The 72,089-nt window shown below is 37.6% G+C and overlaps 3 protein-coding genes across 3 annotated transcripts in view; 2 read left to right on the top strand and 1 right to left on the bottom strand.

The window, feature by feature from the left end:
* LOC117323979 overlaps nucleotides 1-7,251 on the top strand; it is a 20,757-nt gene extending 13,506 nt beyond the window's left edge. Inside the window, exons 3-6 of the mRNA XM_033879553.1 lie at nucleotides 1-217; nucleotides 1,088-1,121; nucleotides 1,699-2,302; nucleotides 4,700-7,251. The exon at nucleotides 1-217 is cut by the window's left edge and continues 355 nt beyond it. Coding sequence (XP_033735444.1) covers nucleotides 1-217; nucleotides 1,088-1,121; nucleotides 1,699-2,302; nucleotides 4,700-5,301 — 1,457 coding nt within the window. The 3' untranslated portion in view covers nucleotides 5,302-7,251. The remainder of the gene's footprint in view (nucleotides 218-1,087; nucleotides 1,122-1,698; nucleotides 2,303-4,699) is intronic.
* Nucleotides 7,252-15,072: 7,821 nt separating this feature from the next.
* On the top strand, nucleotides 15,073-28,133 carry LOC117323978 (solute carrier family 46 member 3-like). The gene is made up of 5 exons (XM_033879551.1): nucleotides 15,073-15,084; nucleotides 23,183-24,372; nucleotides 24,655-24,738; nucleotides 25,990-26,146; nucleotides 26,953-28,133. Exons 2-5 carry the CDS (start codon nucleotides 23,211-23,213, stop codon nucleotides 27,005-27,007), a joined length of 1,458 nt encoding a protein of 485 aa, XP_033735442.1. The 5' UTR covers nucleotides 15,073-15,084; nucleotides 23,183-23,210; the 3' UTR covers nucleotides 27,008-28,133.
* A 16,999-nt stretch (nucleotides 28,134-45,132) lies between these two features.
* LOC117323977 (arginase-1-like) lies at nucleotides 45,133-51,192 on the bottom strand. Its single transcript, XM_033879550.1, has 7 exons — nucleotides 51,038-51,192; nucleotides 48,047-48,226; nucleotides 47,553-47,818; nucleotides 47,271-47,327; nucleotides 47,050-47,154; nucleotides 46,743-46,879; nucleotides 45,133-46,581 (listed from the first exon to the last, which is right to left on the bottom strand). Exons 1-7 carry the CDS (start codon nucleotides 51,104-51,106, stop codon nucleotides 46,412-46,414), a joined length of 984 nt encoding a protein of 327 aa, XP_033735441.1. The 5' UTR covers nucleotides 51,107-51,192; the 3' UTR covers nucleotides 45,133-46,411.
* Between the last annotated feature and the right edge of the window lie 20,897 nt (nucleotides 51,193-72,089).

Here is a 72,089-nt window from a genome sequence, read left to right as displayed (position 1 = left end):
ACTGTTCTACAACAGACGACGTTACAAAAAGTATCCATCTTCCTGGAAACATGCCTAGCACGACTGACCTGAACGACATGGACAACGCGACTCACCCAACGTACCATACGGTCCGCACCGCCAACATGGTGCCGGGTCGGGAAGAGAAGACGAATAAAATGAACATCATCCCGATTGTTGTTGGGATTCTGGTACCACTGTCATCTATGTGCTTGGTGTAAGTAGAGTAAGTCATTCAGATTCTGATGCTAAGTCAGTACCGTAATCCATTCGTTACTGGTAGGTAGCTACCGCGTCGCCTTCTTATCCTACCTCTTTTTCAGAGTGATATTTTGAGTAGCCTCTTATCTGAATAGCTTATTAGGGTTTTTGTCCTCCGCCTCCTCATCTTTCTTGCTATTAGCACACATTTCCCCAAATCTTTCTGATGCTCCAAAAGTTTCTACGTTCATCTGCATTTTTTTCTTAGTTTATCCATCTGCGAGCGATGCTGATTAGTCGAATCTCTATATTCGCTTTCTTACTAGTAAATTGCTAAATTTGTCATATCTTGAAATTTTGGATTCACAATCAAATGAACTTGCTAGGTCCAGTCCAGTCTTAACGTTCTGATCTATACAACTAGTGTTGATGTCCTCAATGATGTACTCCACCTACCACACAGTTATGATAAAAAGGAAAAGAACAAACTAAAAAGGTGTTTTCGGGATGAATATTCGCCGTTTACCTTCGAGTTTTGTACTGACCAAGCGAAAAAACACCATTTTTATTAAATCTATCGCACAGAAGCAAAATTATTTCGTTTACCGCCTGGAAATAGCGCAATTGCGAAAAATAAAACCGAAAAACAAAAAGGGCATAAATGGCCAGAATCGAGCCACTACAGTCTCCTTACAGACTGATTTGTCTGTCCTGTCCGTAAATACTTTCGAATCTGTAAAGGTTTTTTTTTAACTATTAGTGTAGCTAGGAACAGGGACGGCTCATATTCCTCTACAGATGTCGCGCGTTTCGAGTTTCGTATTATAGATTGGAAGTCGTTGTTGTTCATTTGTTAACTAATTCATTTGATTTACTGTTGTTGTAGATTTCTCATCTGTAGAACAAAATTGGGAAGTGGAGTAAGTATAAAGAGCTTTTGTTGTGAATACTCTCTTTCTTGGTTGTTGTGAGGACATCCTGTCTCGACTGGACAGACTTTATTTCCTGATCTTAAGGTTGTTTGAGATGCGACCTATCTCACTCAATGCATTGGTGCTTTTTTAATAATTGATTTTCATAACGTTTATTTTAAATCAAAATTACCTTTACGAGAAGACCTGAAATGTTAGAAAAATGAGTCCTATCTTTTTCTGTCATATTACAAATATAATGTGTTTATAACTATTTCATCAAAATCGGCAGATGAGGAAGGGAATTAATTAAATTTTCATTTTTCACGAACCGTGACATGTAAATTGCGTCAATTAAACATGGTTACAAATATATAACAATGACTTAAAACAACAATGACTTTAAACAATGCCTTTAATAAACAACGGTGCATTTAAGCAACAATGCCTTTAAAGAACAATGAATAGAATACAATGACTTTATACTCGGTGTTGTTTTAATCTTGATTCCTTGTCCACATTACTTAAAAAAGATAATATGCCGTTTGGCCTTTTCTGACGCCATTATATTTGTCTATACTTTCAGAAGTGTGCAAGAAGATATGACCTTGTCAAAACGGAAGATGAAGATAGATGTACAGGATATCCGGGCGATATAATGGGCACATCGCAAGGTCAAGGTCAAGCCGAGTACCAAAATGAAAATAGAACGTCAGAACATAGTGTTGTATCGATTCAAAAGATTGACAACCATGGAAGGTCCGACTTACAAACTGAAAAACAAGACGAGTTGTTGATCCGTTGGAACAGCAAGGTATCGGACACTTCAGATCCTCCACAACGAATAAGTGATCACAATATCACTTCCCCGGACGTTTCGGGGTCAACCGTCAGTGTTTTAGAAAATAACGAGACAGATTGTTTCCCTGACATCCTAAGTATTGATGATGACGAAAAAGACAAACTTCTGCCATTTGATAATGATCCTGCAAAAATAAATTCAGAAACACCAGGGACACTCGCCTTCCCTCAGAAGAGTAACGAATCAACATCCAAAAGTGAGTCTGAAAAAGATACTCATAACCCTGGTGATGACTTGGAAAAAGTGACAGAAAATCTGTCGCTAACGTCTTTGGAGACTTCAGAGTCAAATAGAAAAGAAAATGGCGGACTGGAATTAACAGATAATACTGAGGTAGCACACCACAGTAAGACAGCCTGGCCATGGGCAATTTTTTTGTTAAGCAAATAACTCCTGTATTATGATATGTATAAAAAATGAAAAAATAAATGTACACTATAATTGGTATATCCAGTATGAAGTAGTACATACAGGCTTCACATTTATTAAAACAAAAATCAATAAATTGGTTCCGGATTTTAAATATCCGGATTTTCCGAACGTGTGTTTACACAGGAAATTTAGTTTGGCCTACAGCGCAAAATGGAAGCCCACAGAAAAGGTAAGATAGCGGAAAAACTTAATTTACAACATATGTCCAAACAAGATTAATTCTGTCTTTGGGATAGAGATATTTAATTTTAAATAGGTTTCAGAAAAAAAATTGTGTAGAGAATTGTGCCATTTTGGGTCAAATATCATAATATTTTGCAATTTTTGAGAATTTTTTAAGCTGTTACCATGGTATTCACAGCTCTAAAAATCACAGAAAATATCAGTTTACTTATCCTTCAGAGCTCTATTAAAATTGCAAATGTTGTACAGATTTCAAATATATATACTTTATTAGAGGTTATATGTAAGGTTAACTGGCAATGTTTACATATCTAAAGCATGTGCCATATTTTTCAGAATTTGGCATTTTTACTGTACACTGCTACCTTATAAGGGCTGAAAAATGTTATTTTTTGGAAATTGTGCTTAATTATGCTTGATTAAGCTTCATTTTAGTTCATTATTGCTCAAAAATGCATAAAAACAATTCAAAACTTGTTTATTATCAGGCTTGTCATATTAGAGGAATCAAGGGAGGTAACTCGCATATTTACCCATTTTAAGGGTGGGTTAATTAAGCATAATGTTAATGAGTCGGTGTAAATTGAAAAGATATTCTATGTTTTATAACAAACCCAAAATAACTTATTGGGTATCTAACAAACCATATAGACTGAATTCTGGTTTGTTTTACCTGATTTATTACCCCGTATCCATGGAAACTATTACAGTAAGTGTTATTTTTTGAAATATTTGGTGAAACCATTATTTTCAATTTATTTATACATTGGTAAGCATGTAATTTCAATTGATGGAGTGTACGGTTGATACAATATTGTCAATTATTGTCACTTCCTTCGGTAAAGCAGAAAAAATAGCATTTTCCGCATAAAATGGGATCAGCGGACACTTTCATATGATCATTAGTACATATCTGAATTACCGGGGTGGAAACAGATGACTGTGATGTCATAGGCATGACATTTTGAAATCTTGGATGTCATGTCATGATTTATCAGTTAGAATATTGCATGTGTTGCTAAGCTGAGGTTTGGAAAGAAATTTGGTTATTTATTATGACACCATTGAGTATTTATGACGTCATAGATACCATCTGATGACATCATAGTTACTGATGACGTCATGGTAACTATGACGTCATATTACAAGGCTAAATTTGATAGTTGTATAGTATTTTTTGCTTGATTACATGCACAGAGACTCAAAGTACCACATTCAACTCAAAACACAACTTTATTTAAGAGATATACAGAATTATGGGAGTTTTCATCTTTAAAATTACCTCCCCTTATTACTGGATTGGGAGAAAAAGTTGTCAAAATACACCTCTCAGGGAAATCAGCAATACTCGGTGACTATTAAAGATACACAGTAACCTGATATGTCATTTTGTTCGTCGGAACATATTCTAGACATTCATGGGCTTTTTAGTAAAATTAGAATTAACAAAAGTGATGTATAAGGTAGCACACCACAGTAAGACAGCCTGGCCATGGGCAATTTTTTTGTTAAGCAAATAACTCCTGTATTATGATATGTATAAAAAATGAAAAAATAAATGTACACTATAATTGGTATATCCAGTATGAAGTAGTACATACAGGCTTCACATTTATTAAAACAAAAATCAATAAATTGGTTCCGGATTTTAAATATCCGGATTTTCCGAACGTGTGTTTACACAGGAAATTTAGTTTGGCCTACAGCGCAAAATGGAAGCCCACAGAAAAGGTAAGATAGCGGAAAAACTTAATTTACAACATATGTCCAAACAAGATTAATTCTGTCTTTGGGATAGAGATATTTAATTTTAAATAGGTTTCAGAAAAAAAATTGTGTAGAGAATTGTGCCATTTTGGGTCAAATATCATAATATTTTGCAATTTTTGAGAATTTTTTAAGCTGTTACCATGGTATTCACAGCTCTAAAAATCACAGAAAATATCAGTTTACTTATCCTTCAGAGCTCTATTAAAATTGCAAATGTTGTACAGATTTCAAATATATATACTTTATTAGAGGTTATATGTAAGGTTAACTGGCAATGTTTACATATCTAAAGCATGTGCCATATTTTTCAGAATTTGGCATTTTTACTGTACACTGCTACCTGAAGAAAGTACTCGGTGCCCTATTGATGACTTGGAAAAAATCGTAGTGCCAGAAAATCTGTTGCTGACGTCTCTAGAGATTTCAGAATCAAATGAAGAAGAAAATAGCGGACCGGAATTAAGAAATAGTATTGAAGAAAGTACTCGGTGCCCTGTTAATGACTCGGAAAAAATCATGATGCCAGAAGGTTATCCGCAGACGTCTCTGGAGACCTCAGGGTCAAATATAGAAGAAAATGGCGGCCCGCAATTTAGAGATAGTATTGAAGAAAGTTCTCAGTGCAATGTTGATGACCCGGAAATGGAAAACGGTCACCCACAGACGTCTATGGAGACTTCAGAGTCAAATGTAGAAGTAAATGGCAGTCCGCTATTTAGAGATAGTATTGAAGAAAGTACTCGGTGCCCAGTTGATGACCCTGAAGTGGCAGAAAATCTCTCGCAGACGTCTCTGGAAACTTCAGAGTCAAATGTAGAAGAAAATAGCGGTCCGCAATTAAGAAATAGTATTGAAGAAAGTACTCAGTGCCTTGTTGATGACCCGGAAATGACAGAAGGTCACACGCTGACGTCTCCGGAGACTTCAGAGTCAAATGTATAAAAATGGCGTACTTGAATTTGGGAGCCTGAAGTTGGTTCCGAGTCCCGTTTATCTTAATCGGAACTGGGAACTACATACATTATTTTTCATAAACGGAACTGGAAACTTCCCAAGAAGTTACAACGCATACTTTCTACAACAACGAAAACTGCGTTGTAATTTTTTCTCTCGGATGTTCAACGCGACAATTTCTCGTAGATTTACAACACCAGGAAACTAGTCGCGTTATCACCCCTTTTCCCAGAAGTTACAACACATGTAAGATTTTCTTAACGAACTGGAACTGGGAACTGGGACCAAGTCTCGTAAAGCTTATACATGCTACTGCCGTTTTTCTTAACGGAACTGGTTCCTAGTTCCGTTTTTTCTTTAACGGAAGTGGGAACTAGTTCCTAATTCCGTTTATCTTAAACGGAACTCGGAACTGATTCCTAGGTCGTGTTTCTGTAAAGTTTATACATGCTAGTTCCGTTTATCTTATACTCGGAACTGGTTCCTAGATCCGTTTTACTCAAATGAAACTCGGAACCAACTTGAGGCTCCCCTTGAATTTAGAGATAAATCTCGAGACAATACTCAGTGCCTTGTTGATAACTAGAAATCAAACGCAATACTAGAAATCACGCCCTTACGTCCTCAAAGACTTCATATTCATATATAAGAACTGATGCAGATAAAAGCTAGGAGATTTTCTGACGAAAAAATACAATAGTCTAAAATGGTCGATATAAATACTCATCATCGCTCAGAAGTGATGAAAATGCCAATGATCGATGAAGACAGGCAGCTTCATAGATGATAATTACAGCTAATGTAGATCTTAACCTATAGCGTGTTCAACAGGCACATCATAACATTAAGCTGTATGATAAGGTAATTATTTCAGTTTGTGTTATATGTATGTTTTTCCATTTCTGGATAGTAACGTCCCTACTTTACATACAGTATTTACATTGTTATATCCACGATTGACGTCGACTTCCTGTTTTTAGTGATGCAGACTAATGAAGACGTTTTATAGTACTCGTCATAATGTCCTTGGTAAACACTTCTTTTAAGATTGGTGTATCGATATGGATGACCGAAAACCGAAGTACATGGAATCGACACGCGAGGCTAATTTATTGTCCTATTAAATCATCACACCTGTTAAAATGAAAACGATAATTCTAGAACAGTTACGCGGTTACATGTATATTGATAGGGAAATTACATAACCAGATTAAACAAAGTTCGCAGCTATAGTGGATCGTTACATACCAAGTTGTAGGTTATATAATTCTCTGACAAATGCTGTCATATGAAACTTGTAAATATAGTAACGAAATACTTCCCGGGCTTAAACTTGACAAAGAATGTGACGTTATCAATATAACCACCCGTGGTGGGATTTACTTATCCGGGTGATTTATCAAACACACTGAGAGTTGTGTTTGATGTTTACCGATAATCAATCTCGTATTGTTAGAATACTCAATACCTATGTCAAAATTACCTTTGTTGTTTATTAATGAGTTTTCATTGTTTTACTTTTGTGGACGTTTGTTAAATACTGAAGCTATAACGTGGGATATTTTCAAAACGTCAGGCAGACAGTCATGGACGTTCACGTCATGTGTTTGAACAAACTCTGCATAAGACTTCAATTTCTCCATTTATACGTATACATTAATTGAATATCTTATCTCAGTAAGAATGTAGAAAGCATGAAGCAATAACACGGATGTAGAAAACATTAATGATCATGATATCGTGCAATATACAAATATACTCAATTTTATTTACATGGACACATGAAACATATAGTACAGCAAAAGTTTCGTAGACATTAATCAGTGTACTCTAATACTCAAATTAAACCCCATATTGAAATCAGTTTTCAAACTAAATGATGTTCATTGCCGTATGTTTTATATTATTTGTTAAAATAAAATTTTCCTTTTGATTTTATTAATGCTGACCGTATTTACCGTAAACAACAACCAATCCTGACCATATTTACCGTAAACAACAACCAATCCTGACCGTATTTACCGTAAACAACAACTAAAACTGACGATATTTACCGTAGACCACAACCAAACCTGACCATATTTACCGAAAACGTCAACCAAATCTGACATTATTTACCGAAAACCACAACTAAATCTGACAATATTTACCGAAAACCACAACCAATTCTGATCATATTAACCGTAGATTACAACCAATTCTGATCATATTTACTGTATACCACAACCAAACCTGACCATATTTACTGTATAACACAACCAAACCTGACCATATTTACGATAGGCCACAACCAAACCTGACCATATTTACCGTATACTACAACCAAACCTGACCATATTTACTGTAGACCACAACCAAACCTGACCATATTTACCGTATACTACAACCAAACCTGGCCATATTTACTGTAGACCACAACCAAACCTAACCATATTTACTGTAGACTACAACCAAATCTGACCATATTTACTGTAGACTACAACCAAATCTGACCATATTTACGATAGGCCACAACCAAATCTGACCATATTTACGATAAGCCACAACCAAATCTGACCATATTTACCGTAAAATACAACCAAACCTGACCATATTTACTGTAGACTACAACCAAACCTGACCATATTTACTGTAGACTACAACCAAACCTGACCATATTTACTGTAGACTACACCCAAACCTGACCATAGTTACTGTAGACTACAACCAAACCTGACCATATTTACCGTAGACTACAACCAAACCTGACCATATTTACTGTAGACTACAACCAAACCTGACCATATTTACTGTAGACTACAACCAAACCTGACCATATTTACTGTAGACTACAACCAAACCTGACCATATTTACCGTGTACCACAACCAAACCTGACCATATTTACTGTAGACCACAACCAAACCTGACCATACTTACCGTAGACCACAACCAAACCTGACCATATTAACTGTAGACTACAACCAAACCTGACTATATTTACTGTAGACTACAACCAAACCTGACCATATTTACTGTAGACTACAACCAAACCTAACCATATTTACTGTAGACTACAACCAAACCTGACCATAGTTACTGTAGACTACAACCAAACCTGACCATATTTACCGTAGACTACAACCAAACCTGACCATATTTACTGTAGACTACAACCAAACCTAACCATATTTACCGTAGACCACAACCAAACCTGACCATATTAACTGTAGACTACAACCAAACCTGACCATATTTACTGTAGACTACAACCAAACCTGACCATATTTACTGTAGACTACAACCAAACCTGACCATATTTACCGTAGACTACAACCAAACCTGACCATATTTACTGTAGACTACAACCAAACCTAACCATATTTACCGTGTACCACAACCAACCATATTTACCGGTACCACAACCAAACCTGACCATATTTACTGTAGACTACAACCAAACCTGACTATATTAACTGTAGACTACAACCAAACCTGACCATATTAACTGTAGACTACAACCAAACCTGACCATATTTACTGTAGACTACAACCAAACCTGACCATATTTACTGTAGACTACAACCAAACCTGACCATATTAACTGTAGACTACAACCAAACCTGACCATATTTACTGTAGACTACAACCAAACCTGACCATATTTACTGTAGACTACAACCAAACCTGACCATATTTACTGTAGACTACAACCAAACCTGACAATATTTACTGTAAACCACAACCAAACCTGACCATATTTACCGTAGACCACAACCTGACCATATTTACCGTAGACTACAACCAAACCTGACAATATTTACCGTAGACCACAACCTGACCATATTTACCGTAGACCACAACCTGACCATATTTACCGTAGACCACAACCTGACCATATTTACCGTAGACCACAACCTGACCATATTTACCGTAGACTACAACTGACATTATTTAGAGAAGTGAAGTTAACGTTGTAAATTAGTTGTATAGGGAAAATCTATTTTCCAGATTATGTTCCGTGAAATACGTCGAATATGACTATCTACTATCGATACAAAATGAAGTAATTGGTAATATGGAGGTGTACAAAATATTAACGAAAAATAAAGAACAGATGAACGCGATTACTTCCCTTCTCTTGTAACAGTATACAGTAACGAGGAAGTTAAGGGGATATCCTCTCGAATATACGTAATAAATAAATATGAATCCTACATAACATGAAAAGAAACAAACATGGTATTCCAGATGTATTTTGCGATTTGAATGAATGAATGAATGAATTGTGTTGAATGAGAACCCTCTTGTATGAGGACATTACCTGTCGGGATGCTGAATTATTTTCGGTCAGTACAATTCCTGTCAAATAGTTCTTGTTATCGCAATTTATTCCCTGGTATATTAAATGTATATCATAACTTTTAAATATACAGACTTCTCGCGTATTTTTTCTAACGCTCATGAAAAATTCGTCCTTATACATGCAGTTACATCTTCGATAGCCAAGCCACACTCCACGAAGCCTTGGCAGATATTGTTGTCAGCTCTGGCCCTTTACCTTAGCGGAGATTCGAAAATGCTACCATTTAAGGCATCCGACAACTTGATCTTCGTCTGCAAAAGAAACTAGTCTTACTTGGTAAGCAAGGCAATCCTCCCTTAATATTACTCAATTATTCAAAAGACGACATACTACATTCACGTTGTCTTGCTTCAGCATTCAATCATTCAATATACCGATTAATGATACAAATGTGGACCTCCCTCGTTTATGATGGATTCTTTATAACAACGCTTTACTGATGGCTTAAGAAATATTCAGCTCTTCCCTTATCCCAACATCTTACTGTCATTAAGCCCCCCAAACGAAGTCGGGGACTTATTGGTTCTTCTTCTTCTTCTTCTTCTTCTTCTTCTTTCGCCGTGAAATGTTGTGCGGACTTTTTCTCGAAAACTATTTGTACGAGTATAGGGGTGGGTTAGGCGGGGTGCAAGAACCCCCTTTTTTTTTAAATCGAATAAACAAAATGGCCGCCAGCGAATCTTCTGATTGGCTGAAATTTAGATATTGTCCGATTTTAGAGAAAATTGGTATATAGGGGTTTTGAGGGAAGGCGAACACAATGGTACCACTTTGGAAAACCTGTGTTGCCATGGAAACGAAATGCGGGCTTCTGATTGGTCGAAATTTAGATATTGTCCGATTTTGATGAAATTTGGAGTGTAGGTACATCATGGGACACCGGTCACTCTTGTAACCTCACTTTTACTTTTAATAAAATGGCTGCCATTTCCTGGTTTCTGATTGGTCCAAATTTGCATATTGTCCTATTTTGATGAAATTTGGTATTTAGAGGTATTAGGGGACTGCAAAATCAACTGAATGGGTTTCGTTTCCATAGCAACCATATCTTTATCAAGTTTCCCGTTTTGGTCCGTTGCTCAAAAATTATCAAGTCAAACTTTGACCACACTTGGCATATAGTTAGCATTATAGAATAGACACCTCAACACACCATATAAAGTTTGTTAATGCAATCTTTTTGGTAAAATCTCAGACTTTAGTTAATTATGTAACATGTGTATGGCTTCACCATTTCATAACGGGTTAGCTTGTAGTCAAATTGGAATGGATTCTGTAATATACCGGACCTATTTTGCTTCTCATTCTTCAGAAAGGGTGATGTTTTTACATGGTGCTTACAAACTATCATTTTATTAAATGGGGGTTTCTTTCGTTGTTCTTTTCAACAGATAAAAGAATTTTGAGTTAATTTCAAAGTTTTATTAAAAACTTTCTATACTAACAAAGCAGGACAGGCGAGACATATAATAAAGCGTTATTCTTTATTTATTCATTTATTTTTTTACATTACTTACTTTTTCCTTTCTTCTATCCTTTTTATAACTTCAATAAAGTTAGCAGTATTTGCTGTCACTGAGCCCTGATATATGTTGATATCACAGATCCTGATAACACGTCACATTGAATCGCTACAGGTCCAGTCGGTCTACCCGTACTCATATGGCCTAATTGTGAAAAACATTCGAGCGTACCATTTAGTATGGTCGTATTGACCGTAATATCTATTGTGGATACATTCGACTTTTTCTATTCCAGTGTGGATTTATTCGATCACGGGGATTAGTGTGAAAATAGTCGAGTGTAATATATATATTTAGTGTTTGGAACCTGTATTTCACAAGGAAACATTCTACAAGACATTTTTTATATCAATATGACCTTCAGAGAAAGACCAATCTTAACATCGGAGATGGAAAATATATGCATACTCACTGGTGTTTTTAAATGTGGTAGTATTCCGGCGCTGTTTAACGTAGAATTATTAACACATCACATTGTAGATACAAGGCAATATGGATACGTACAACCATGATATGATGCGTAATAATATTCGACTTTGGTATTCGATGTTGCCACATTAGTTCGTGATAATATTTACTATGATTTCATTCAATTCTCAGTGTTGACACATTCGACTTGAATATTTGGTGAGGATACATCTGTTTTCTAATAAGCCGGAAATCTAAATAAGCAAGACACGAATTAATTAATGTCTATTCTAAATGCTTATTGATAAACACTAGGACCTACGTCATACGATCAACAGCAGTACTAAGTCGGACGATCAACACCAGTGCTTAGTTGTGCGATCAACATCAGTACTTATTTGTAAGATCAACATCAGTGCGTACATCGTAAGATCAACATCAGTACTTAGTCGTACGATCAACATCAGTACTTAGTCGGACGATCAACATCAGTACTTAGTCGGACGATCAACATCAGTACTTAGTCGGACGATCAACATCAGTACTTAGTCGGACGATCACCATCAGTACTTAGTCGGACGATCACCATCAGCACCTACATCGTACGATCAACATCAGTACTTAGTCGGACGATCAACATCAGTACTTAGTCGGACGATCACCATCAGCACCTACATCGTACGATCAGCATCAGTACTTTGTTGTACGATCAACATTAATACTTAGTCATCCGATCAACATCAGTACTTAGTCGGACGATCACCATCAGCACCTACATCGTACGATCAACATCAGTACTTAATCGTACGATCAACATCAGTACTTAGTCGGACGATCAACACCAATACTTAGTCGGACGATCAACGCTAATACTTAGTCGGACGATCACCATCAGCACCTACATCGTACGATCAGCATCAGTACTTTGTTGTACGATCAACATTAATACTTAGTCATCCTATCAACATCAGTACTTAGTCGGACGATCACCATCAGCACCTACATCGTACGATCAACATCAGTACTTAGTCGTACGATCAACATCAGTACTTAGTCGCACGATCAACACCAATACTTAGTCGGACGATCAACGCCAATACTTAGTCGGACGATCAACATCAGTACCTACATCGTCTGATCAGCATTAGTACTTAGTCGGACGATCAACATCAGTACTTAGTCATCCGATCAACATCAGTACTTAGTCGTACGATCAACATCAGTACTTAGTCGTACGATCAACATTAATACTTAGTCGGACGATCAACATCAGTACTTAGTCGGACGATCAACATCAGTACTTTGTTGTACGATCAACATCGGTACTTAGTCATCCGATCAACATCAGTACTTAGTCGGACGATCAACATCAGTACTTAGTCGTACGATCAACATCAGTACTTAGTCGTACGATCAACATCAGTACTTAGTCGGACGATCAACATCAGTACTTAGTCGGACGATCACCATCAGCACCTACATCGTACGATCACCATCAGTACTTAGTCGGACGATCAACATTAATACTTAGTCGGACGATCAAATCAGTACTTAGTCGGACGATCAACATCAGCACCTACATCGTCCGATCAGCATCAGTACTTAGTCGGACGATCAACATTAATACTTAGTCGGACGATCAAATCAGTACTTAGTCGGACGATCAACATCAGCACCTACATCGTCCGATCAGCATCAGTACTTTGTTGTACGATCACCATCGGTACTTACATTGCAGAAGGAAGCAGTGCCGATACACAGGTACGTTTGTTTTTATGTACGCTAAATATTACTCAGTGTCTGACGACGGAACATTTCACGTAATTATAACTTAATCAACCATTTTGATTTTTTGGGATAATCCTATATATCTATACCCACACCCTCATATAAAGATTTGTTTGTATAGCTAACACTAGCACAGATACAGCTGTAGATACCTAGATGGTATTCGTTATTAGACAAGATCGGTCAGTGTTTACATAGATAATGATTATAGACATGAAGTGTCTGTACCGGGCGAATGATTAGATAATGAGTAGGTATTATCCAAAATAGCATCCGTTTTATCTGTACATATGGTACAGTATACACTAATTCTCATTATAGGTCAGTTGGCATTACCGCCCCATTGTATAGTTGCCATGGTGATTGTTCTCGTCTTCATCAGATATATTGTTACTAATGTAGAACTAATAACTACACTTATACTCCATTATACAATTATTGCTTTTTGTGGAGGTGTACACGAGACTATATGAACCTTGTCAAGAGTTTGTACATCGAGGCCGCAGTCTCGTGTACACCGATCACAAAAGGCAATAACTGTTTTGTAATATGGCTAACTAAAATGAATGAAAAAAATCACAAGGCTCGATCTAGTCCAAATCATGTTCACTAAAGTTTTCAAAGTCGGCATGCAGACTGACATGTAAATGTCAATGTAGACCCCTATCAATGTAGACCCCTATCAATGTAGACCTCTATCAATGTAGACCCCTATCAATGTAGACCTCTATCAATGTGTACATGGATTTTTTAAAAAATAAATCAGTGAATTTTAAATTAGCTTATGACCATGGCTTATGCAGTTTGTCACATTAAGTTCTTACGCTTACCCTGACAATACATTTTAAAGTTTATATGATTGAAAGGAAGAACTTGTATTTTAAAACCTACAAATTCTACAAAACGTCAATTGTCCAAATTCTACATAACGTATAGTGTCCAAATACTACATAATATCTAGTATACGGCTTACTTCGGGCGTCAACTTTTTACTGTAGTCAGGCTGTTCCGTCTTATGTGATTACATGTGTGTATAAACAACAACCAATCACTACCGTGCTTCTAAAATGGTGATGCATGCTCAAACGATTTCCGATTGCAAAGTCCACTTGACATGCGCATTGTAACTTGTTGTTTCTCTACACATGCGCGTTACATTTAACCAAGCTTTCAAGCTTGTTTTCATATCCTGTTTCTGTTTGTTGTTGTTACAAAAATGTTGTCATATACTCTATCAAAAGAAACGAAATAAAGTTTACATCAAAATGAGTTTGCATCAATGCCATCAGGGGAGATAACTTTTACAGGCCTTGCATCAATTTCCCTCTATAACCATACAGGCACACAATGCCACCAATAGTATCATTTAGTCTATTTCGTACTAATACTCGTAATAATTGGCTTGACAAATATCCCTGATTTTTTTTATTATTATTTCTTAATAGACATCCTCATACATTATGCGTTTGCCTCTCCGTACGATAGATGTGTGTGCCTGAAAACAATAGGTACAAGTTACAATAGTGTTATACATCAAAGGAAAACTGAGTGACCAGAATAAACATGATTCATAGTCATTTATATACACGTCATAAACTTATCGGAAAATCTTGAACACAAGTTAAACATGTATTATGGTACGACATATAACGATGCTATATGTAAACCTCTGACGCTACTCTACCTTACCCTTAAATGGTATCGAAAGGTATTGGTATTTTGTGTATGATTTGTGAATCCCCTTAGGTGGTCACTGCTGGTTTTATTTAAACAGGTTTGTCGTAACTTGCTGGTTACGTTTTTATTCATTGGAATAGTGACACGGGTCAGAATACACACATGGTATTGATGTAAATTTTAAATCCAATATTGAAAAATATGGAATCCGTTGCGTTATGGCTTTTTCGTGATAATAACGTTTTTTAGTAGAGGATGTTGTGGTGATAATAACGTTTTTTAGTAGAGGATGTTGTGGTGATAATAACGTTTTTTAGTAGAGGATGTTGTGGTGATAATAACGTTTTTTAGTAGAGGATGTTGTGGTGATAATAACGTTTCTAATAGAGGATGTTGTGGTGATAATAACGTTTTTAGGAGAGGATGTTGTGGTGATAATAACGTGTTTTAGAAGAGGATGTTGTGGTGATAATAACGTTTTTTAGTAGAGGATGTTGTGGTGATAATAACGTTTTTTAGTAGAGGATGTTGTGGTGATAATAACGTTTTTTAGTAGAGGATGTTGTGGTGATAATAACGTTTTTTAGTAAAGGATGTTGTGGTGATAATAACGTTTTTTAGTAGAGGATGTTGTGGTGATAATAACGTTTTTAGTAGAGGATGTTGTGGTGATAATAACGTTTTTTCGTAGAGGATGTTGTGGTGATGATAACGTTTTTTAGTAGAGGATGTTGTGGTGATGATATCGTTTTTTTAGTAGAGGATGTTGTGGTGATGATAACGTTTTTTAGTAGAGGATGTTGTGGTGATGATAACGTTTTTTTAGTAGAGGATGTTGTGGTGATGATAACGTTTTTTTAGTAGAGGATGTTGTGGTGATAAACGTTTTTTTGTAGAGGATGTTGTGGTGATAATAACGTTTTTTTAGTAGAGGATGTTGTGGTGATAATAACGTTTTTTAGTAGAGGATGTTGTGGTGATGATAACGTTTTTTAGTAGAGGATGTTGTGGTGATAATAACGTTTTTTAGTAGAGGATGTTGTGGTGATAATAACGTTTTTAGTAGAGGATGTTGTGGTGATAATAACGTTTTTTTAGTAGAGGATGTTGTGGTGATAATAACGTTTCTAAGAGATGATGTTGTGGTGATAATAACGTTTTTTAGTAGAGGATGTTGTGGTGATAATAACGTTTTTTAGTAGAGGATGTTGTGGTGATGATAACGTTTCTAGGAGAGGATGTTGTGGTGATAATAACGTTTCTAGGAGAGGATGTTGTGGTGATAATAACGTTTTTTAGTAGAGGATGTTGTGGTGATAATAACGTTTTTTAGTAGAGGATGTTGTGGTGATAATAACGTTTTTTAGTAGAGGATGTTGTGGTGATAATAACGATTCTAAGAGATGATGTTGTGGTGATAATAACGTTTTTTAGTAGAGGATGTTGTGGTGATAATAACGTTTTTTTAGTAGAGGATGTTGTGGTGATAATAACGTTTCTAGGAGAGGATGTTGTGGTGATAATAACGTTTTCTAGTAGAGGATGTTGTGGTGATAATAACGTTTCTAGGAGAGGATGTTGTGGTGATAATAACGTTTTCTAGTAGAGGATGTTGTGGTGATAATAACGTTTTAGTAGAGGATGTTGTGGTGATAATAACGTTTTTTAGTAGAGGATGTTGTGGTGATAATAACGTTTTTTAGTAGAGGATGTTGTGGTGATAATAACGTTTTTTAGTAGAGGATGTTGTGGTGATAATAACGTTTTTTAGTAGAGGATGTTGTGGTGATAATAACGTTTCTAAGAGATGATGTTGTGGTGATAATAACGTTTTTGAGTAGAGGATGTTGTGGTGATAATAACGTTATTTAGTAGAGGATGTTGTGGTGATAATAACGTTATTTAGTAGAGGATGTTGTGGTGATAATAACGTTTTTTAGTAGAGGATGTTGGGGTGATAATAACGTTTCTAGGAGAGGATGCTGTGGTGATAATAACGTTTTTTAGTAGAGGATGTTGTGGTGATGATAACGTTTTTTTAGTAGAGGATGTTGTGGTGATAATAACGTTTTTTAGTAGATGATGTTGTGGTGATAATAACGTTTTTTAGTAGAGGATGTTGTGGTGATAATAACGTTTTTAGTAGAGGATGTTGTGGTGATAATAACGTTTTTTTAATAGAGGATGTTGTGGTGATAATAACGTTTTTTAGTAGAGGATGTTGTGGTGATAATAACGTTTCTAAGAGATGATGTTGTGGTGATAATAACGTTTTTTAGTAGAGGATGTTGTGGTGATAATAACGTTTTTTAGTAGAGGATGTTGTGGTGATAATAACGTTTTTTAGTAGAGGATGTTGTGGTGATAATAACGTTTTTAGTAGAGGATGTTGTGGTGATAATAACGTTTCTAAGAGATGATGTTGTGGTGATAATAACGTTTTTTAGTAGAGGATGTTGTGGTGATAATAACGTTTTTTAGTAGAGGATGTTGTGGTGATAATAACGTTTTTTAGTAGAGGATGTTGTGGTGATAATAACGTTTTTTTAGTAGAGGATGTTGTGGTGATAATAACGTTTTTTAGTAGAGGATGTTGTGGTGATAATAACGTTTCTAAGAGATGATGTTGTGGTGATAATAACGTTTTTTAGTAGAGGATGTTGTGGTGATAATAACGTTATTTAGTAGAGGATGTTGTGGTGATAATAACGTTATTTAGTAGAGGATGTTGTGGTGATAATAACGTTTTTTAGTAGAGGATGTTGTGGTGATAATAACGTTTCTAGGAGAGGATGCTGTGGTGATAATAACGTTTTTTAGTAGAGGATGTTGTGGTGATGATAACGTTTTTTTAGTAGAGGATGTTGTGGTGATAATAACGTTTCTAATAGAGGATGTTGTGGTGATAATAACGTTTTTTAGTAGAGGATGTTGTGGTGATAATAACGTTTTTTAGTAGAGGATGTTGTGGTGATAATAACGTTTTTTAGTAGAGGATGTTGTGGTGATAATAACGTTTCTAGGAGATGATGTTGTGGTGATAATAACGTTATTTAGTAGAGGATGTTGTGGTGATAATAACGTTTTTTAGTAGAGGATGTTGTGGTGATAATAACGTTTTTTAGTAGAGGATGTTGTGGTGATAATAACGTTATTTAGTAGAGGATGTTGTGGTGATAATAACGTCTTTTGGTAGAGGATGTTGTGGTGATAATAACGTTTTTTAGTAGAGGATGTTTCGGTGATAATAACGTTTTTTAGTAGAGGATGTTTCGGTGATAATAACGTTATTTAGTAGAGGATGTTGTGGTGATAATAACGTCTTTTGGTAGAGGATGTTGTGGTGATAATAACGTTTTTTAGTAGAGGATGTTGTGGTGATAATAACGTTTTTTAGTAGAGGATGTTGTGGTGATAATAACGTTTCTAAGAGATGATGTTGTGGTGATAATAACGTTTTTTAGTAGAGGATGTTGTGGTGATAATAATGTTTTTTAGTAGAGGATGTTGTGGTGATAATAATGTTTTTTATAAGAGGATGTTGTGGTGATAATAACGTTTTTTAGTAGAGGATGTTGTGGTGATAATAACGTTTTTTAGTAGAGGATGTTTCGGTAATAATAACGTTTTTTAGTAGAGGATGTTGTGGTGATAATAACGTTTTTTAGTAGAGGATGTTGTGGTGATAATAATGTTTTTTTATAAGAGGATGTTGTGGTGATAATAACGTTTTTTAGTAGAGGATGTTTCGGTAATAATAACGTTTTTTAGTAGAGGATGTTGTGGTGATAATAACGTTTTTTAGTAGAGGATGTTGTGGTGATAATAACGTTTTTTAGTAGAGGATGTTGTGGTGATAATAACGTTTTTTAGTAGAGGATGTTGTGGTGATAATAACTTGTTTTAGTAGAGGATGTTGTGGTGATAATAACCTTTTTTAGTAGAGGATGTTGTGGTGATAATAACGTTTTTTTAGTAGAGGATGTTGTGGTGATAATAACGTTTCTAGGAGAGGATGTTGTGGTGATAATAACGTTTTTTAGTAGAGGATGTTTCGGTAATAATAACGTTTTTTAGTAGAGGATGTTGTGGTGATAATAACGTTTTTTAGTAGAGGATGTTGTGGTGATAATAACGTTTTTTTGTAGAGGATGTTGTGGTGATAATAACGTTTTTTAGTAGAGGATGTTTCGGTAATAATAACGTTTTTTAGTAGAGGATGTTGTGGTGATAATAACGTTTCTAGGAGAGGATGTTGTGGTGATAATAACGTTTTTTAGTAGAGGATGTTGTGGTGATAATAACGTTTCTAGGAGAGGATGTTGTGGTGATAATAACGTTTTTTAGTAGAGGATGTTGTGGTGATAATAACGTTTTTAGTAGAGGATATTGTGGTGATAATAACGTTATTTAGTAGAGGATGTTGTGGTGATAATAACGTTATTTAGTAGAGGATGTTGTGGTGATAATAACGTTTTTTAGTAGAGGATGTTGTGGTGATAATAACGTTTTTTAGTAGAGGATGTTGTGGTGATAATAACGTTTTTTAGTAGAAGATGTTGTGGTGATAATATCGTTTTTTAGTAGAGGATGTTGTGGTGATAATAACGTTTCTAGGAGAGGATGTTGTGGTGATAATAACGTTTTTTAGTAGAGGATGTTGTGGTGATAATAACGTTTTTTAGTAGAGGATGTTGTGGTGATAATAACGTTTTTTAGTAGAGGATGTTGTGGTGATAATAACGTTTTTAGTAGAGGATGTTGTGGTGATAATAACGTTATTTAGTAGAGGATGTTGTGGTGATAATAACGTTATTTAGTAGAGGATGTTGTGGTGATAATAACGTTTCTAGGAGAGGATGTTGTGGTGATAATAACGTTTTTTAGTAGAGGATGTTGTGGTGATAATAACGTTTTTTAGTAGAGGATGTTGTGGTGATAATAACGTTTCTAGGAGATGATGTTGTGGTGATAATAACGTTTCTAAGAGAGGATGTTGTGGTGATAATAATGTTTTTTAGTAGAGGATGTTGTGGTGATAATAATGTTTTTTTATAAGAGGATGTTGTGGTGATAATAACGTTTTTTAGTAGAGGATGTTGTGGTGATAATAACGTTTCTAGGAGAGGATGCTGTGGTGATAATAACGTTATTTAGTAGAGGATGTTGTGGTGATAATAACGTTTCTAGGAGATGATGTTGTGGTGATAATAACGGTTTTTAGTAGAGGATGTTGTGGTGATAATAACGTTTCTAGGAGATGATGTTGTGGTGATAATAACGTTTCTAAGAGAGGATGTTGTGGTGATAATAATGTTTTTTAGTAGAGGATGTTGTGGTGATAATAATGTTTTTTTATAAGAGGATGTTGTGGTGATAATAACGTTTTTTAGTAGAGGATGTTGTGGTGATAATAACGTTTCTAGGAGAGGATGCTGTGGTGATAATAACGTTATTTAGTAGAGGATGTTGTGGTGATAATAACGTTTTTTAGTAGAGGATGCTGTGGTGATAATAACGTTCTAGGAGAGGATGTTGTGGTGATAATAACGTTTCTAGGAGAGGATGTTGTGGTGATAATAACGTTTTTATTAGAGGATGTTGTGGTGATAATAACGTTATTTAGTAGAGGATGTTGTGGTGATAATAACGTTTTTTTAGTAGAGGATGTTGTGGTGATAATAACGTTTCTAGGAGAGGATGTTGTGGTGATAATAAAGTTTTTTAGTAGAGGATGTTGTGGTGATAATAACGTTTTTTAGTAGAGGATGTTGTGGTGATGATAACGTTTTTTAGTAGAGGATGTTGTGGTGATGATAACGTTTTTTAGTAGAGGATGTTGTGGTGATGATAACGTTTTTTTAGTAGAGGATGTTGTGGTGATAATAACGTTTTTTAGTAGAGGATGTTGTGGTGATAATAACGTTTTTTAGTAGAGGATGTTGTGGTGATAATAACGTTTTTTAGTAGAGGATGTTGTGGTGATGATAACGTTTTTTTAGTAGAGGATGTTGTGGTGATAATAACGTTTTTAGTAGAGGATGTTGTGGTGATAATAACGTTTTTTAGTAGAGAATGTTGTGGTGATAATAACTTTGTTAGGAGAGGATGTTGTGGTGATAATAACGTTTCTAGGAGAGGATGTTGTGGTGATAATAACGTTTTCTAGTAGAGGATGTTGTGGTGATAATAACGTTTTTTAGTAGAGGATGTTGTGGTGATAATAAAGTTTTTTAGTAGAGGATGTTGTGGTGATAATAACGTTTTTTAGTAGAGAATGTTGTGGTGATAATAACTTTGTTAGGAGAGGATGTTGTGGTGATAATAACGTTTCTAGGAGATGATGTTGTGGTGATAATAACGTTTCTAGGAGATGATGTTGTGGTGATAATAACGTTTTTTAGTAGAGGATGTTGTGGTGATAATAACGTTTTTTAGTAGAGGATGTTGTGGTGATAATAACGTTTTTTAGTAGAGAATGTTGTGGTGATAATAACGTTTTTTAGTAGAGGATGTTGCAGTTTAATCGAATATGAGTCTCAATTGCAAGGAATTGCCTATGTGAATTGTTGCCAATGTCATACTGAAAATTAACGTTGTCGTCGTCAATCGTTCACGTGTGCGATTTGAAGTCAAACATGTCCGATGGTTGCTGAAATGTCGAGCTCTTTCGTGGTCAACGCCATAGTTGTTCTCTTTTAAAGAATATTAACCCAGATTTGTATGGCTAGTATCGTCGATTTGACCCAGATTTGTATGGCTAGTATCGTCGATTTGACCTAGATTTGTATGGCTAGTATCGTCGATTTGACCCAGATTTGTATGGCTAGTATCGTCGATTTGACCCAGATTTGTATGGCTAGTATCGTCGATTTGACCTAGATTTGTATGGCTAGTATCGTCGATTTGACCCAGATTTGTATGGCTAGTATCGTCGATTTGACCCAGATTTGTATGGCTAGTATCGTCGATTTGACCCAGATTTGTATGGCTAGTATCGTCGATTTGACCCAGATTTGTATGGCTAGTATCGTCGATGTGACCCAGATTTGTATGGCTAGTATCGTCGATTTGACCTAGATTTGTATGGCTAGTATCGTCGGTTTGACCCAGATTTGTATGGCTAGTATCGTCGATTTGACCCAGATTTGTATGGCTAGTATCGTCGATTTGACCTAGATTTATATGGCTAGTATCGTCGATTTGCACTAGATTTGTATGGCTAGTATCGTCGATTTGACCTAGATTTGTATGGCGGGTGTCGCCGTGACCTAGATTTGTACGGCTAGTATCATCAATGAAGCAGAAGACGCTTATCCTTCCGGAATATGTAGTCTTATTCTCCTTGCACTTTTGTCAAAACAGGTTCGTTTGCATGATTTCTTTGTTGTTTTCAATATTCTTAATGTGTATTAAGGAAAACATGAAGTCACTTACTTTTTTTGGGGGGGGGGGGGGGGGTATATCGCTTCTGATTAGCTATAGTATCAGGTACAATAGCTATAATAAGAGCGAAGCTCTTCGGGCAACGAAGCCGTTAACGTGCACGTATGTACAATATTCTAGTCAATAGTCGCATAACGTCCTGCGGGATGGTACAGCCAGAAAATTTTCTACGGGAAACGGAAGCAGTTAGGAACCCTGGTGCTGATGTCTGCAGAAACTGTCAACATAAAAAGTCTATATAACGTACAATCCAGTTGGTGTGTTCATAATGCTGACTAATTATTTTGATAAAAAGTATCTCTTATAGCGTGCGAATAAAATATAGCTCGAGCTATGGTTTCGAGGCGGGAACTTGGAACATCCGGCATATTTCCGAAGATTGCCGGAAATTAACCGAGATGTTGCGATTGCATTTGGACGGAAAGTACCGACAGTTCCCGGTTGCAGAATCGGTATGTCGAAAATTACCGATAGTTAATTCATATAACGACTGTCAAAGGTCATGTCATATAAGGTCACATTCTCGTAATTAAACGGCGAAACGTTTATCACTATATTGTTATGTTGTACATTGGCATACTAGCTAGCTTCGCTCTTTTCAGGCATTGCCTGTTTCATATTACAATAGCTTTACCGTTTACATGTATAAATGTATAACTAATCCATGTATTTGTCTTCTGTAGATTTGAAAAGGAAGGTGAGCGGCACAATATGGCAAATAAAAACGAAAACACTCCCCTTCTTACAACTCTTGACTTGGATTCGTCAAAGTTTTATAAAACCAAGGTGGCTTTAGAGAATGTGACGTCGATCAGTGGTCGCCATTACCTGATGAGTCCCTGTATTCTCGTCCACTTCTTCTCATACGTGTTCTACAATCTGGTCACCACACAGTATCTGTACGACTTCTTCGCAAGAAAAGTAATATCAAACGTAACCGCAATGGAGATCAACCAAGATGGCTCGCCGTGTACCGTGATAATAGAGTCTGTATTGTACCAGCAGCGGACTCAGATACAGAAAGACACGACCAAGGCGTCTCTCACCTTCGTTATAGCTGGGTGTGCCCCAGCTCTCTTCATGGACGTCGTCATCGGTGTGTTGAGTGACCGTTATGGCAGAAAGATATTCATAATTATCTCCCTTATAGGAACGTTGGTCAAGACGACAATGACGACCGTTGGAATGCATTACAAAGTGGACGTTCATTATTTCATAGTGTTTATCGCCGTCGAGGGATTCGCTGGCGGATGGTGTGCTGTCGTCTCTCTCGGATTTGCCTATGTTTCGGATGTGACATCAGTCGACAAATCTAGAACCTCATCCATTGTCCTAATTGAGATATCAGTTGGCCTCGGTTTGGTATTGGCAGGCGTCACTTCCGGTTATTTGATCGACGGAGTAGGTTATATGTACGCCATGATGGTATTAACTATTCTAAATCTGCTCAACATATGTATCATGGTACTTTGCCTGCCAGATACAGTTAACGAGACCAACTGTATTAAAGGCAAAACTATCCGACTCCTTAAAAGTTCGTTCACTTTCTACACCCGGGACACGTCCGCGACAGCTAAACGCTGGAAGTATATTATGTGTATTTCTATTTTCATATTATTTAACTTTAGCGCCCTCAGTCGTCAAACAATAGATCAGCTGTACCAGCTTAATGTTCCATTCTGTTGGGACTCCATTAAAATAGGCTGGTACTCGAGCCTAAGCGATGTATCGCGCAATGTGATTGGTTTAGCTGTCATCCGGGGACTCCAGAATTACATCTCTGACGAGTTGATGGTTGTGGTTAGCGCAGTGTCAGGTTGTGGAGCATATCTATTGGAAGCATTTGCTGTCAATGATGCCATGATGTTCTTTGGTAACTATGACATTTTATACATGTGCGTGTGTGTGTTGGGGGGTTGTGGTTAGTTATCTACCCTTAGTCAGAGGATATAAACATAGACCTTTGTTATACAATGTATCAATGTTTCAGTTGGTATTGCTTATTGGGAAGTCAGCCAACATTACAACCTTACTATGACGGTTGCTGTATTTTCTTTCTTTTCTTTAATTTGGGTACATAACAAAGCTACCCTGACGATTACTGTACATTTATCTTAGTTTGGATACATTACAAACATAACAATTATTGTTTTAGTACCTGTGGTTGGGATATTCTCCATGGTGACCGGCCCAATCCTGAGGTCCATCATGTCCTTGATGACACCGCCGGATAGACAAGGTTCGTACACAATAACTACAGTACACACATGACTTATAGGCATACTATGATGTGTCTATTGGTGGTCTTAGTTTAAGTTTGAACATATTTTATTTGAAAAATTTAAATGAAATTGGACACAAGTTATACAACTCTGGTGGTCTTAAACATGTGCAATGTGGAGGTTAGTAATTCTGGATGTGTTCCTCTCTTGGCTGACCTCTTTTTTAATGCAGTATTGGTTTCATCGAAGAATATATCAGGTAACAAAGCCATTATGATCGAAGTCCTTCAATTTCACCCGTCGTTACATTGCTGATGTTTAACGTTTAAATCAGCTGTTAGCAATCTAAATTCAAAGATTTTCCGAAGTCACTCGCTTAATTACATTATGAATATCAAGAAAACCAATTGCTAACTTTATGATATGTATGGTGATTCTTTTATTATCCTAATGCAAATTTTCTATTCATAGATAGTTCCTAAATGTCCTAGTTTATAACAATTTCTGTTATAAATATCGACTGCTGACAGGGAATTTCACAATACTGGGTTTAGAGGAATGCGTGTTTAATTAATTCCTATAACAGGAACACTGTTTGCTGGCCTGGCTGTTGTATATACTGTATGTACCGTTTTGTTACTATTACAGGAGCACTGTTTGCTGGCCTGGCTGTTGTACAGACTTTATGTACCGTTTTGTTACTATTACAGGAGCACTGTTTGCTGGCCTGGCTGTTGTACAGACTTTGTGTACCGTTTTGTTACTATTACAGGAGCACTGTTTGCTGGCCTGACTGTGGTACAGACTTTGTGTACCGTATCTTTACTATTACAGGAGCACTGTTTGCTGGCCTGGCTGTTGTACATACTTTGTGTACCGTATCTTTACTATTACAGGAACACTGTTTGCTGGCCTAGCTGTTGTACAGACTTTGTGTACCGTATCTTTACTATTACAGGAGCACTGTTTGCTGGCCTGGCTGTTGTACAGACTTTGTGTACCGTTTTGTTACTATTACAGGAGCACTGTTTGCTGGCCTGACTGTTGTACAGACTTTGTGTACCGTATCTTTACTATTACAGGAGCACTGTTTGCTGGCCTGACTGTTGTACAGACTTTGTGTACCGTATCTTTACTATTACAGGAACACTGTTTGCTGGCCTGACTGTTGTACAGACTTTGTGTACCGTTTTGTTACTATTACAGGAACACTGTTTGCTGGCCTGACTGTTGTACAGACTTTGTGTACCGTTTTGTTACTATTACAGGAGCACTGTTTGCTGGCCTGGCTGTTGTACAGACTTTATGTACCGTTCTTGTCGATGTCCTCAGTAAGGCTGTGTACCTTGCCACAGTGGAAATATCCCGGGGAGCGGTTTTCCTCTTGTCCGCGGGATACTGTGTACTTGTCCTCATCCTATTCGTGTAAGGATGTCTCACTTTTTTTCTGCTTGTTACATTTTCACGGACACTGCCTCTTTTTCTTCATTTGTATCTCGCACGCTAGCAATGGCTACCAAATATCAGGAACTGCCAAGGGCGGTAACTCTAATTGCAAATATGGAAATAAACTACCAAACCAAGGGAAGTAACCGTACAGGATAAATCAAACTATATTGCTACTTAACAACAATAACTTACCAATAAAGAAATTAACAAGCAGTCTTCATTATGATCAATTAAATTATATTCTAGGAATAATTTTTAATATTACAACGTGTTGCCTTATATTACAATAAACCTAATATTACGATACACCTAATATTACAATACACCTAATATTACAATACACCTAATATTACAATACACCTTATATTACAATACACCTAATATTACAATACACCTAATATTACAATACACATACTATTACAATACACCTAATGTTACAATACACCTTATATTACAATACACCTAATATTACTTACTGCATATATATCGTGTTGTGTTATTCACTTATTCACTAAATGATAATATGCATCAATTTAAACTAGATCATTACAAAAAAATTAATTTATATCAAAATCACATTTTCGATAACTGAAAGGATAAGAAACTTCTTTTCTATCTTTCAGTTTAACTTTCCATAAAATTCTCGTCACTTTGAAACGGTAGAAGAGTAATTACAGAAAAAAACACCTCTTGAACAGGAATGTATTGGAAAGAAAATAAAACAGGAATAGACAAAGACTTATTTAAGCTATGACATCAATTTATTTACCTTTCTGTTTCAGGATATTCGCACTAATGTCGAGGAGGTCGGGAAAAGAAATGACTTTGAATAAGTGAAATTAAACGTAAAGACAGGATAATGTCGTGGTAGAGGGCGGCACTGAAGCGGCATATATAGACGTTGCAGTTACAATATTACTATGAACTTTCTTCTGCGAAACTGCTGCTTAATATTGATTTGAAATTAAAGTACACACACACACTTTCTAAATTACTAGAAAGCATCCTGACTAATTACCAGAAATACACCCTGACTAAATTACCAGAAAGGCACTCTGAATAATCAACAAAAAGCCACACTTAAACGACAATGGCGGCATACGGTATTGTATCGGTGAAGGCGATGTAGAACATGATGATGATGAACACGTGAACGACAGTCAATGACATTGTCAACGAGACAACGAGGCACTGTGTTGGCGTCGGACAAGACATTATATCGACAACGAGGCACTGTGATGGTGTCGGACAAGACATTATATTGACAACGAGGCACTGTGGTGGTGTCGGACAGGACATTATATTGACAACGAGGCACTGTGGTGGTGTCGGGCAAGACATTATATTGACAACGAGACACTGTGGTGGTGTCGGAACGGAAATTATATTGACAACGAAACACTGTGATGGTGTCGGACAGGACATTATATTGACAACGAGAAACTGTGATGGTGTCGGACAGGACATTATATTGACAACGAGAGACTGTGATGGTGTCGGACAGGACATTATATTGACAACGAGGCACTGTGGTGGTGTCGGACAGGACATTATATCGACAACGAGGCACTGTGGTGGTGTCGGACAGGACATTATATTGACAACGAGACACTGTGGTGGTGTCGGAACGGAAATTATATTGACAACGAGGCACTGTGGTGGTGTCGGGCAAGACATTATATTGACAACGAGACACTGTGGTGGTGTCGGAACGGAAATTATATTGACAACGAAACACTGTGATGGTGTCGGACAGGACATTATATTGACAACGAGAAACTGTGATGGTGTCGGACAGGACATTATATTGACAACGAGGCACTGTGGTGGTGTCGGACAGGACATCATATTGACAACGAGGCACTGTGGTGGTGTCGGACAGGACATTATATTGACAACGAGGCACTGTGATGGTGTCGGGCAAGACATTATATTGACAACGAGACACTGTGATTGTGTCGGACAGGACATTATAATGACAACGAGACACTGTGATGGTGTCGGACAGGACATTATATTGACGACGAGACACTGTGATGGTGTCGGGCAAGACATTATATTGACAACGAGACACTGTGGTGGTGTCGGAACGGAAATTATATTGACAACGAAACACTGTGATGGTGTCGGACAGGACATTATATTGACAACGAGACACGGTGGTGGTGTCGGACAGGACATTATATTGACAACGAGGCACTGTGGTGGTGTCGGACAGGACATTATATTGACAACGAGGCACTGTGGTGGTGTCGGACAGGACATTATATTGACAACGAGGCACTGTGTTGGTGTCGGACAGGACATTATATTGACAATGAGACACTGTGATGGTGTCGGACAGGACATTATATTGACAACGAGACATTGTGATGGTGTCGGACAAGACATTATATTGACAACGAGGCACTGTGATGGTGTCGGACAGGACATTATATTGACAAAGAGGCACTGTGTTGGTGTCGGACAGGACATTATATTGACAACGAGACATTGTGATGGTATCGGACAGGACATTATATTGACAACGAGGCACTGTGATGGTGTCGGACAAGACATTATATTGACAACGAGGCACTGTGATGGTGTCGGACAGGACATTATATTGACAACGAGACATTGTGATGGTGTCGGACAGGACATTATATTGACAACGAGACACTATGATGGTGTCGGACAGGACATTATATTGACAACGAGACACTATGATGGTGCCGGACAGGACATTATATTGACAACGAGACACTGTGTTCGTGTCGGACAAGACATTATATCGACAACGAGGCACTGTGATGGTGTCGGACAAGACATTATATTGACAACGAGACACTGTGATGGTGTCGGACAGGACATTTTATTGACAACGAGGCACTGTGGTGGTGTCGGACAGGACATTATATTGACAACGAGGTACTGTGTTGGTGTCGGACAGGACATTATATTGACAACGAGACACTGTGATGGTGTCGGACAGGACATTATAATGACGACGAGACACTGTGATGGTGTCGGACAGGACATTATATTGACAACGAGGCACTGTGGTGGTGTCGGAACGGAAATTATATTGACAACGAGACACTGTGGTGGTGTCGGACAGGACATTATATTGACGTTTGGAGGAAAATGGCAATGTTTTGGTGATCATATATTTGGTAAATGGTTATGTCATTGCATTTGTTTAGTTGTTAAAGGAGAGGACATTGTTTGTGAAGTTGTTTTGTTTATTGATGAAGGAGAGAACATGCCATCGTTTGTGAAGTTGCGTTGTTTGTTGATGAAGGGGGGTATGTCATTGTTTGTGAAGTTGTGTTGTTTATTGGTGAAGGAGGGGATATGCCATCGTTTGTGAAAATGTGTTGTTTGTTGGTAAATGAGAGACAGGATGTTTTTTGTGAAGTTGCGTTGTTTGTTGGTGAAGGAGGGAACATGCCATCGTTTGTGAAGTTGCGTTGTTTATTGGTGAAGGAGGGCATATCATTGTTTGTGTAGTTGTGTTGTTTATTTGGTGAAGGAGGGCATGTCATTTTTTGTGTAGTTGTGTTGTTTATTGGTGAAGGAGGGCATGTCATTGTTTGTGAAGTTGTTTTGTTTATTGGTGAAGGAGGAGGCATGCCATCGTTTGTGAAAATGTGTTGTTTGTTGGTAAATGAGAGACAAGATGTTGTTTGTGAAGTTGTGTTGTTTGTTTGTGAAGAAGACATTGTATATGAAACTGTGTTGTTTGTTGGTGAAGGAGGGGACGTGTTATTGTGAAGTTGTGTTGTTTGTTGGTGACGGAGGGGACGTGTTATTGTGGAGTTGTTTAATTTGTTGGTGAAGGAGGGGACGTGTTATTGTTAAGTTGTGTTGTTTGTTGGTGACGGAGGGGACGTGTTATTGTGGAGTTGTGTTGTTTGTTGCTGAAGGAGGGGACGTGTTATTGTGAAGGTGTGTTGTTTGTTGGTGACGGAGGGGACTTGTTATTGTGAAGTTGTGTTGTTTGTTGCTGAAGGAGGGGATGTGTTATTGTGAAGGTGTGTTGTTTGTTGGTGACGGAGGGGACTTGTTATTGTGAAGTTGTGTTGTTTGTTGGTGAAGGAGGGGACGTGTTATTGTGAAGGTGTGTTGTTTGTTGGTGACGGAGGGGACTTGTTATTGTGAAGTTGTGTTGTTTGTTGCTGAAGGAGGGGACGTGTTATTGTGGAGTTGTGTTGTTTGTTGGTGAAGGAGGGGACGTGTTATTGTGAAGTTGTGTTGTTTGTTGGTGACGGAGGGGACTTGTTATTGTGAAGTTGTGTTGTTTGTTGGTGAAGGAGGGGACGTGTTATTGTGAAGTTGTGTTGTTTGTTGGTGAAGAAGGGGACGTGTTATTGTTAAGTTGTGTTGTTTGTTTGTGAAGGAGGGGACGTGTTATTGTGGAGTTATGTTTGTATAGGATAGAACATGCCGTTATTTGTGTAGGAGGGGACATGTATACAATGTCGCTTCAATAACTTCGAGAAAAACCTGTTTGTCCACAGATGTAATAGTGACAAGACCCGTCTGTTTAGTTAAACTTCGTCATTTGACGGATATAACTATTGTTAAATTTAAATGTGACGTAGTTTTTCAGGCATGTCGTTTTTTTATATTTCTTCAAAATAACTTGCATGAGAAAAGAATATAAATTAAACCTTATCTGTCAATATCACACAGCTCCAGAGGAATACGATACCCAGCAGGCGATGTTTCGTGTCTGGAATACGGTCACCGCGACAGGGACACAGATCTTACAACACATAACAACAATCTACAAAGTGTAACGACCTACTTAAGACGGCAAATGAACGAAGAAGTGAATACAAGTTGCGCCTGGTAATTGATTGACGGATTGTAGAACTACATTTTTCTCTGTGTACTTATCGATATATCTCACAATTTATTTCGCTACAGGATTGTTTTTTTAATTGCAAAAATCTTCGTTTGATATCAATTGATCGGATTACGACCAGCTGGTAACTCCATATCTTGTTTACATACAAAATTACCATAAAGAACTTCTGGTTTTGCATGCAAAACTATCGTACAAAACTTCTGGTTTATATACAAAACTATCGTACAGACCCTCTGATTTACACACAAAACTAGCGTACAGAAACTCTGGATTACACACAAAACTACCGTACAGAAACTCTGGTTTACACACAAAACTACCGTACAGAAACTCTGGTTTACACACAAAACTACCGTACAGAACCTCTGGGTTATATACAAAACTAGCGTACAGAACCTCTGGTTTACACACAAAACTACCGTACAGAACCTCTGGTTTATATACAAAACTACCGTACAGAACCTCTGGTTAACACACAAAACTACCGTACAGAGCCTCTGGTTTAAATACAAAACTATCGTACAGAACCTCTGGTTTACACACAAAACTAGCGTACAGAACCTCTGGTTAACACACAAAACAACCGTACAGAACCTCTGGTTTACACACAAAACTACCGTACAGAACCTCTGGTTTACACACAAAACTAGCGTACAGAAATTCTGGTTTACATATAAAACTACCGTACAGAACTTCTGGTTTACATACAAAACTAGCGTACAGAACCGCTGGTTAACACACAAAACTACCGTACAGAGCCTCTGGTTTAAATACAAAACTATCGTACAGAAATTCTGGTTTATATACAAAACTAGCGTACAGAACTTCTGGTTTACATACAAAACTATCGTACAGAAACTCTGGTTCACATACAAAACTACCGTACATAACCCCTGGTTTACATACAAAACTACCGTACAGAACCTCTGGTTTACATACAAAACTACTGTACAGAAACTCTGGTTTACATACAAAACTACTGTACAGAACCTCTGGTTTACATACAAAACTACTGTACAGAACCTCTGGTTTACATACAAAACTACTGTACAGAACCTCTGGTTTACATACAAAACTACCGTACAGAACCCCTGGTTTACATACAAAACTACCGTACAGAACCTCTGGTTTACATACAAAACTACCGTACAGAACCTCTGGTTTACATACAAAACTACCGTACAGAGCCTCTGGTTTACATATAAAACTACTGTACAGAACCTCTGGTTTACATACAAAACTACCGTACAGAACCTCTGGTTTACATACAAAACTACCGTACAGAACCTCTGGTTTACATACAAAACTACCGTACAGAGCCTCTGGTTTACATATAAAACTACTGTACAGAACCTCTGGTTTACATATAAAACTAATCTTCACACACACAGATACCTGTTACTATATACATCTGTATATCTATTTAACTCATACGGAACTACTTTTTTTTAGTAACGCATTATTTACGCACAAAACTATTTGATACATATAGAATTAGTTTGTTGACACGAACACGTGTAAATAGTCTCGTGGGGACAGAGTAATCACGCGATATTCCCACCGTCACGATATGTTTGTTTACATCCTGCATTGATGAAACCACTCGATCTGGAAATCCGGGCTAATTCCGGAGAAAGGCAGGTATCAAGTCACCACGCTCCGTTGCCTGTAGTTTTTTTTAATGTCGATGAATCAAGCTTCTTTATTTCTGTTGTCTAAATTGTATGGAAATTTTTCATGGCGAAATCCTGAAGTTTTATCAAATGAATTATTTACTAGTGATAATGTTACCGTTTATTAAAACCAGTCTCTCAATTAAACTATGTCCGGAATGCAAAATATATACTGAGGTACTCTTGTGTTTTGTCACTATTAATCAGAAATGAACATACAGCTGAAATGTACTTGGCCCTAACATTGTTAAACAGAGCTTTCCTGGGGTTGTGATGTAATGATATAATAACGTTAACGGCCCTACAACAAAGGAAAGGGACGGTGTTGACTTGAGACTTAGATAGTAACCGGTCCTAGACAAAGACAGCTAACTACTTATCCTCTTACATGGAACCTCGCCATGACCTTAACCTGACCCACGGTACCAAAGTATTCTATATCCCGGCGATGACTGGAATCGTCTCCGATACCAACGCTTCTTATGTCCTTGTTGGTAACTGACATAACCATGTCTATATCCCATAACAGAGGTTTGATTACGGATGTCAATGTAAAAATGCCTATAGATAATCAATTAACATAAGTTCATAATATTTATTGCCATGTGTTAAATTGAATAACCGTCGTCACAATGTAACCCTGTCATCGCTAGAGTGTTGCCCCCTTATCAGGTCTGAAATGGTCATAATCATCGTCACAATGTAACCCTGTCATCGCTGCAGTGTTGCCCCCTTATCACGTCTGAAATGGTCATAATCATCGTCACCATGCAACCCTGTCATCGCTACATTATTGACCCTTATAAGGTCTAAAATAATCATCGTCACAATGTAACCCTGTCATCGCTTCATTATTGACCCTTATAAGGTCTAAAATAATCATCGTCACAATGTAACGCTGTCATCGCTTCAGTTTTGACCCTTATCAGGTCTAAAATAATCATCGTCACAATGTAACCCTGTCATCGCTACAGTTTTGACCCTTATCAGGTCTAAAATAATCATCGTCACAATGTAACCCTGTCATCGCTTCAGTTTTGACCCTTATCAGGTCTAAAATAATCATCGTCACAATGTAACCCTGTCATCGCTTCAGTTTTGACCCTTATCAGGTCTAAAATAATCATCGTCACAATGTAACCCTGTCATCGCTTCAGTTTTGACCCTTATCAGGTCTAAAATAATCATTGTCACAATGTAACTCGCCTTTTCAGGTGTTAAATAAGATAATGATAATCATCTCCACTATGTTTATCATCATAGCTGCAATGTTACCCGGGTTTTGACGTTAAATATCGCCCTCTATCGTCATCATTGTCTGTAGTAAGTTAAATACACTGATTGCGTTGTGAAGCTAATATAACTAATTATGTAAATAAATTAGTTAAACCCTTAATGGGCCTCGTTGTGATTTTCAGATAAAAATGAGATTCCGAGCTTGCGTGACATCACACTATGAATTTCGTGTAGAACTACAAATGTTTCACAGGATTGGCCTCTCAGCGTCATCTCTTGCTTGGTGATATTAAATAACACCCCTGTTCCTAAATAAATATCATTTGAAATAGGATAAGCAGTGTTTTATTCCGAGTGCACACTTTTCTACGTCTATTCTTGGTGTATATCGGTCAGTCTTATGTGATGTGAATACAGATGTTGCCTGTAGACTACTGTGGACGGGAGGTACATCAGGGTACCGGTTACTACATGTATATGTCACATGACAGATACGCCAAAAAGCAAAAAAAAAATATTATCATGGTCTAATCGAGAAGTAACAAGCGAATACAAAAATGTCTAATCGTCCAAGGAAACGGACTCCAGTTAAGTTGTTATGGGGACAATACTTTTCTCTGGTCTAGACCCTGTTTGATAAAGCTTGTTCCTCAGTCATCTAAAGGTTCGTCCACTTTTCGATATATCGTCAATATTTATATTATCTTAGCGTCTGTCGCCATTTTGTATTTTAACAGAGTATCTCCAAAACCCACCCCACCTCCAAATAATTCAGAACTATATATTTGTACTGCTGTTAGTATACATAATGTTGTTCATAATATTGATTATTCAAATTCATTAAGTATATTATAGAACGTTTTGGCTTAGGAATCGACAAACGACATGTGTAGGTGTGTATCTTTAGTTCGGGATGATATTTCGCCTGGCAAGTAATTAAAGGAAAATTTCTGGTAAATGTGTCTATAAACATCAACCGTAGATACGTTATTCCAAATGACCAGTTAAAATTGACTGTTGGTTTACACATGTATTTATATATTTATTATATGTCATACCTGGACATTAACGGAGTACTGTACAATTCATCGGCAACGTAACTCCGTAAACCAAAGTGTATCAAAATCTATCGATTGTTTATCAGAATTGATTATCTAAGTATCGATTGTTTATCACATTTAATTATCTATCAATCGATTGTTTATCACATTTAATTATCTATCAATCGATTGTTTATCACATTTGATTATCTGAGTATCGATTGTTTATCACATTTGATTATCTGAGTATCGATTGTTTATCACATTTTATTATCTGAGTATCGATTGTTTATCACATTTGAATATCTATCAATCGATTGTTTATCACATTTGATTATCTAAGTTTTTGGAATGGTTCCAATCTCGGCAATGATTATGATATAGTTCAACGTTTTCCCGCCATCTGTCTTCCAGCTCGGTATTGTTGTCGACTCTTTTGACACATGGTATACAACGTGACGTCGATCCAGTACTTCGTGACGAATCAATGTATGACATAGTCAACATTCCATAGCAACACGATATACATAGAAACATTTTAAAGTAAAGAATGTGTTTGTTGAAAGAAATTGGACCATAACTCGCTGGGCAAAACGCCAGGGACACGTAAATTTCCATTCCCGCTATCTAGTCAACTTGGTGTACTCTGAAAATTATGACCTTCGAAAACTTTTTAATGCTCGTTCCATCTTGTCCCTGTAATACCTGAGTGATGTCACGGACTAGACATAAGTGATACACAGCGATAAACGGGTGTGTTAAAACCCGAGAGTGAAGCGAGTACCATACGGTATCTTTTCTGGACCATTGCTCTCCTATATCTCAGTAGATGATGGCGTTTCGGATGAGCGGTGTGTCGCTTTAACCAGGTCGCGGTAGCCTAATGCAAGTTTTAGCTTGTGTAAGGAACCCTGCAGTGAACACGTCTTTATGCATAATCTTTGGTGGGAAAGGAAATAAATCAATGTGTAACATTAAAAAGAAATAAAAGTTACACCACAGTATTGGTACATTTGAATTTACATTTGGATGACAAGGTCGCTATATAACTAGATTTACACCATATGAGAGTAAATATGTCTGAAAAGTCTTCACCTTGAATATACCTTGGCCGTTTATTTCCGCCTCAATTCCAATGCTCTGCTGAGCTTCAACCTTCTCGTGATAAGGAAAATGCGAATTTCAATTGACCGGAGAAATGGAAAGAAATTATATAATATTTTAATCTTAATCATTAATGCTTTTAGCATTGTGAAACATGGTATATTTACCTACAAGTTTACTTCCGACTGATCATATTCATTAACGGAAATAGTCTTTATATGGATATGTTAACTTATTTAAGAAATAATTAACGATGATTCGTGTATTGTTACAGGATATACAACGAGGACGAGGATATTTTGCAATTAAATTAATAACGAAGGCCGCAGGCCTGAGTTATTAATTAAAATTGCAAAATATCCGAGTCCGTGTTGTATATCCTGCAACAATACACGAGTCAAAGTTGATTATTTCTATTCTACCATGTACTGTTTAGTTCTGAGATCGACCTCTTTCTAATAGAAAAACAGCAAAGAAACCCCGAGAAAACCTTGTAATTAATTTCTTGAGTATTGCATTATTTGTTGATGAAATATACAGGCAATACAGTACTACGATCAAAAGCATCTATCATATGGCATTGATTTTGAAAATTAAATAAAAAAGAATAAAAGAAAAAGAAAAAGAAAAAAAGGGGGGCCTCCGTAGGATTCGAACTCGCGTCGGGATAAAAGTTTATTGAAAGACTAACCCATTAGCCCACTCAGCTATAGTAACCTTTTATGAAACGGGTGAATTTTAGATATATAAAATTGTAACAGCCGTGACTCACGAGCGTGTATTATTGGCACGAGCGTGTATTATTGGAAAATAATACATGGTTTTAAACCAATCAAAACTGGCGTTGCATAGCAAACATGGTAGAATTCGTTTTAATTTCATCGCCATAATTCAAAACCTTAACTTAGATTTCTAATTTTCGCGGGAAATGACTAAATGACGTAATTGGTAGAAGCACTCACTCAGAACGTGAACTCGCGTGAACCGGAAGTAACCTTTTCGACAAAAAACGGGACAATAATAAAAATAACCAGATGCTTACCGATCATTACAGGATTTATATATTTTGTTTTGAGTCACCAAAGGGCTAGAACACAACACAATGTATCACTCATTTAATCCATAGCTATTGCATCTAATACGATCTGCTAGTTAAACCACCAGCCTGGACAAACTATGGCTACTGATGATAAACTTATTTAAGAAGATATTTTGAGGTCAACAAGCATGACAGTAAGAATGACCCCCAATGGTTGAGTGGTCATTGCATCCAAAAGTAAAATACCGGTAGCATCTTCAGCATTTATGGGGAATGCCACTGAATGTTCCCAATTCAACATCAAATGTACAGGCGCACAGGACGGTCTTGCAGTGGAACAAATAGTGGACTTCCAAGCTAGGTATGTAAACACACTAGGCCTGTTTACGTCACGCCATCATTAGTGGATTAGTGGGTAAGAGTGACTACGACACCGTGTACCTCTCCACCAGTGCCCCGCCTATTAAATCTAACTGGCCAGCTCAGATAATTTTAGGGATGGTCGGCACAGTGGTAACGCATTTTTCTTTCACCTAGGCGGTCGGGGTTCGATTCCCCAATCGGACGTGGAAAGGTATGGGATTACCTGCCCGACCACGTGGGTTTTCCCGGGTGCTCCGGTTACCTTCAACAGTAAGACCCCTTGCGCGCTTTTATCCGGACCAACAAGAGTGATTGATGTAAATTCTTTTATCTTGTTTCTAAATTGTTGTAAAATAAATAAAGTTTTTAAAAAATTCTGAAACTTATTTGAAATTAAATATCTCTATCCCAAAGACAGAATTAATCTTGTTTTGACATATGTTGTACATTAAGTTTTCCCGCAATATTACCTTGATTGTGAGCCTCCATTTTTCGCTGTAGGCAAAACTAAATTCCCTGTGTAAAGTAAACACACTTTCGGAAATTCTAGAAATTTAAAATCCGGAACCAATTTATTTATTTTAGTTTTAACAAATGTGAAGCCTGTATGTACTACTTCATAATGAATAAACCAATTATAGTGTACGTTTATTTTTTTTCATTTTGTTCTATCTTCATACAGGAGTTATTTGCTTAAAAAAAAACAAAAAACAAAAACAAACAAAAAATACACTATGCTACCCTAGACACTCTAACCCTTGGACAAAATCTGAGATCAAGAGGCTTATCAGAAGGCGACAGAGAGCCTGATCCAAAGCCAGATTTTAATACCCGGACTCGGAGGGAAATAAGAAACAACTATCACACCTACTTTGATGGGGCAATATGTGGGGATATCGACTTTCCCAACGCCTTATATTATAAAATCCGACACTTTACAATTTATAACAGAACTATATATCGTTACGAGCGGTTTCAGGACCAGGGGACAGCACACTTTCCGACGAGGGTTTCTTTTCTTCGAGTTGCGAGTTGCAAGTTGGAAAATGCGAGTTGCGAGTTACAAAATGCGAGTTGCGAGTTACAAAATGCGAGTTGCGAGTTGCAAAATGCGAGTTGCGAGTTACAAAATGCGAGTTGCGAGTTGGAAAATGCGAGTTGCGAGTTACAAAATGCGAGTTGCGAGTTACAAAATGCGAGTTGCGAGTTGCAAAATGCGAGTTGCGAGTTACAAAATGCGAGTTGCGAGTTGCAAAATGCGAGTTGCGAGTTGCAAAATGCCATTATTAATGTTTCTTTAAAAAAAGTGTTGGTCTTTAAAACATACATCCCCAGAAAGCATGTGATTGTCATCGTAGGCTTTATTTTATCGCTAAAACTTATAAACTGGTAATAAACAAATGGGCGGAGCTATGTGCCAAAACAAACTAAAATCCTATTTTTAAAGAGTGGTCATCCGATGCCCTGGTATCTAAAATTGAAAAAAAAAAAAGTAGGTGATAAAATATTTTAATTTTCGCATTAACCAGACTGACTATAATTGATTACATGAGCCTCTCCTAGATATAAGTCCGTATAGCTCATATGGTAGAACCATCGCTTTAGTGACCCGAAGGTTCTGGGTTCGAATCAACAAAATTAATTTTATTCACATGTTGTTATGTTTTAAAGAATAATACAATTTAATTTTTCGTGGTCATATCTAAAAGATTTTTTTTTCAACATTTAATGCATATTTAATATTGATTTATTTTAAAATTAAGTATTTAGTTCTGTGTCTGATTATATTCGGCAGTTATTACGAGAAAAGTTTGCTAATATATTGAAATATATGCTAAGGCAAGTTCACGTATACACGGAATGTAAACAACGGCCATGTGTGTAGTTTATGTGTAGTGTAGTATAGTATACGTTTTTGTAGTTTGGTTGTTTCCGGCTTCGTGAAAAATCTCCCGATAAGAATATGTGCGACGAGTGATTTTTATACACTGATGTCTCAAGGATTCCCCCGGTCAAGCGTCGAGGACAGCGGTCATTTTAATGTAAGGAGAGGCTGAATGAGCACCTTGGATTGCCATGAACACATGTGTTCCTCTTCCTTAAAGGATGCTTGTGACCTAATTGGGTCAACACCCGCTCACGTAATCTTTCAAATGAATTGATTTACAAAGAAAGTGAACGAGACAATAAGTACAACTACTGTACGCCCCACCCAATGGTAAGGTGTGACAATCTTTTGTTAACTGATACATTAGAAACTTCTACTTTCACTTAACAATAATTAATTCCGGCTTGTGGAAGTCATTTCGACTCATTACATGTCAAATCAAAATTCCTGACATGATACAACAGATAAAACCATGATACTAACTCTGTGATAGACTTTTTTACTGTAACGTTATGTTGAATTCAGTAACCGAAGTAATACAGATATAAGTAGACTTTATGACTACTGATTATTAAAAAAACATTTCTATGTTTTTCTACGTATATATGTGAAAGTGCACAAGAAAACAATGTCGGTTGCACAAAGTTTTAGCGATAAAATGAAGCCTACGATGACAATCACATGCTTTCTGGGGATGTATGTTTTAAAGACCCAACACTTTTTTTAAAGAAACATTAATAATGGCATTTTGTAACTCGCAACTCGTATTTTGCAACTCGCAACTCGCATTTTGCAACTCGCAACTCGCATTTTGTAACTCGCAACTCGCATTTTCCAACTCGCAACTCGCAACTCGAAGAAAAGAAACCCTCGATTCATCTTATCTTTACCGAAAGTGGTATACAGAGAAAGAAAATATTTATTCAACAATTGCCTTCGGAGGTGTTATATACGGTAATAATAAAAACTATATAAAAATATCAGCGTTCTTCCTTTGGATTTCCTAAAATATACAGTAATTAGCATCTTTAAGAGTTGCTTTCCTCCGTTTCACTCCGAAAGTGCCAGTCTTCTTTACACCTGTCCAGTCACCCATTGTTAATTACATGAACACCTGTGCTTACTGTTTTCTTTGAGATTATCATTTTAAACAGTGAAGTGTATCCCCTAACCGAACTTCCCACTGTGCGACTTCTTCAGGAAGACCGGTCATATACACATGTACACATTACCTGTATGTTACCAGAAACATGGACGCAAACACACATCAGTGACGACTGACCGAGTTTGGCTGGGTGGACCCGGTCAGACGCTGGAGCTGTCACCTGTACACGTGTACCGTTACCTGTATGTTACACCAGTAAACACACTTACCTTTGCAGAATATCACGCCTATATGTCTGTATAAGCATAGCTAAGGCCATGATAAAACATTTATGTTATAAGCAATTACACTGTCGTTATACTTATCAAAAATTATGTCAATTACTTTTATCAGAGACTTGTATAGGTATATGCAAAGCCAATAAAATGAAAATAAAATAAGAACTATATGAGAATTCTGCTGATAAAAGCGGGTCCTCTATATACTTCCTACACGTATATATACATATATATATATATATATATCAAAAATCAACACATATGCTCGACCGCTAGTACGGACGGAGACGGCGTTTATTCAAAAATCGTAAGTAAAGTACATTAGACACGTCTCAATGTTTCTCCTTCTCATTCCCTCTCACAGGTTGTCGCATTAAAATCCTAAAAAACCAAGCGCGCCACCCAAACTGAAACCTATTTATAGGAGAATAGGAGGTGTACCAGCCCGACAATGCTTAAGTTTTTTTTGTTGTTTTTTTGTTTTTTTTTTAGCTGGGATTTCTAACCATTTAGCGACACCCAAACATGCCTCTATAAATGCAATATATCTACTGTATGCAAAATTTCCATTTTGCCGTACTACATGTGCGACGTTCTGAGCTAGAATGACTACCCAACCTATACCCGATCTACACCTAACCCATGGCCCCATCTGATTGGCTATTGCCAATGCACGAGGCAGACAACCTGTCAACATATACTTCGTGTATTCTCCGAAACCGGGAAAAAGATATACTCTTAGCAGACTCTTAGCAGCAAATAAATGCAATGTATCATTGGTTACTAGAACGTGAAGTAAATTATCTTATGTCCTTATATGGAAATCAGTTCAACCTGAAAAATAGGGAGTCGACATGTGACAAAAACTCTATGCACAATCCTGAACACAATTTACTATTAATCGAGGATATGCAGGATATACAACTCGGATTCGGATATTTTGCAATTTTAAGTAATAACTGCGGCCTTCGTTATTTATTTAAATGCAAAATATCCTCGTCCTCGTTGTATATCTTACAACAATACGCGAATCATCGTTAATCGTTTCTGAATTATTAGATACAACTCATAGCGTCAATAGCTTTTAATTATTGAACATAAAGACATAAAATGATTCATCCTCAAGATAATTTCATTCGTATCAAGAACAGAGACAGTGTAAACATCGGTTCTGTACAGCCGAACAATAGGTGAAACACTATAGGTAGAATTTATCTTAATCTGAAAAATATCCTCTAGATTTTCACATCCGCATGTTGTATTCTCGGAAAACTTTTGTCTTTTGCTCTTAATTTGAAAATTCATATTTTCATTTTGTTAATATGGAGAAAGAGCAATCGTTAGCGGCACGGTAACAAACACAATACATACAAAGTACATTTTGTATATAAAATCCAGCAGAAGATTTAGGCAGTAAAATGGTATATACCGTCCATATTTTTAAACTATCACGCAAATCCTGGCTATACATTTTGATAAAATAGAATGAATTATTGATGCAACAAGAGTTCAATTCATTGTAATTGATGTATTTTCTGAAACGTTATTGTTTCTCAGTAAAGGTACAGTCCATATCCTGTTCAGTCCTGAAGCGATATTTGTTGTATTTTGTCTGTATGAAACAATAAAAGTTAACACTAAATAAAAGGTGGAAAATGCATGAAAAAAAAAGTACACTTCTGGCACGGTGCTAGTAAATGTACATGTATGTTTCATAGAAAATGACTAGCGACGACGACTGCCATTTCCTAGTTACAAATAGTAGTTTACTAACTACGATGTACGGTAAACCTCCGATTAGTTCGAACAAAATTGAATAGATATTGACGAACCTGTTCGAATTATTCGAAATTATGCTTCAGAAAATAAGCGTGAGTTCGAAATATTCGAGTCAATATCGGCTAAAATCTCGGCAGAGTGAAATCATTAGACACAAACACATCCATCGTAAATGTGATACGTAACAACGGCGGCCTGAACAATGACACCTTTATAAGTAAGTAAAATAATAGAATTTTATTTAATTCAATGTTAATTGATCGTTAAACGTTCTTCATTTCGCGATAATTATGATGGTTATTGCACGAAGCCGCTCGGTTAATGCGTAGCTTCAGTAGGCCCCAAAACAGTACAGTACACGTTGCATTTGTGACACAAAAGTTAAACATTTGTACAGTATAATCTTTGCATGGTTATATTTTTTATCTGAATCAGAAACTATCGCTATATTATTGTAATAAATGGTCTCTTCAATATATCAATATATACGATGACAATCACATGCTTTCTTGGGATGTATGTTTTAAAGACCAACACTTTTTTTTAAAGAAACATAAATAATGGCATTTTGTAACTCGCAACTCGCATTTTGCAACTCGCAACTCGCATTTTGTAACTCGCAACTCGCATTTTGCAACTCGCAACTCGCATTTTGTAACTCGCAACTCGCATTTTGTAACTCGCAATTCGCATTTTGCAACTCGCAACTCGCATTTTGTAACTCGCAACTCGCATTTTCCAACTCGCAACTCGCATTTTCCAACTCGCAACTCGCATTTTGTAACTCGCAACTCGCATTTTCCAACTCGCAACTCGCATTTTGTAACTCGCAACTCGCATTTTCCAACTCGCAACTCGCAACTGACAAAAAGTGAACCTCCTTTCCGACTACCTCCATCACAGAGAGATCCTTCAGGATATCCTTCTTCCTGAGGACCACCCAGGACTATAACAGGATTCCGTCAACCACAGCATCCGCCGGAAGCCAAGAACAGTTCCGCGTAGAGCTGATTAGGCTGACGTCTCTCCGGCTTTAAAGTGTATGATCAATTTTTACTGTGTATCTACCACGTGACCGGCATCGTGCGAAAGTAAAACACTCTTTGAAGAGTCTGCTCTTATAAGGAAGAGAATATTCCGGTACAATCAAAAATAAATTAAAACAAAATCTTAACAAAGTTTGATAACCATGACGACTGGTACAGTAAGGTTATTATGTACACTAATGAAGCCTACTTTTATAATTACTATTTATCATTTATAACACTCATACAGGAATCCAAAGCTTTTTGTTGTCGTTATCTGTAATTTCAAATTTTCAGTATTTGTTCCTTTTAACCTTGGATAGCATGACTATTCGGAATAACGATTACATGTCTAACCTTACTTTGCTGACATTTAGATGGTTCGCCAAATTAATATTATAAATGTTTTCCTCCATATCCATGAGTACACGTGTGTATGTATATACAGATATCGATATTGCAGTATTTAGTCGAACGGCCTTGACCAAGCTCGTGTACAGACGACTCTTTTGAACTTGAATGGCGACATTCCCTGCAAGTAACACCGGGGGACAAATCGGTATATAAATTGTTTATAATATCAGACAAGGTTTTGGTTTCATACTTCACATCAAGAGTACAAGAGTTTATATTTACATCTCTTGTTTTACATATATCCCTTCTTCAGCTTAGTAAACTGTGACTGCGAATAAATTAGCGTATACGCAGTGAAAAAAAGGATTAGCGGATTAATAAGCGCGAGAATCGGTAACATAATTATGACGTCGTCTAGTTGTTTCTGGAACGTCAACTTGATTGATTTGTCTTAACTAACAATATAGATTCAATTTGTGTAAAAAAAAAAAAAAAAAAAAAAAACTTGATTGTGACGTTTCTGGAACGTCAACTTGACGGCGCCATTTCGAAAGGACTGATCAATGCAATTTTAAGCGTTTTCTCCTGTTACCCGATGATCTCTGCACAAAAAGCTAACGTCAAGTGAGTATTTTGTCAAAAACTAAACTGAATATTGTGGAAATGGGTACATATTTTACTTCTCCAAGAGGTAAGCTAACGACAAATGGCTGAAGCGTTCAGTTCCTAGAGAGCACTTGACCACGTCACTACTAAATCTGTGTCAATACACGCTGTGCTTGACAACCATAGTTATTCTAAGACGGAAATTGTGTGGGTTTTTTTTTTATTTTGTTACGATTCTTGTGTCTTCACGTAGAATCACTGGAACTGTATTATCTTAGTAACCACGGCTGCCATAGTTACGACCGTCGCAACACATCATGAATTTTATTTTCTTGTACGGTATTTAAGCGATTTATGTAATGTAAATATAAGGATTGAACCTCATTTTGACTGCGTATACGGTAGTATGCCCGCTGTTGGCAACGAACATATCCTATGGAGCGCTAACTATAGGAAATGTTCGTTGCCAACTGCGGGCATACTACCGTATACGCAGTCAAAATGAGGTACAATCCTTAAATATACCGCCACCTGAATATTTCCGTTTACGAAGGACGAGACACTTTGTCATACAACCGTTTTATTTAGGGTCATTAAATATAAAACAACACCATCAATTCATTAACAATAACAGTTTATTTGCCAACTTGGTAACCAATTTGGAGTATCATTAATATTATGGTATATGAGACATTCGTGTTGCATATGATATATAACTCTCACACCAGTGTGACCTGTGTCCATGTTGGTGTGCATATAGAAACTTGTATAAATTCTACACGTCTGAACGTCCGTAGATAATACCAATATCATATATCTTAATGCTTATAGATTACATTGTATCACCTGTCTTAACTACCGTAAATAATACCGATATCACCTCTGTCCTGTCTGAACGTCGGTCACATTAATATCGTCTGTCTCAAAGTCCGCATTTCACACCAATATCATCAGTCGGAACATCCGTAGATCACATCAGTATCACCGGTCTGAACGTCCGTAGATCACATGAATGTCACCGGTCTGAACGTCCGTAGATCAAACAAATAAATATCTCTGGTCTGAACGTCCGAAGATCAAACAAATATCACATGTCTTCATCTGCGTAAAACACAAAGATCACCGGTCTAACTTCTACCAATAGCATATGACTGACAGATGTTATAGGATTATGATTCTCACATAATAAATACCAAGGAGTTTCAATCGCGATAATATACTACACATTCCTAGATCTTGAAATGGATAAGATATTTGGATGTTTGATCAGAAATAAAATTCAAATATCCTTAACAAAATTAAACATGAATATCATATCGCTACTAAGAGCTAGAATGTACACACCAACTATCGTATCTTCTCTAGAATAAACTTGTAAGCTCTCCAAACATTTTATATAAACGTATAGAAATTATTTACAACATAATTACAATTAAGGCAGTGGTTTATAAGTAACTTTAAAGACAATACGTGTTAATGAAGACCGCCAACGAGGTGGGCGGGGCCACATCAAGGAGGAAATGTACAACAGGCGTGGCATGTAAATACCAACGTCGAAAATGAGCGATAACAATGATTGAGTGGAAACAAACAGAAGTCAGTGTAATAATATATGATACCATTATAACGATTGCAATCCGGGAGAAAGTTCATGTCCCTTCTCAGGTAACACCCCTCCTCAGTTCCACTTCCTAGGATACGCCCCCAGGTAACGCCCCTTCCCAGGTAACGCCCCTTCCCAGGTAACGCCCCTTCCCGGGTCGCGCCCTACTTTCAGATGTGTTATCATTTGTAATTCTCAAATTTTCCGATGAGCGAACTATCTTTCCTAATTCTCAAACTCAATTGTCAATATGATCCCATTTCTCTCTGATTTGCGCGTGATATCACGTGTACCTATGACGACTCCGGGACCGGTACTTTGTAGCCTGGTGGGTAGCCTCCCCTCCGCCTCCGTCCACAGCACCGCTGTATCACCTCCAAAGTCATATTTATTGTCTTGGCGACGTCATTTTCGTCACCCAACATCGGGTTGACCTCTGCAATATCGACCACAGACATCCGCCCTGTAAACAGACAAGGAAACAATGTTCAAGTTTTATCCTTCAGACAGACAACACAACAATAATTCGATTTAAGAATATAACAGCGAAAGTAATGTCAGGTTATTGACACCGTAAAATGTTGGGAGTACCGGAAGTAAGTACAGTTTGTGTGTTTAACATACCTGTGGCTGCCATCTCCTCCGCAATATATAGTCCCTCCCTCAGAGACAGTCCGCCGTGTACGGGGGTCCCCGTACTGGGCATCAGCGTGGGGTCCAGTGCATCCACGTCAAAACTCAAATGAATCGGCTTGTCACCTCTGAAAATAAGACAGACTTTAAGAAAGAGACACACGGCGATTATTACCGAGACATGACGACTCTGATCACATTGTCAATAGAATCAGGTCTCTGACCATCAGCAATATATGATTCTTGACTCTCTAGTGGAAAATCTATATATATTTAGATAAAGGATAAATAAACTTACATAGGGTCTACAGCTTTCAATGCCATCTCCACGACTTCCTTAATACCGAATTTGTCAACTTCCTGCATTGAGAATGCTGGGATACCAAGCATTTCAATAATTTTCCTGCAAAATAACAAAATAATGCTGAATATCATGTTTGATAAGCGTGCTGTTTGGCAGATGCCTTGTTATTGCAGGGTGAAGACGAGTTTAATATTTACAACTGGCTAGCTACTTACCTCTCGCCAGGGTCCACATCCCGTAAACCGATGTAGGCAAGGTTCTTTGCTGGGATGCTGCAGATAGAAATAGACACAACGGATGAAAGTATATTTCATGTATTGTAACGTTCTCATTATTTCTTCACAAATTAAGATTTGTCATTCAATATTTCAAATAGTTCCAGATTGGGGTATATTTTAGAGCAGATGATTTAGTGATGGACATTTGAGACCGACCGCCATGGGAACTAGAGTACAGTGATGAGGGAACTCGTCAGTAAATCGAGTTGTTTTACTTACCAAGGTTTAACGTACTCCAAGCCCGGGAGTTCCGGTACATACTGGTCGAGTTCTTTAATGAGAAACGACAGCGGCATCCCGTGCATATTACCACTTCCGGATGTCAGCGGTGTATTTATGTCTGCATGTGCATCGATCCAGATGATGACAACATCTGGTTGAGCCTTCCAGTGTCCGTATATGGAGCCTATGGCCATACTATGGTCCCCTCCCAGAGCTAGGACTGTCTTGTTTTCCTTCAGAATGTTTTCAACCGATTTGGCAATCTACATGAAGAAAGAAAAAATTATTGTCATTTTGTTTTTCATTAATTGCTCCGTTCTTCTACACTTGGTATTTATGTTGTCTGTCCTTCTACTTGGTATTTATGTTGTCTGTCCTTCTACACTTGGTATTTATGTTGTCTGTCCTTCTACACGAAGTATTTATGTTGTCTGTCCTATCTAATCCGACATCCGGTCTAATCACCATTAATACTGAGCATTAATATTTACCATTTCCGATGCGGCTCCTACGGTTTTTGGATTCTTGGTGTTTCCGATCTGGAGGTCATTTGGATGTGTTTCCAATGGGAGATCTCCATAGTCGGTTACATTGATGCCCTGCTCTTCTAATTTCGTTATCAGCCCGGCGTCTCTGAGCTTCTGGGGCGCCATGTCTGTCCCATGACGTGACTGCGGGTAGATAAATTATAAGGTATTATTGTAGGCGGACTTGAAGTTACTAAACCCCACTATACTAATTGGCCACCCGAGGTCGTTAACCTGGATACATGTACATTTTCATATTTCTGCTGAGGTGGTCACGCTCAGATGATCTGCCCTGCAGGTCAGCGACTGGCCTACTGAACCAGAGAGATCGCGCACTTATTGCCACCCAACACCAAGACGTGGAGCTGTCCATTATCGGTAGTTATTGGCCTACGACGGTCATTACACCCAATATGTCTGCTATAACTGGGTTGGCTTTTACATGTTTTAAATGGCCAAAACACCAAATAAATCGTAAAACGTCATCCTTACAACGAGGGCAATGACCTGTCCATCGAGATGCGAGTGAGCACCATACATATGAAGTGACTGTGGTCAGTGTAGGAGATAAGAGTCCGGACGTTTTACTTTGATGTAGTCAAAAAAGTTTAAAATGTAGATCAGAGAGGCCTATTTCTGATACATGTCCCAGTCGATCACATTTGCAGCATTTGGCGCAGTGGTAACGCCTCCGCTTTCATCAAGACGACCGGAAGTGAAAATATCTGGGTCATACGCCTAACCGCTTGGGTTTTCTCTCGACCAAGAGAAATCTTAAGTCTAGATAACGATTATAGTTTTTATTGAGAGTAAGGAAATTAATTCGAGGGTAAAAGAAAAATAAATGACGGCATACTACAATTCTGCATTGACGCATTCACCCGGAAACAGTGGTGCGTATGACGAGGTCTCCAGAGATACCAATCTCTGATTTTATAGATCACTGGGTTAGATAATGCGTAGTTCCTGTTAAGTAACAAATAGAATGAATGAACATACCATTCATTACAAAATCTGCATTACCGTGTAGGAAAAATGTTTTGTGTACACTTAAAGTCTAGTAATAGAGGATCACGTTTACGAGAAGTAAATATGACCGAATTATATACATGTACATTGTTGTAATTGTGACGTCTGCCCAGCTCACATGACATGCACCGAGGCATGAACTACTGGGCCAAAATGACTCGGAGTTGACAGTTCGACCTTCGGTGGTTGTGAATGGAGAGAATGTTTACCTCGCGGTGCGTTACTAATCACGTGTCTTACTATCAAGTTTCATGTCAACTTAAGACATGTCATCCCGTCGTAAATCCCAAAGTCTGAAAATCGTTTGTTTTTCGTCACCGCATCGTCACATCACACCTCATCGAGTCTCACTGACTTGTGCAACTTACCTCTATAATTACGACTTTCATAAGAAATGTCTAGAAGCTTTTTCAACCCGAGAACAGTTATCAAATAAAGGAGAAACCTCAAAATAATTATTACCAATTAAAAGACAGCCAAAATATGTTTTAGTCTCATAATTAACAATTTCCGATGATTATTTTGCTGATAAATGTATCCATGTTCGTTATAGACGGATTTGTTATAAGCAATTATTGTTTTTAGTTTTTAGTTTAAACTTATTTTATTGTCATTTGAACAAAAGGATAGGACACAAGTTTTTACAACTTATAAAAACCCTCTCCCAATATACATGTACAATTAAACAATACAACATTCAATGGCCTAGACAATATTAATAAATGTACATAACACATTTTATATATATTTATAAATATATATTGTTTTCACTATTTGTGTTCTGGTGGGAACGAAATAGTATCCTGTTTATTGCATTTTATTTATTTATTCATTTATTTATTTTATCTATTTATTGATTGATTTATATATTTATTTATTTTTGCATTTTCATTAATTGTAACTCAGGTTGATTTTATATAAATATCCCATTAATGACACCATTACACAGTAGTCTTGCCTCGAAGACTCGATACATCTAATCTGTTCATTATATCATTGTAGGTAATTGAGCTCTACCCAGCTAACACTCGCTTTGATGGACATGATTGTTCTCGGTCACCACTAAGTTATTGTTACCCGGTCTATTTATATAAGGATCAACACGTGTCTGTTATAAGTACTGGTATAATGTCAGTCTACACTCTATTATTGTTATTGGCGTTAGTGCCTATTTTTGATCATGAGTGTACACCAAGAACCTACTTCTGACATCACAATAGGTGCTGTCCTTATATTAGGTCTGTATTATCATCATCACACGTGATATCGCTATTGTATATTTATACTGGTTTGCCAGACGGCCAAATGCCAAAAAGTTCCTATCAAGCTATTAAACTCATACTCACAAAACCACAACAAATTGGCAAACAACACTTCCAACAAAGTCAATTAACAATTGGGGGTGTGCTCATCTCAGCCAATCAGAAGGTGTCGCAGACACACAATGCCGTCAGCGTAATGCTGTTTGTGTAGAATTTATGTAAACAAAAATCTAACAACATTTTTAATGAATGTATGTTGTAACGTATTAAGTAAAGGATAGGGTGTTTGTTTAGAACTTTTGGTATAGCGGGTCGAATAGCCCCCTACGACTGACATCAAAATATGTTAAAACTTTGTCTTCTAATTCCCGCTAAGTCTAAAAAATAAGATTAATTCTTAACCACAAGACCACATATTGTCGATTATTTCTGAAGTTTTCGGTGTATCTAGTTCTGTGGTTATTTTGAAAACCTGAACTTAGAAAGAAAGTGTTATCACCTCCCATGATAACCAATATACATTTCTCATACGTGATCTACCAGCAAAAGAAAACGATTTAAAACTTGGCATTCACTTTAATATTTTTTCGATTTGTTTTATAATGGTGGATATTATAAACATGTTTAAATAAAGTAATAAAAACAAAAAAAACATCAGTCTTACCTGCCCTTTACTGAATGGGATCCCTATTACTCCGATCTCCTGGGACGCAGGCATTCTGATTTCTGGCATTTTCTTTCTCTACAGTGTATACTTTTAAACGTTGATCACTCGTTGCTATAAGTCAAATTCGCGCACTTTGTGTCTTTTATATCCTCCCTTGTTTTTTCTATACAGACGAAATGTATGCGAGGTGTGTCTACGTTGACCAATGAGATTGTGCCATTTTCGTGACGTCACATTTCTGCTGAAAATGAGGCCTACTGAAGGAGTTTTCAAATGCACATTTATTTGACTTGCAACAAATGTTGATTCCAGTTTTCTGAAGAAACCAGCATAAGATATATAAACATTAGTAGGTTATATGTTACTATTAACATGTGTAAAATTTATTAGATTAGGAATAGTGTCTATAGACCGGCTACGTCAGACTGTCATATTCAGGTCGTGTTTAGCGGCGCGTGAAATTATACCAGTTATATGGCGCGATAAAAATATGTCCTAAATGTACCAAATATAGCGAAGGGACGTCATATGTTAATTAGTAAACGGGGTAGGTAAACGATTGGTCGAGCGCGGCAAACGTGCTTAGAGTACGAAATATCTGCGGTAGACAGTAGGGGACGAAGCTAATCACCTGGCTTCAGATTACTCTAAATTCTATAGCATAGCGAGATGTAATAGTGTGGTGTGTTGTTGTGTGTATGTGCATGAAGGTGTAAAACACATTTAGAATATGTAGGAAAATTTCACATTTAAAAAAAATCTCCCCTTAGTACAACTTAATCGCCTCTATCTCTTTATATTCCCCTTCGTTACCGCGATGTTTATAAATATTTTGGTAGATTTTTATAATGTTTAATGCTACTTGTGCTCTACTCTTCTGCATACAATGTCAATAAAATATGATTAGAGATCAAGAACTGGAAAACCAGCTATGAAAAGTTTAAGGTGTTGTCTAACGAGTTACTAGTTTCCATATTACCTGGACACGAGCGTAAAAGTATATCAGAAAACTCCTTAATAAATATCATTAATATGAAATAGTGTTTTCCCTTACGAGTATGATATGACGTAACAATAGTATTGTTACAATTTCACGACAGGACAGGTGCGTGATGTTCACTAAGCAAACTATTTAGTGACATCATTATGTCAGATCCTAAACATATTGGAAGGTTTATTCAAAGGAAACAAAACCAACGACATCTTCCTGACAACAGTCTTCAGACTTTATCTCGGATGACACACACACATGTGGATTATGTACACTTGACACACACACATGTGGATTATGTACACATGGCGATCTTGGGAAATAGATCCCTAGGATTGTCAAAGCGAGCCCATACTTTGTGACATACATATATTGCAGCTTCAGAAACTAGACATACTCTCTTCTGTTCAGTATGCTTCTATGGAAACTCGAAAATGTATTGACCGGTGGCCGAGTGGTTAAGGTGTACCGACACTTTAACACTAGCCCTCCACCACTGGGTTGCGAGTTCGAAACCCACGTAGGGCAGTTGCCGTAGGCCGGTGGTTTTTCTCCGGGTACTCCGGCTTTCCTCCACCTCCAAAACCTGGCACGTCCTTAAATGACCCTAGCTGTTAATAGGACGTTAAACAAAAACAAACAAACAAACAATTAGGTCGATGGGACTCTCCAGATACTTTCCTCCATAGATACACCAAAGGGATTAGGTGGACAGATAACTACCTTATAAAGGGATTAGGTGGACAGATAACTACGTTATAAAGGGTTAGGTGGACAGATAACTACGTTATAAAGGGATTAGGTGGACAGATAACTACCTTATAAAGGGACTAGGTGGACAGATAACTACCTTATAAAGGGATTAGGTGGACAGATAACTACCTTATAAAGGGATTAGGTGGACAGATAACTACCTTATAAAGGGATTAGGTGGACAGATAACTACGTTATAATGGGATTAGGTGGACAGATAACTACCTTATAAAGGGATTAGGTGGACATATAACTACGTTATAAAGGGATTAGGTGGACAGATAACTACCTTATAAAGGGTTAGGTGGACAGATAACTACCTTATAAAGGGATTAGGTGGACAGATAACTACCTTATAAAGGGATTAGGTGGACAGATAACTACCTTATAAAGGGATTAGGTGGACAGATAACTACCTTATAAAGTGATTAGGTGGATAGATAACTACCTTATAAAGGGATTAGGTGGACAGATAACTACCTTATAAAGGGATTAGGTGGACAGATAACTACCTTATAAAGGGATTAGGTGGACAGATAACTACCTTATAAAGTGATTAGGTGGACAGATAACTACCTTATAAAGGGATTAGGTGGACAGATAACTACCTTATAAAGGGTTAGGTGGACAGATAACTACCTTATAAAGGGATTAGGTGGACAGATAACTACGTTATAAAGGGATTAGGTGGACAGATAACTACGTTATAAAGGGATTAGGTGGACAGATAACTACCTTATAAAGGGTTAGGTGGACAGATAACTACCTTATAAAGGGATTAGGTGGACAGATAACTACCTTATAAAGGGATTAGGTGGACAGATAACTACCTTATAAAAGGATTAGGTGGACAGATAACTACGTTATAAAGGGATTAGGTGGACAGATAACTACCTTATAAAGGGATTAGGTGGACAGATAACTACCTTATAAAGGGATTAGGTGGACAGATAACTACGTTATAAAGGGATTAGGTGGACAGATAACTACCTTATAAAGGGTTAGGTGGACAGATAACTACCTTATAAAGGGTTAGGTGGACAGATAACTACCTTATAAAGGGATTAGGTGGACAGATAACTACGTTATAAAGGGATTAGGTGGACAGATAACTACCTTATAAAGGGATTAGGTGGACAGATAACTACCTTATAAAGGGATTAGGTGGACAGATAACTACCTTATAAAGGGATTAGGTGGACAGATAACTACCTTATAAAGGATTAGGTGGACAGATAACTACCTTATAAAGGGATTAGGTGGACAGATAACTACGTTATAAAGGGATTAGGTGGACAGATAACTACCTTATAAAGGGATTAGGTGGACAGATAACTACGTTATAAAGGGATTAGGTGGACAGATAACTACCTTATAAAGGGTTAGGTGGACAGATAACTACCTTATAAAGGGATTAGGTGGACAGATAACTACGTTATAAAGGGATTAGGTGGACAGATAACTACCTTATAAAGGGATTAGGTGGACAGATAACTACCTTATAAAGGGTTAGGTGGACAGATAACTACCTTATAAAGGGATTAGGTGGACAGATAACTACCTTATAAAGGGATTAGGTGGACAGATAACTACCTTATAAAGGGATTAGGTGGACAGATAACTACGTTAGAAAGGGATTAGGTGGACAGATAACTACCTTATAAAGGGATTAGGTGGACAGATAACTACCTTATAAAGGGATTAGGTGGACAGATAACTACCTTATAAAGGGATTAGGTGGACAGATAACTACGTTATAAAGGGTTAGGTGGATAGATAACTACCTTATAAAGGGATTAGGTGGACAGATAACTACCTTATAATGGGATTAGGTGGACAGATAACTACGTTATAAAGGGATTAGGTGGACAGATAACTACCTTATAAAGGGATTAGGTGGACAGATAACTACCTTATAAAGGGATTAGGTGGACAGATAACTACCTTATAAAGGGATTAGGTGGACAGATAACTACCTTATAAAGGGATTAGGTGGACAGATAACTACCTTATAAAGGGATTAGGTGGACAGATAACTACCTTATAAAGGGAATAGGTGGACAGATAACTACCTTATAAAGGGATTAGGTGGACAGATAACTACCTTATAAAGGGATTAGGTGGACAGATAACTACATTATAAAGGGATTAGGTGGACAGATAACTACCTTATAAAGGGATTAGGTGGACAGATAACTACCTTATAAAGGGATTAGGTGGACAGATAACTACCTTATAAAGGGATTAGGTGGACAGATAACTACGTTATAAAGGGATTAGGTGGACAGATAACTACCTTATAAAGGGTTAGGTGGACAGATAACTACCTTATAAAGGGACTAGGTGGACAGATAACTACCTTATAAAGGGATTAGGTGGACAGATAACTACCTTATAAAGGGATTAGGTGGACAGATAACTACGTTATAAAGGGTTTAGGTGGACAGATAACTACCTTATAAAGGGATTAGGTGGACAGATAACTACCTTATAAAGGGATTAGGTGGACAGATAACTACGTTATAAAGGGATTAGGTGGACATATAACTACATTATAAAGGGATTAGGTGGATAGATAACTACCTTATAAAGGGATTAGGTGGACAGATAACTACCTTATAAAGGGTTAGGTGGACAGATATCTACCTTATAAAGGGTTAGGTGGACAGATAACTACCTTATAAAGGGATTAGGTGGACAGATAACTACCTTATAATGGGATTAGGTGGACAGATAACTACGTTATAAAGGGATTAGGTGGACAGATAACTACGTTATAAAGGGTTAGGTGGACAGATAACTACCTTATAAAGGGATTAGGTGGACAGATAACTACCTTATAAAGGGTTAGGTGGACAGATAACTACCTTATAAAGGGATTAGGTGGACAGATAACTACCTTATAAAGGGTTAGGTGGACAGATAACTACCTTATAAAGGGATTAGGTGGACAGATAACTACCTTATAAAGGATTAAGTGGACAGATAACTACCTTATAATGGGATTAGGTGGACAGATAACTACCTTATAAAGGGATTAGGTGGACAGATAACTACGTTATAAAGGGTTAGGTGGACAGATAACTACCTTATAAAGGGTTAGGTGGACAGATAACTACGTTATAAAGGGATTAGGTGGACAGATAACTACCTTATAAAGGGATTAGGTGGACAGATAACTACCTTATAAAGGGATTAGGTGGACAGATAACTACGTTATACAGGGATTAGGTGGACATATAACTACCTTATAAAGGGATTAGGTGGACAGATAACTACCTTATAAAGGGATTAGGTGGACAGATAACTACCTTATAAAGGGATTAGGTTGATAGATAACTACCTTATAAAGGGATTAGGTGGACATATAACTATCTTATAAAGGGATTAGGTGGACAGATAACTACCTTATAAAGGGATTAGGTTGATAGATAACTACCTTATAAAGGGATTAGGTGGACAGATAACTACGTTATAAAGGGATTAGGTGGACATATAACTACCTTATAAAGGGATTAGGTTGATAGATAACTACCTTATAAAGGGATTAGGTGGACAGATAACTACGTTATAAAGGGTTAGGTGGACAGATAACTACCTTATAAAGGGATTAGGTGGACAGATAACTACCTTAAAGGGATTAGGTGGACAGATAACTACCTTATAAAGGGATTAGGTGGACAGATAACTACCTTATAAAGGGATTAGGTTGATAGATAACTACCTTATAAAGGGATTAGGTGGACATATAACTACCTTATAAAGGGATTAGGTGGACATATAACTACCTTATAAAGGGATTAGGTTGATAGATAACTACCTTATAAAGGGATTAGGTGGACAGATAACTACGTTATAAAGGGTTAGGTGGACAGATAACTACCTTATAAAGGGATTAGGTGGACAGATAACTACGTTATAAAGGGATTAGGTGGACAGATAACTACCTTATAAAGGGATTAGGTGGACAGATAACTACCTTATAAAGGGATTAGGTGGACAGATAACTACCTTATAAAGGGATTAGGTGGACAGATAACTACCTTATAAAGGGATTAGGTGGACAGATAACTACCTTATAAAGGGATTAGGTGGACAGATAACTACCTTATAAAGGGATTAGGTGGACAGATAACTACCTTATAAAGGGATTAGGTGGACATATAACTATCTTATAAAGGGATTAGGTGGACAGATAACTACCTTATAAAGGGATTAGGTTGATAGATAACTACCTTATAAAGGGATTAGGTGGACAGATAACTACGTTATAAAGGGATTAGGTGGACATATAACTACCTTATAAAGGGATTAGGTTGATAGATAACTACCTTATAAAGGGATTAGGTGGACAGATAACTACGTTATAAAGGGTTAGGTGGACAGATAACTACCTTATAAAGGGATTAGGTGGACAGATAACTACCTTATAAAGGGATTAGGTGGACAGATAACTACGTTATAAAGGGATTAGGTGGACAGATAACTACCTTATAAAGGGATTAGGTGGACAGATAACTACGTTATACAGGGATTAGGTGGACAGATAACTACCTTATAAAGGGATTAGGTGGACAGATAACTACCTTATAAAGGGTTAGGTGGACAGATAACTACCTTATAAAGGGTTAGGTGGACAGATAACTACGTTATACAGGGATTAGGTGGACATATAACTACCTTATAGAGGGATTAGGTGGACAGATAACTACCTTATAAAGGGATTAGGTGGACAGATAACTACCTTATAAAGGGATTAGGTTGATAGATAACTACCTTATAAAGGGATTAGGTGGACATATAACTATCTTATAAAGGGATTAGGTGGACAGATAACTACCTTATAAAGGGATTAGGTTGATAGATAACTACCTTATAAAGGGATTAGGTGGACAGATAACTACGTTATAAAGGGATTAGGTGGACATATAACTACCTTATAAAGGGATTAGGTTGATAGATAACTACCTTATAAAGGGATTAGGTGGACAGATAACTACGTTATAAAGGGTTAGGTGGACAGATAACTACCTTATAAAGGGATTAGGTGGACAGATAACTACCTTAAAGGGATTAGGTTGATAGATAACTACCTTATAAAGGGATTAGGTGGACAGATAACTACCTTATAAAGGGATTAGGTGGACATATAACTACCTTATAAAGGGATTAGGTTGATAGATAACTACCTTATAAAGGGATTAGGTGGACAGATAACTACGTTATAAAGGGTTAGGTGGACAGATAACTACCTTATAAAGGGATTAGGTGGACAGATAACTACGTTATAAAGGGATTAGGTGGACAGATAACTACCTTTTAAAGGGATTAGGTGGACAGATAACTACCTTATAAAGGGATTAGGTGGACAGATAACTACCTTATAAAGGGATTAGGTGGACAGATAACTACCTTATAAAGGGATTAGGTGGACAGATAACTACCTTATAAAGGGATTAGGTGGACAGATAACTACCTTATAAAGGGATTAGGTGGACAGATAACTACCTTATAAAGGGATTTGGTTGATAGATAACTACCTTATAAAGGGATTAGGTGGACATATAACTATCTGATAAAGGGATTAGGTGGACAGATAACTACCTTATAAAGGGATTAGGTTGATAGATAACTACCTTATAAAGGGATTAGGTGGACAGATAACTACGTTATAAAGGGATTAGGTGGACATATAACTACCTTATAAAGGGATTAGGTTGATAGATAACTACCTTATAAAGGGATTAGGTGGACAGATAACTACGTTATAAAGGGTTAGGTGGACAGATAACTACCTTATAAAGGGATTAGGTGGACAGATAACTACCTTATAAAGGGATTAGGTGGACAGATAACTACGTTATAAAGGGATTAGGTGGACAGATAACTACCTTATAAAGGGATTAGGTGGACAGATAACTACGTTATACAGGGATTAGGTGGACAGATAACTACCTTATAAAGGGATTAGGTGGACAGATAACTACCTTAAAGGGATTAGGTGGACAGATAACTACCTTATAAAGGGATTAGGTGGACAGATAACTACCTTATAAAGGGATTAGGTTGATAGATAACTACCTTATAAAGGGATTAGGTGGACATATAACTACGTTATAAAGGGATTAGGTGGACATATAACTACCTTATAAAGGGATTAGGTTGATAGATAACTACCTTATAAAGGGATTAGGTGGACAGATAACTACGTTATAAAGGGTTAGGTGGACAGATAACTACCTTATAAAGGGATTAGGTGGACAGATAACTACGTTATAAAGGGATTAGGTGGACAGATAACTACCTTATAAAGGGATTAGGTGGACAGATAACTACCTTATAAAGGGATTAGGTGGACAGATAACTACCTTATAAAGGGATTAGGTGGACAGATAACTACCTTATAAAGGGATTAGGTGGACAGATAACTACCTTATAAAGGGATTAGGTGGACAGATAACTACCTTATAAAGGGATTAAGTGGACAGATAACTACCTTATAAAGGGATTAGGTGGACAGATAACTACCTTATAAAGGGATTAGGTGGACAGATAACTACCTTATAAAGGGATTAGGTGGACAGATAACTACCTTATAAAGGGATTAGGTGGACAGATAATTACGTTATAAAGGGATTAGGTGGACAGATAACTACCTTATAAAGGGATTAGGTGGACAGATAACTACGTTATACAGGGATTAGGTGGACAGATAACTACCTTATAAAGGGATTAGGTGGACAGATAACTACCTTAAAGGGATTAGGTGGACAGATAACTACGTTATAAAGGGATTAGGTGGACAGATAACTACCTTAAAGGGATTAGGTGGACAGATAACTACGTTATAAAGGGATTAGGTGGACAGATAACTACCTTATAAAGGGATTAGGTGGACAGATAACTACGTTATAAAGGGATTAGGTGGACAGATAACTACGTTATAAAGGGATTAGGTGGATAGATAACTACCTTATAAAGGGATTAGGTGGACAGATAACTACCTTATAAAGGGTTAGGTGGACAGATAACTACTTTATAAAGGGATTAGGTGGACAGATAACTACCTGATAAAGGGTTAGGTGGACAGATATCTACCTTATAAAGGGATAAGGTGGACAGATAACTACCTTATAAAGGGATTAGGTGGATAGGATTCTCCAGATACTTTCCTCCATAGATAACTACCTTATAAAGGGATTAGGTGGACAGATAACTACGTTAGAAAGGGATTAGGTGGACAGATAACTACCTTAAAGGGATTAGGTGGACAGATAACTACGTTATAAAGGGATTAGGTGGACAGATAACTACCTTAAAGGGATTAGGTGGACAGATAACTACGTTATAAAGGGATTAGGTGGACAGATAACTACCTTATAAAGGGATTAGGTGGACAGATAACTACGTTATAAAGGGATTAGGTGGACAGATAACTACGTTATAAAGGGATTAGGTGGATAGATAACTACCTTATAAAGGGATTAGGTGGACAGATAACTACCTTATAAAGGGTTAGGTGGACAGATAACTACTTTATAAAGGGATTAGGTGGACAGATAACTACCTGATAAAGGGTTAGGTGGACAGATATCTACCTTATAAAGGGATAAGGTGGACAGATAACTACCTTATAAAGGGATTAGGTGGATAGGACTCTCCAGATACTTTCCTCCATAGATAACTACCTTATAAAGGGATTAGGTGGACAGATAACTACGTTAGAAAGGGATTAGGTGGACAGATAACTACCTTATAAAGGGATTAGGTGGATAGGACTCTCCAGATACTTTCCTCCATAGATAACTACCTTATAAAGGGATTAGGTGGACAGATAACTACCTTATAAAGGGATTAGGTGGATAGGACTCTCCAGATACTTTACTCCATAGATAACTACCTTATAAAGATATATTTTATGTCACTGAGTTATATATCTATGACCAACACCGACACTCTAATAATATTCCTCCCTATCAGACATATGTCCTTGATAAAATTCCATTGCATGAAGGTTATTGTGAGGGTCAAATCTATCTCTAAAATGTTGAGTCAGATTTGGAAAAAAATGCCGATATCTTTGATTTTGAAATCAATATTTCTCAGAAAGTTCTTCTCAGTGATAGTGTGGACGTGCGACCTTCACACAGTATTGAGGTGGATTAGGCTAGTGATCGTGTGGACGTGCGACCTTCACACAGTATTGAGGTGGATTAGGCTAGTGATCGTGTGGACGTGCGACCTTCACACAGTATTGAGGTGGATTAGGCTAGTGATCGTGTAGACGTGCGACCTTCACACAGTATTGAGGTGGATTAGGCCAGTGATCGTGTAGACGTGCGACCTTCACACAGTATTGAAGTGGATTAGGCCAGTGATCGTGTAGACGTGTGACCTTCACACAGTATTGAGGTGGATTAGGCCAGTGATCGTGTAGACGTGCGACCTTCACACAGTATTGAGGTGGATTAGGCCAGTGATCGTGTAGACGTGCGACCTTCACACAGTATTGAAGTGGATTAGGCCAGTGATAGTGTGGACGTGTGACCTTCACACAGTATTGAAGTGGATTAGGCCAGTGATAGTGTGGATGTGTGACCTTCACACAGTAATGAAGTGGATTAGGCCAGTGATAGTGTGTGACCTTCACACAGTATTGAAGTGGATTAGGCCCGTGATAGTGTGGACGTGCGACCTTCACACAGTATTGAGGTGGATTAGGCCAGTGCTCGTGTGGACGTGCGACCTTCACACAGTATTGAGGTGGATTAGGTTAGTGATAGTGTGGACGTGCGACCTTCACACAGTATTGAGGTGGATTAGCCCAGTGATCGTGTGGACGTGCGACCTTCACACAGTATTAAGGTGGATTAGGCCAGTGATAGTGTGGACGTGCGACCTTCACACAGTATTGAGGTGGATTAGGCCAGTGATCGTGCGGACGTGCGACCTTCACACAGTATTGAGGTGGATTAGGCCAGTGATAGTGTGGACGTGCGACCTTCACACAGTATTGAGGTGGATTAGGCCCGTGATAGTGTGGACGTGCGACCTTCACACAGTATTGAAGTGGATTAGGCCAGTGATAGTGTGTGACCTTCACACAGTATTGAGGTGGATTAGGCCAGTGACAGTGTGGACGTGAGACCTTCACACAGTAATGAGGTGGATTAGGCCAGTGATAGTGTGGACGTGCGACCTTCACACAGTATTGAGGTGGATTAGCCCAGTAATAGTATGGACGTGCGACCTTCACACAGTATTGAAATGGATTAGGCCAGTGATAATGTGGACGTGCGACCTTCACACAGTATTGAGGTGGATTAGCCCAGTGCTCGTGTGGACGTGCGACCTTCACACAGTATTGAGGTGGATTAGGCCAGTGATCGTGTGGACGTGCGACCTTCACACAGTATTGAAGTGGATTAGGCCAGTGATAGTGTGGACGTGCGACCTTCACACAGTATTGAGGTGGATTAGCCCAGTGATCGTGTGGACGTGCGACCTTCACACAGTATTAAGGTGGATTAGGCCAGTGATGGTGTGGACGTGCGACCTTCACACAGTATTGAGGTGGATTAGGCCAGTGATCGTGCGGACGTGCGACCTTCACACAGTATTGAGGTGGATTAGGCCAGTGATCGTGCGGATGTGTGACCTTCACACAGTATTGAGGTGGATTAGGCCAGTGATCGTGTGGACCTGCGACCTTCACACAGTATTGAGGTGGATTAGGCCAGTGATCGTGTGGACGTGCGACCTTCACACAGTATTGAGGTGGATTAGGCCAGTGATAGTGTGGACGTGCGACTTTCACACAGTATTGAGGTGGATTAGGCCAGTGATAGTGTGGATGTGCGACCTTCACACAGTATTGAAGTGGATTAGGCCAGTGATAGTGTGTGACCTTCACACAGTATTGAGGTGGATTAGGCCAGTGACAGTGTGGACGTGAGACCTTCACACAGTAATGAGGTGGATTAGGCCAGTGATAGTGTGGACGTGCGACCTTCACACAGTATTGAGGTGGATTAGCCCAGTAATAGTATGGACGTGCGACCTTCACACAGTATTGAAATGGATTAGGCCAGTGATAATGTGGACGTGCGACCTTCACACAGTATTGAGGTGGATTAGCCCAGTGCTCGTGTGGACGTGCGACCTTCACACAGTATTGAGGTGGATAAGGCCAGTGATCGTGTGGACGTGCGACCTTCACACAGTATTGAAGTGGATTAGGCCAGTGATAGTGTGGACGTGCGACCTTCACACAGTATTGAGGTGGATTAGCCCAGTGATCGTGTGGACGTGCGACCTTCACACAGTATTGAGGTGGATTAGGCCAGTGATGGTGTGGACGTGCGACCTTCACACAGTATTGAGGTGGATTAGGCCAGTGATCGTGCGGACGTGCGACCTTCACACAGTATTGAGGTGGATTAGGCCAGTGATCGTGCGGATGTGTGACCTTCACACAGTATTGAGGTGGATTAGGCCAGTGATCGTGTGGACCTGCGACCTTCACACAGTATTGAGGTGGATTAGGCCAGTGATCGTGTGGACGTGCGACCTTCACACAGTATTGAGGTGGATTAGGCCAGTGATAGTGTGGACGTGCGACTTTCACACAGTATTGAGGTGGATTAGGCCAGTGATAGTGTGGATGTGCGACCTTCACACAGTATTGAGGTGGATTAGGCTAGTGACTTTATTATCACAATACAGGCAAGGCAAAAAAATACGCTATGCAAGAACCACACTTGAAAAGGGAAAGCACCGGTAGATATTCCAACGCCGGACACTTGTTCTCCAACTCCCAGTCAACAATGGCGAGAAATGGAGAGGGACGTAATATCCACATCGTAGTTCGTACACTTCCGACATCTTGATAAGTCACATTCTCCAAAATATCACCACATTAAGTATCCGCGTGCAATTCTATCGGCAACGTACTGCTCTTTCTAAAGGAAAACATTACAGAACTAAAGGAATGTTCCTTAACTGGGAATTTCCATTAAATTCTGTGATGTTTTCCTATGGAAATTCTAAGTTTAAAGGAATTCCTTAAGTTAAGGAACGTTGATGAAACCGAGGACAGGAATTTCAACAAGCATCGAACATTTTCGACTTCATATCTCACAGGGGAACTTTTTTTTTTCATCCTGTGTTATTACATGCCTAATAAATACATCCGGGACATCCAAACGATATGTACTTCCTGTGTCTATTAGTACCACCGGGACATCCTAACGATTATGTACTTCCTGTGTTTATTACATGTGTTTATTACATGTGTTTATTAGTACCACCGGGACATCCTAACGACTATGTACTTCCTGTGTTTATTACATGTGTAGATTAGTGCCACCGGGACATCCTAACGGCTATGTACTTCCTGTGTTTATTAGTACCACCGGGACATCCTAACGACTATGTACTTCCTGTGTTTATTAGTACCACCGGGACATCCTAACGGCTATGTACTTCCTGTGTTTATTAGTACCACCGGGACATCCTAACGACTATGTACTTCCTGTGTTTATCAGTACCACCGGGACATCCTAACGACTATGTACTTCCTGTGTTTATCAGTACCACCGGGACATCCTAACGACTATGTACTTCCTGTGTTTATCAGTACCACCGGGACATCCTAACGACTATGTACTTCCTGTGTTTATCAGTACCACCGGGACATCCTAACGACTATGTTCTTCCTGTGTTTATTAGTACCGCTGGGACATCCTAACGACTATGTACTTCCTGTGTTTATTATAGTACCGCCGGGACATCCTAACGGCTATGTACTTCCTGTGTTTATTATAGTACCACCGGGACATCCTAACGACTATGTACTTCCTGTGTTTATTAGTACCACCGGGACATCCTAACGCCTATGTACTTCCTGTGTTTATTAGTACCGCCGGGACATCCTAATGACTATGTACTTCCTGTGTTTATTAGTACCACCGGGACATCCTAACGACTATGTACTTCCTGTGTTTATTAGTACCACCGGGACATCCTAACGACTATGTACTTCCTGTGTTTATTATAGTACCATTGGGACATCCTAACGACTATGTACTTCCTGTGAAGGTCTATAACTCCCTATACACACATAACATCTAATTATACTAAATGCGACACAGTTTCTGTTATGAAATATGTGTAGGACTGGAAACGTCCAAGGCTGTGATAGGAGACGTGATTAATTGTCTCACGGTCTGTATGTGTGTGAATTATATATAATATATACAGACGGTAAAACATTTTCTTCAATGACACAAACACGACAGTAAGATACTATACGACTAGCGATGGACACAGAATTTGATGTTAATTGCATGGCTGTAACCCTTACTCATTAGGAATAAATACATCACTACATTTACTGAAGAATTATGACAATAACAAGCAATACTTCCTCATTAATTAACTTTAAAGATCATTTATATTCCTCCAACTCAGCAAGAACAAAACATATATGGACATTGAACATTGCCGCCGTAAGTGATATTTAATGATGATAATAGAAAAATTCAAACAATTATATGACATTGATTAAAACAGAAATAAAACGTATGCAAATATTTTATATAGATAATATTTACATATTCTACTAGTTATATTTCGCCCAAATTATCCCAAAATTAGTTACCTCTTTTGTTTACAAAATATAATTGAGAAAGTTTAACCCATAATTTGAAGAAAAAACGAATGTACTTCACCAGAATCAGAAATGATAATTATCACGTGTTATGTTTTAAGGTTGTGTGACTACTCAATAGCAACCAATACTTACTTTACTTATTTACTTTACATGATTTATTACCGGAAGCGCAAGTAAAGCATTGGACACAAATTTCAAGCTTTTAAATAATAACCGCTCTCAGAAGCTTTCCTCCTTGTAAGACATCTCTCCCTAACTGGGTGGTGATAGTATCACATGCTATACATGTTACTAAGGAAACGGTTAACTGAACAATAGAAACGGTTAACTGAACAACAGAAACGGTTAACTGAACAACAGAAACGGTTAACTGAACAATAGAAACGGTTAACTGAACAATAGAAACGGTTAACTGAACAATAGAAACGGTTAACTGAACAATAGAGACGGTTAACTGAACAATAGAAACGGTAAACTGAACAATGGAAACGTTTTAACTGCAGAACTAACCCTCGTCTAACTCTATCGACGATCAAAGTAAAAACGAGTAGGTATAACTCCCATGGAAAACGATACAATGCTATTATACCTAAAATAATCCAAAAGGAACATATGTTCTCAAATAGGAAAACTTTTGCCTTCCCTGTGGAAAGATTGTCGAAAAAACAAAATACGTATCTATCTCATCATGTATTCCCCGACTCTCCATATATCAAGAACACCTGCACTTTATCAGATTTTAAAGCTCCTCCGAGAAAGCCCGGACACAGTTGTGATTTCGAACAATACCATCCTGTGATGTTAACTAAATTATATGTGATTTGCATATAACATGCCTGTACGCACTATATATACATACTGTACCTATACACACTGTACCTATATACACTGTACCTATACACACTGTACCTATACACACTGTACCTATACACACTGTACCTATACACACTGTACCTATACATACTGTACCTATACATACTGTACCTATACACACTGTACCTATACATACTGTACCTATACACACTGTACCTATACACACTGTACCTATACATACTGTACCTATACATACTGTACCTATACATACTGTACCTATACATACTGTACCTATATACACTGTACCTATACACACTGTACCTATACACACTGTACCTATACACACTGTACCTATACACACTGTACCTATACACACTGTACCTATACATACTGTACCTATACATACTGTACCTATACACACTGTACCTATACATATTGTACCTATACACACTGTACCTATACACACTGTACCTATACATACTGTACCTATACATACTGTACCTATACATACTGTACCTATACATACTGTACCTATACACTGTACCTATACACACTGTACCTATACACACTGTACCTATACACACTGTACCTATACACACTGTACCTATACACACTGTACCTATACATACTGTACCTATACATACTGTACCTATACATACTGTACCTATACACACTGTACCTATACACACTTTACCTATACATACTATACCTATACATACTGTACCTATACACACTGTACCTATACACACTGTACCTATACACACTGTACCTATACACACTGTACCTATACATACTGTACCTATACATACTGTACCTATACACACTGTACCTATACATACTGTACCTATACACACTGTACCTATACACACTGTACCTATACACACTGTACCTATACATACTGTACCTATACACACTGTACCTATACATACTGTACCTATACACACTGTACCTATACACACTGTACCTATATACACTGTACCTATACACACTGTACCTATACATACTGTACCTATACATACTGTACCTATACACACTGTACCTATATACACTGTACCTATATACACTGTACCTATACATACTGTACCTATACATACTGTACCTATACATACTGTACCTATACACACTGTACCTATACATACTGTACCTATATACACTGTACCTATATACACTGTACCTATACACACTGTACCTATACACACTATACCTATACATACTGTACCTATACACACTGTACCTATACAAACTGTACCTGCAGAGTTGAAATACTGTATTAGACGTCAGTGATACGGGACAACACCTCATCGAAATACAGATCAAAGTCGATATAAATACGAATTCAATGAATTCCTAACTTGCCATAAGATAATAAAGGGATCATATTGTTCTTTCTCTAAGTAAGGTTATCCTAGAAAGATGGATATAACAGGACAACCCTCGTTTTCACACATAAATGTTGCAGCGTTCTGATTAATTACTTGTCGCAACAGTCATAACATGTATAACTGTATGTGTTAGTGGTTTAAGAGACGTGATGAAGTGCATAAGAGAATAAATAGCACGTGTTCGTACATTAAACGGTCATTTTCGCTGATGTTTATGTATACAAATTAATTTTGAGCTATTTTAGTATGACCGATGGCGTTTAATTTCGACGTAGAAAATCCCAAGGTCAAGATTAAAAGTTCTAAATGTATTTTTCGATTCCCAACGTCAGACAACATACCAATAGTTAGAAGCTCATAGCTTTAGTAAACAATGATTTATGTAGTAAAGTTGTCGTCAATTACAATAAATGTACTAAGCATAAGACTAAATAACATAACCATTCCTCAAACTCAAAATCAATTTAACAAGGGAAAAAAATTACCAAAATGTAGATTTGCAAGGGTACTCCTAAAAATACAAGTGGAATAAGACCAGGTACTCCAGTAGAATAGGCGTCTTCTGCTTTACGACGACATCCGCGATACAAAACTAGGCAATCTGGGTAAAGTCATAGACTCAAAATGAGAAGTAGCGTGGTAACAACGGCAACACTGGGCATATCAACCAGGAAGTATTTCCAAATTAATTCCTAATGTTGACCATAAAACTGTCACAGCATCTCCATCAACCTACAGCTCTTGAGACCTTGAGGTCTTAATTCCACCGCCATTCCTAGACATCTGTCACGTAAAACGTGATAATGAGAACAAGTATCTGAATATCAAACCAACTGGGACATGTTAACTTACACTGTAGGCTGGGGAATTAGGGATATCACTATCTAGAAACGGAAAATTAACAGTTGAAAATGGAAACAATTAAACGTATACAGCTTAGGTGTAAGATGGCCATGTTGTTTACGTTGTAAGTGAAGATCGAGGTAAGCGGCTGATGTTGTAGGATCTGTAGTGTCCTTGATTTCAAGCTCTTCAGGATATGTCCGATTGACATTGAAGAGCGGGTTCAATATAAATAAACATAAACGTGTTGATCTATGTATACACATACAAATTAGATGAACTAAAGGTTTTAATTACCCTATATTTGGCACGTCGTGTTGACTGATTGCCAGGTTGCAACCGTCTTGCTGTTTATAATATACAGTAAAATATAAAAACAAGACCCCGTGCCTTACCAATAGGCCTGCTCTATAAACACGGCACCATAAATTACTAATATGCCTGACCTATATATGATGTGTTGGTTGTGACGAGCTGGCGGACACTCAACTGAACAGAATATTTTTACAAATAATTACCGATTTTATACTGAGAACTTAGATATTTTGAAGTTTCAAGAATTCTGAATTGATTTAATGATGTTCTTATATGCCTGTCAGTGCGACAATGATTTAAATTAGTAAAATTGCTTCAAATATCATATCAAATTATGATATGAACCAATTTTTGCCACAATAATCCCATAAAGTATTATTGACATTCAGCCAACTATTTATGTACCCTGTCGATCGGTGATACCTCCAGTCAGCTTGAAGTAAGAGACACTACATCTTACAATGTAAACAAAAGGTACAAGTAAGCTGTATGGTGGGCGTGGTGTTGTCTATTTACTATTTACATCACGGGGTGTCGTCAATGAAGCAACAGACACCTACCCAAGCGACACTTTTAAACCAATTTACATGTTCTTCTAAAGTTACTAATTAAACGCTTGGTATATTGCATTTATTGACAAAATAAATGCAATCTGGTTGGTATATAAATAGAAAGGTGCACATTAGGGCTCCATGAACAGTTCTCTCTCATCCAGATTGCATTTATATTAACACTTACTACCAAGCCTTATTATGATGAAGATCAACATAGCGCCAAAGTACATTTGTAATCGTCATAATAACGCAATTGCTCTCAATCAGACTCCTCGATGCGTTTGATTTATCTGTAACGTAGTGCGAAGCATTTCCATGGCGTTGATCAAAATGGTGGTACAATCACGTCATGTGATCTAGACTGCATATATGGGCTCATAGATGCAGTCCAGATTAACATTGAAGGGAGACTGACGCCAAATGTTAATATATATATATATAAGTATATTCGTATTTTGTAGAGTTTGAGTAAAAAAAACATAAAGAATGGCGACACAAGGCAAAATATGAATAACATATAGATTTGCATGAAGATTAAGACTCCTGAAAAAGTAAGGAAAATAATACCAGATATCCCGGAAGAGTAAGCGTCATCTGCTTCAACGACAACACCCGTCATACAAATCTAGGTCGCGACGACACCCGCCATACAAATCAAGGTCAAATCGACGACGCACGCCAAATAAACCAAGTTAAAACGACGACACCCGCCATATAAATCTAGGTCAAATCGACAATACTCGCCATATCAATCTAGGTCAAATCGACGACACCTGCCATATACAACTAGATCAAATCGACGACACCCGCCATACAAATCTAGGTCAAATCGACGTTACCCACCATATAAATCTAGGTTTAAATCGACGACACCCACCATACAAATCTAGGTCAAATCGACGACACCCACCATACAAATCTAGGTCAAATCGACGACACCAACCATACAAATCTAGGTCAAATCGACAACACCCACCATACAAATCTAGGTCAAATCGACGACAACCGCCATACAAATCAAGGGCAAATCGACAACACCCACCATAAAAATCTAGGCCAAATATCCGGGATAAGTCGCAATCTCAAAATGAGAGATAATGAAGTGACAACTGAACCACTAAGGAGAGATAATGTAGTGACAACTGAACCACTAAGGAGAGATAATGCAGTGACAGCTGAACCACTAAGGAGAGATAATGTAGTGACAACTGAACCACTAAGGGGAGATAATGCAGTGACAGCTGAACCACTAAGGAGAGATAATGTAGTGACGACTGAACCACTAATGAGAGATAATGTAGTGACGACTGAACCACTAAGGAGAGATAATGTAGTGACGACTGAACCACTAAGGAGAGATAATGTAGTGACGACTGAACCACTAAGGAGAGATAATGTAGTGACGACTGAACCACTAAGGAGAGATAATGTAGTGACGACTGAACCACTAAGGAGAGATAATGTAGTGACAACTGAACCACTAAGGAGAGATAATGTAGTGACGACTGAACCACTAAGGAGAGATAATGTAGTGACGACTGAACCACTAAGGAGAGATAATGTAGTGACGACTGAACCACTAAGGAGAGATAATGTAGTGACAACTGAACCACTAAGGAGAGATAATGTAGTGACAACTGAACCACTAAGGAGAGATAATGTAGTGACAACTGAACCACTAAGGAGAGATAATGTAGTGACAACTGAACCACTAAGGAGAGATAATGTAGTGACGACTGAACCACTAAGGAGAGATAATGTAGTGACGACTGAACCACTAAGGAGAGATAATGTAGTGACAACTGAACCACTAAGGCGATCTCTCGACATCTTGTGTTGTTATTTCGACATCTGTCATATGTCGATATCGAATCAAGTGGGACATGTAATGCGTGGATATACATGGATATTACTATCTAGAAATGGAACGTTAATAATTGGGTAATTCAAATCACTATTCTTACCATACAGCTTAGTTGTAAGCCGGTTACCGTTGCAAATCTGTACTGAGAGTGTGTACATGTATTTAAAAAAAAATTAAATAAATTCTGGATTTTTGCAAATCAAGCGTTGTTATTTGTACTAGGAATATAAAAATATTCAGCATATGGCGGAAAATTGTGTGCAAATTTGCAAGTAACGAAAAATGCACTTTTAGATCTCTTATCAATAAACTCGTGCCTTAAACTACAGATTTTATTTTCCTCTATATTGTGAATATGTGAGTCGTGAATGAAAGTTTTAACATGAGCAATTAAATGTTTTTTTCTGTCTATTTATATGTCAATACTAAGTCTCCTTGCAAAATGGGAAGGTATCCAAATGTAACCACGCAATTTATAATATCGACACAATCTGTAATACAAATTTCAAAGTCATTTTAACAGAATAAATCAGCACCAGATGTCATTTTAACAGAATAAATCGGCACCAGATGCAAAGACAATGTTTGCTTTGTACATGTTTCAATCTGATCATATTAATTGAATACCTATTTATTTTACGAGTTGTATGGTCACATCAACGCAATATACGAAATAACGTAATATCAGAGTCACTCTCACCTGTCCCGAAACTAAAACAAGAACTCAGAATCACTCTCACCTGTCCCAAAACTAAAACAAGAACTTAGAATCATTCTCACCTATCTCGAAACCACAACAACAAACTCAAAATCACTCTAACATGTTTCCGAACAAAAAACAAACTTCAGAATCACTTTAAC

The sequence above is a fragment of the Pecten maximus genome, chromosome 3, assembly GCF_902652985.1.
Source record: "Pecten maximus chromosome 3, xPecMax1.1, whole genome shotgun sequence".
In the NCBI taxonomy this organism is placed as follows: Eukaryota; Metazoa; Mollusca; class Bivalvia; order Pectinida; family Pectinidae; genus Pecten; species Pecten maximus.
Note: the sequence above shows the minus strand (reverse complement) of the source record. Positions and strands in the feature narration are given on the sequence as shown.

Bases quoted from the DNA above. Each gene is read 5' to 3' on its own strand.
- LOC117323978 (XM_033879551.1), top strand. From the start codon at position 23,211: ATGGCAAATAAAAACGAAAACACTCCCCTTCTTACAACTCTTGACTTG. The intron at 24,373-24,654 runs GTAACTATGACA...TTATTGTTTTAG, and splicing joins TGATGCCATGATGTTCTTTG to TACCTGTGGTTGGGATATTC. The intron at 24,739-25,989 runs GTTCGTACACAA...TTACTATTACAG, and splicing joins GACACCGCCGGATAGACAAG to GAGCACTGTTTGCTGGCCTG.
- LOC117323977 (XM_033879550.1), bottom strand. From the start codon at position 51,106: ATGCCAGAAATCAGAATGCCTGCGTCCCAGGAGATCGGAGTAATAGGG. The intron at 47,328-47,552 runs GTAAGTAAAACA...TTCTATCTGCAG, and splicing joins TTGGAGTACGTTAAACCTTG to CATCCCAGCAAAGAACCTTG. The intron at 46,880-47,049 runs GTAAGTTTATTT...TCTTATTTTCAG, and splicing joins TTGAAAGCTGTAGACCCTAT to AGGTGACAAGCCGATTCATT.